The following is a 72,089-nucleotide window of genomic DNA, read 5'->3' on the forward strand; positions in this document are numbered from 1 at the left end:
TATTATAATTGCTTTATTTTATTTTATTTTATCCTCTTTTTTTCTTTCTTTCCATTTTTTCTCCCTTTTATTCTGAGCCGTGTGGATGAAAGGCTCTTGGTGCTCCAGCCAGGCATCAGGGCTGTGCCTCTGAGGTGGGAGAGCCAACTTCAGGACACTGGTCCACAAGAGACCTCCCAGCTCCACGTAATACCAAACGGCGAAAATCTCTCACAGATCTCCATCTCAACATCAAGACCCAGCTTCACTCAACGACCAGCAAGCTACAGTGCTGGACACCCTATGCCAAACAACTAGCAAGAGAGGAACACAGCCCCATCCATTAACAGAGAGGCTGCCTAAAATCATAATAAGGCCACAGACACCCCAAAACACACCACCAGACGTGGACGAACCCACCAGAAAGACAACATCCAGCCTCATCCACCAGAACACAGGCACTAGTTCCCTCCACCAGGAAACCTACACAACCCACTGAACCAACCTTAGCCACTGGGGACAGATACCAAAAACAACGGGAACTACGAACCTGCAGCCTGTGAAAAGGAGACCCCAAACATAGTAAGATAAGCAAAATGAGAAGACAGAAAAACACACAGCAGATGAAGGAGCAGGGTCAAAACACACCAGACCTAACAAATGAAGAGGAAATAGGTAGTCTACCTGAAAAAGAATTCAGAATAATGATAGTAAGGATGATCCAAAGTCTTGGAAATAGAATAGACAAAATGCAAGAAACATTTAACAAGGACGTAGAAGAACTAAAGAGGAACCAAGAAACGATGACAAGCACAATAAATGAAATTAAAAATACTCTAGATGGGATCAGTAGCAGAATAACTGAGGCAGAAGAACGGATAAGTGACCTGGAAGATAAAATGGTGGAAATAACTACTGCAGACCAGAATAAAGAAAAAAGAATGAAAAGAACTGAGGACAGTCTCAGAGACCTCTGGGACAACATTAAACGCACCAACATTCGAATTATAGGGGTCCCAGAAGAAGAAGAGAAAAAGAAAGGGACTGAGAAAATATTTGAAGAGATTATAGTTGAAAACTTCCCTAATATGGGAAAGGAAATAGTTAATCAAGTCCTGGAAGCACAGAGATTCCCATACAGGATAAGTCCAAGGAGAAACACAACAAGACACATATTAATCAAACTATCAAAAATTAAATATAAAGAAAACATATTAAAAGCAGCAAGGGAAAAACAACAGATAACACACAAGGGCATCCCCATAAGGTTAACAGCTGATCTTTCAGCAGAAACGCTGCAAGCCAGAAGGGAGTGGCAGGATATACTTAAAGTGATGAAGGAGAAAAACCTACAACCAAGATTACTCTACCCAGCAAGGATCTCATTCAGATTTGATGGAGAAATTAAAACCTTTACAGACAAGCAAAAGCTGAGAGAGTTCAGCACCACCAAACCAGCTTTACAACAAATGCTAAAGGAACTTCTCTAGGCAAGAAACACAAGAGAAGGAAAACACCTACAATAACAAACCCAAAACATTTAAGAAAATGGGAATAGGAACATACATATCGATAATTACCTTAAATGTAAATGGATTAAATGCTCCCACCAAAAGACACAGACTGGCTGAATGGATACAAAAACAAGACCCATATATATGCTGTCTACAAGAGACCCACTTCAGACCTAGAGACACATACAGGCTGAAAGTGAGGGGATGGAAAAAGATATTCCATGCAAATGGAAATCAAAAGAAAGCTGGAGTAGCAATTCTCATATCAGACAAAATAGACTTTAAAATAAAGACAATTACAAGAGACAAAGACGGACACTATATAATGATCAAGGGATCGATCCAAGAGGAAGGTATAACAATTGTAAATATTTATGCACCCAACATAGGAGCACCTCAATACATAAGGCAAATACTAACAGCCATAAAAGGGGAAATCGACAGTAACACAATCATAGTAGGGGACTTTAACACCCCACTTTCACCAATGGACAGATCATCCAAAATGAAAATAAATAAGGAAACACAAGCTTTAAATGATACATTAAACAAGATGGACTTAATTGATATTTATAGGACATTCCACCCAAAAACAACAGAATACACATTTTTCTCAAGTGCTCATGGAACATTCTCCAGGATAGATCATATCTTGGGTCACAAATCAAGCCTTGGTAAATTTTAAAAAATTGAAATCGTATCAAGTATCTTTTCCGACCACAACGCTATGAGACTAGATATCAATTACAGGAAAAGATCTGTAAAAAATACAAACACATGGAGGCTACACAATACACTACTTAATAACGAAGTGATCACTGAAGAAATCAAAGGGGAAATCAAAAAATACCTAGAAACAAATGACAATGGAGACGCGACGATCCAAAACCTATGGGATGCAGCAAAAGCAGTTCTAAGAGGGAAGTTTATAGCAATACAAGCCTACATCAAGAAACAGGAAACATCTCGAATAAACAACCTAACCTTGCACCTAAAGCAATTAGAGAAAGAAGAACAAAAAAACTCCAAAGCTAGCAGAAGGAAAGAAATCATAAAGATCAGATCAGAAATAAATGAAAAAGAAATGAAGGAAACAATAGCAAAAATCAATGAAACTAAAAGCTGGTTCTTTGAGAAGATAAACAAAATTGATAAACCATTAGCCAGACTCATCAAGAGAAAAAAGGAGAAGACTCAAATTAATAGAATTAGAAATGAAAAAGGAGAAGTAACCACTGACACTGCAGAAATACAAACGATCATAAGAGATTACTACAAGCAACTCTATGCTAATAAAATGGACAACCTGGAAGAAATGGACAGATTCTTAGAAATGCACAACCTGCCGAGACTGAACCAGGAAGAAATAGAAAATATGAACAGACCAATCACAAGCACTGAAATTGAAACTGTGATTAAAAATCTTCCAACACACAAAAGCCCAGGACCAGATGGCTTCACAGGCGAATTCTATCAAACATTTAGAGAAGAGCTAACACCTATCCTTCTCAAACTCTTCCAAAATATTGCAGAGGGAGGAACACTCCCCAACTCATTCTACGAGGCCACCATCACTCTGATACCAAAACCAGGCAAAGATGTCACAAAGAAAGAAAACTACAGGCCAATATCACTGATGAACATAGATGCAAAAATCCTCAACAAAATACTAGCAAACAGAATCCAACAGCACATTAAAAGGATCATACACCATGATCAAGTGGGGTTTATTCCAGGAATGCAAGGATTCTTCAATATACGCAAATCAATCAACGTGATACATCATATCAACAAATTGAAGGAGAAAAACCATATGATCATCTCAATAGATGCAGAGAAAGCTTTCGACAAAATTCAACACCCATTTATGATAAAAGTCCTGCAGAAAGTAGGCATAGAGGGAACTTTCCTCAACATAATAAAGGCCGTATATGACAAACCCACAGCCAACATTGTCCTCAATGGTGAAAAACTGAAACCATTTCCACTAAGATCAGGAACAAGACAAGGTTGCCCACTCTCACCACTATTATTCAACATAGTTTTGGAAGTGTTAGCCACAGCAATCAGAGACGAAAAAGAAATAAAAGGAATCCAAATCGGAAAAGAAGAAGTAAAGCTGTCACTGTTTGCAGATGACATGATACTATACATAGAGAATCCAAAAGATGCTACCAGAAAACTACTAGAGCTAATCAATGAATTTGGTAAAGTAGCAGGATACAAAATTAATGCACAGAAATCTCTTGCATTCCTGTATACTAATGATGAAAAATCTGAAAGTGAAATTAAGAAAACACTCCCGTTTACCATTGCAACAAAAAGAATAAAATACCTAGGAATAAACCTACCTAAGGAGACAAAAGACCTGTATGCAGAAAATTATAGGACACTGATGAAAGAAATTAAAGATGATACAAATAGATGGAGAGATATACCATGTTCTTGGATTGGAAGAATAAACATTGTGAAAATGACTCTGCTACCCAAAGCAATCTACAGATTCAATGCAATCCCTATCAAACTACCACTGGCATTTTTCACAGAACTAGAACAAAAAATTTCACAATTTGTATGGAAACACAAAAGACCCCGAATAGCCAAAGCAATCTTGAGAACGAAAAATGGAGCTGGAGGAATCAGGCTCCCTGACTTCAGACTATATTACAAAGCTACAGTAATCAAGACAGTTTGGTACTGGCACAAAAACAGAAATATAGATCAATGGAACAGGATAGAAAGCCCAGAGATAAGCCCATGCACATATGGTCACCTTATCTTTGATAAAGGAGGCAAGCATATACAGTGGAGAAAAGACAGCCTCTTCAATAAGTGGTGCTGGGAAAATTGGACAGGTACATGTAAAAGTATGAAATTAGAACACTCCCTAACACCATACACAAAAATAAACTCAAAATGGATTAAAGACCTAAGTGTAAGGCCAGACACTATCAAACTCTTAGAGGAAAACATAGGCAGAACACTGTATGACATAAGTCACAGCAAGATCCTTTTTGACCCAGGTCCTAGAGAAATGGAAATAAAAACACAAATAAACAAATGGGACCTAATGAAACTTAAAAGCTTTTGCACAGCAAAGGAAACCATAAACAAGACCAAAAGACAACCCTCAGAATGGGAGAAAATATTTGCAAATGAAGCAACGGACAAAGGATTAATCTCCAAGATTTACAAGCAGCTCATGCAGCTCAATAACAAAAAAACAAACAACCCAATCCAAAAATGGGCAGAAGACCTAAATAGACATTTCTCCAAAGAAGAGATACAGATTGCCAACAGACACATGAAAGAATGCTCAACATCATTAATCATTAGAGAAATGCAAATCAAAACTACAATGAGGTATCATCTCACACCGGTCAGAATGGCCATCATCAAAAAATCTAGAAACAATAAATGCTGGAGAGGGTGTGGAGAAAAGGGAACACTCTTGCACTGTTGGTGGGAATGTAAATTGATACAGCCACTATGGAGAACAGTATGGAGGTTCCTTAAAAAACTAAAAATAGAACTACCATATGACCCAGCAATCCCACTACTGGGCATATACCCTGAGAAAACCATAATTCAGAAAGAGTCATGTACCAAAATATTCATTGCAGCTCTGTTTACAATAGCCAGGACATGGAAGCAACCTAGGTGTCCATCATCGGATGAATGGATAAAGAAGATGTGGCACATATATACAATGGAATATTACTCAGCCATAAAAAGAAATGAAATGGAGGTGTTTGTAATGAGGTGGATGGAGTTAGAGTCTGTCATACAGAGTGAAGTAAGTCAGAAAGAGAAAAACAAATACAGTATGCTAACACATATATATGGAATCTAAGGGGAAAAAAAAAAAAAAAAAAGAGGTCATGAAGAACCTAGTGGCAAGATGGGAATAAAGACACAGACCTACTAGAGAATGGACTTGAGGCTATGGGGAGGGGGAGGGGTGAGATGTGACAGGGTGAGAGAGTGTCATGGACATATATACACTACCAAATGTAAAATAGATAACTAGTGGGAAGCAGCCGCATAGCACAGGGAGATCAGCTCGGTGCTTTGTGACCACCTAGAGGGGTGGGATAGGGAGGGTGGGAGGGAGGGAGATGCAAGAGGGAAGAGATATGGCAACATATGTATATGTGTAACTGATTCACTTTGTTGTAAAGCAGAAGCTAGCACACCATTGTAAAGCAATTATACTTCAATAAAGATGTTTAAAAAAAAAAAAAAAAAAAAAAAAAAAAAAAAAAAGAGTGGCCCCCACTTGCCGCGGCTGGAGAAGGCCCTCGCACAGAGGCGAGGACCCAACACAGTCATAAATAAATAAATAAATAAATAAAATAAAAAATAAATTAATTAATTAAAAATAAATAAATTTAAAAAAAAAAGTCCTTATGATGCTTGAATTGTCCTAGATTTGGCCAGTGGAAGCCCCTTCAAGCTGCCTCCTATGTCCTTTGCACAAGTTCCCCTCTTTTGAACACTTCCTTGCATCTTGGCACAAGAAATGTTCCAAGTTCACATTGCACTTTTCCTGCTCCAGACCCAGAGTTAGCCACTTCTCAAAGGAGCCCTGGATTCTTTCAGTGGAGAATGATATTTAGAAGCCAAGACCTGGGTCCTGCACGCACTCATGGCTACTAAAGTGTTCTCTGAAGCCTTTTCGAGCACTCCTAACAACAACTATTTCAGCTGACAGATTCCTTTGGAAAGTCCACAAGTTAATCACCCAACAGTCTCACCAAAGGCTTTCCCCACACAGCAATAACTGCATCTCCTTCACACCAACCTGTCCCATTGGTGGGCAGCAGGGTTTTTCTCAGTCACTGGGTTTCCTAAGGACCATTCCTTCCTGGATTGTGTCATTTTTCCCAACCCTAAGGTCAAGATACAATGGAGGGGACTCCCATCTCTCCACCACATCCCCAAACTAGAATATCTACTCCCTCTCTGCCTTGAAATACTTCCTCCCCTCCTCTCACATCCTCTTCTTCATACAAATTTCTTTCACTGGATTTTTATCCTGGTATTGTTAGAAGTGACTCTGCACAGAACTTGCTTCTTGGACTCTTTTTATAGATTCTGGAATTTGAAACTGGAGAAAAAAACACAGACATCAACTTTCTCTCTCTCCTCTTCTTCTCCATCCCTAAAATGCATCATGCATATCCCAGGGAACTGGGAAAGTAGAGAGAAACTCATCAGACCCTGAAGATTGTAAGACTTAAAAGTCTTGAGACCATTAAGGTTATATCATTTAAAACAGAGAGTAGGGCTTCCCTGGTGGCACAGTGGTTAAGAATCCACCTGCCAATGCAGGAGACACAGGTTCGAGCCCTGGCCCGGGAAGATCCCACATGCCGTGGAGCAATTAAGCCCATGTGCCACAACTACTGAGCCTGCGCTCTAGAGCCCACAAGCCACAACTACTGAGCCCACGTGCCACAACTACTGAAGCCCGTGTGCCTAGAGCCCGTGCTCCACAACAAGAGAAGCCACTGCAATGAGAAGCCCGCGCACCACAAGGAAGAGTAACCCCCGCTCGCCGCAACTAGAGAAAGCCCGCACGCAGCAACGAAGACCCAACACAGCCAAAAATAAATAAATAAATAATAATAAAAAAAAAACAGAGAGTAATTGCAAAAGAAAATGTAGTAAAATTGACTATATAATAAAAAAACAAAATAAAATGAAGAAAAGAGACTATTTAAATGTACTAAACATAAGAAGGGATGTAAGTGGGCCTCCTACACAGAGAATATTTAAGGTTGAAGGTTGCCCAATGAATAATGTATGCAGAGATCACATTAAGGAGTTCAATTTTCTCTTCATAGGTCAGAGGTCAGGCTTTGGTCCATCACGGAAGAAGACTTTAGGGAATCATTCTGAGAATGGGGAGGCAAGAACGGTAGTGAAAGGATTTCTATGTAACCATGAGGTATCTTATGGATCTGGAAGTAGAGAAACCGAGGAAGTTAGAAGGAACACTACATGGTGAGTTAACTTGGACATTACTAAATATCTCATTGGTAAAACATTTCTCCTCTCTATATATGTATAAAAATAAATTTATATATATATATATATATAAACTATTTATCTTTGCCACAGAAAAGCATTTCACTTTAGAAAGATATGGGACTTCCCTGGCAGTCCACTGGTTAAGACTCTGCGCTTCCACTGCAGGGGGCACAGGTTTGACCCCTGGTCAGGGAACTAAGATCTCACATGCTGTACAGTGCAGCCAAAAAAAAAAAAAGAGAGAGATAGATAACAGAGAGAAATAAATGAATGTATATGTTGCACTTTTAGGTTAAAAGATATCTTTTATATTACATATTATTTGTATATTTATGTAATAACTTCAGAAATAAGTCTATATCCTCTATGAGGATATACAAATAATATATAATATAAAAGATACCTTTTAACCTCTTACTAGTTTTCCAGACAGGGGTTCAGCCCAATGTTCCACATGAATTTCACCTTCAGAAACCCAGTGTGCTCCTGAAATTTTACCCAAGCTGAAATTCTTGCTACTCTTCCAAGATAGAAGGAAAGTGAGAAATAGAATAGAATATATTCCCTCTTCTTCCCTAAGTCACAACTCTTCCTAGACCGTGGAAATGATATTCCATGTCCTCTATTCAAAGACAAGAAAAACCCTAGGGTCTCCCCTCCCCAAGCCCAGAGTCAAGAACAGAATTCATCCCTCCCACTGCTGTATCTGCCTCCACACTGTGCTTTACCCTCCACACTGTGCTCTACCCTCTGTAGGTACCTGGAGCTGTAACACAGTCTTATATCCAAGACGAGCTGTCAGGAAGATGTCCCTGGAGAGATGTTTTTCTCTGTGCCCTTCCATTTTTTCAGACGTAATGGTTGTTGTTGTTGATGAGCACATTTCAGTCCTTTAATTTTATAAACCATGATAAGTGTTGTTTTAAGAAAAAGAAATGTCTCACTATGAAAATCCAGAGTAAAGGACTAGAGCACACTTGATTCTTGACCTTGAAGTTCCTCTGTGCATACACCACTAGGCTAATATTAAACCTCACCCAAATTAGAATCCCTACATGGATGGGGGAATCCTACTGTTCCCATTTAAGGGTAAAGCTAAAAGATAGAAATGTTGTAGATGAATATACCTCGTTAAGTTCTGATTATAAATTACTGTTTTATAACCTGAGAGCTCCTGTCTGTGATCCATAAAGGCAAGGTGTCAACTTCGTTCTACTCTTCAAGATGGGGAAAAGCTTTTTTGTTTTAAGTTTTAGGCAGTGGGAAGAACTTAGGTTAACTAAATTTTTATTTTCTTTCACTGATCTTGAACTTGCATTAGCCCTTTCATTATTCTATGTGTGGGCTCTATGAAAAGCCCATTTCTCTGTCCAAGGGTCAGGGGTCAGGCTTGGATATGTTACAGATGGGATTTATTCCGGGTACAGAAGCTCTTGTCTGTCACTCATTCTCCTTCCCACAGGAATGATGTCCCTGAGGGAGGATTCTCTTCCAAGGCTGGTGATGAAAGGATTAAAGCTGTACTCTTTACTTGGAAAGTCTGGAAAGGAGAGCTTTAGGACAGATAATACAAGGAGAGTTAAACTGGATTTTTCATTATAAAACATTTGAAATAATAAATTTCCTCCCAGTGAAAACCAAAGGCACTTTTGTTGATCTGTTTTTACTCATTTACTGTCCTCATCTGAAGAACAAACAAACAAACAAACAAACAATCAAGTCCTGACTTTTTGAGGTCAAAATGTCACAGCCCATAACACACCATTGTAAAGCAATTATACTCCAATAAAGATGTTTAAAAAAAAAAAAAAATGTCACAGCCCAGCCTCCACCCTCCCGGGAGCTCCCACCAGCTAGAGAAAGTGGAGACTTCCTTCAGTCCTTTCTTCCCTATTCTCCCCCACAAAACAGCAAGGGAAGGTTTACAATACTGTGCATGTCTTTCAAAAACAGATCCATAACATAAACATGGTCTATAAATGGTCCACTTCTTGTGATCCCTTTTCTGTCCAAGAACTGAGGTGACTCTCCAGTGAGGAAATAGGGAATGCTTTCTATCCCATAGGATACATCATTTTCACCAAAATCCATAGGAATGGTGAGAATGGAGAAAGAAAATCATCCAAACTCCTCTAACATCACCCCATCTCTCCCACCACCCCCACTAACAAACTCCATTCTCAATCTTTCCGAAATCAAGATTCCTCTCAACCACTTCTTGCTCCTGACGTTCTTTAGCAAATTACTTAAGCCAGGACACTTAGTGCAGATAATTTGACATTATCCAACTAGCTAAAAGTCAAACTGTTAAAACACTTCTTTTTTTGAATTAACCAGTATTGTATGCAAACTTTTCTTCGTGATACCCACAGGTAATAGGATAGAGTAAAGGAAGGGTTTATAAAAGGCCTAGGATTTGGATTGACAGATGGGGTAAAAAAATGGCTAAATTTTTAACAGTTTGGTTTTAGGCCAAACTAAAATGTCTCGTGGGTTATGATAGCTTTGTCAAATGGCCACATAAACAATAGATTCATTACTTTTGTAGATTAGGAGACAGGCAGCATCGGGACAGTTTCATTGCATTTTCCCTATCGTAAACCTAGAGGAAACATCTCGGGACCAATCCCTGCGAGGGGGCAGTACTACTATTCAGGCCCCAGTGGAATGGAAGTGGATAACCTGACCCCTAAGAACATTTCAGACAGAAACAGCAGGAACAGGAGAGAACATCAAACCCAAAATAAACAACAAGTTTACCTAGGAAACATCCCAAAATTCATATTCACAGATAAAGGGACCATTTCAAATATTTTTGAATGGAAGCTGGATTCTCACAGAATGTTTTAAAATTTCAAAGTTGCATTCGTGCCATCACCATTTTACACTCGAACTCTCTCAGGTATCCCAATTCTTCAATTCTCTGGGCCTCCAGGCAGAAAAGACCTCATGGACACCTGGACAGAGCCCTCCACCCTCCCACCCCCCATTCCCACCTTCTCCTGCTCCAGGCTGTGCTGGGAGGGGCTCCTCAGAACCTTAGGTGGAGATCCTCAAGGATGTGTCAAGATCAACACACCAGGCCTTTTCATTTCAAAGTGCAAATTTCTTCCCAGAATTATAAACAACTGCCTTTTCAAACTAAAAAAGTTCTAAAGGACATCTTGGTCTTGAAAAACACTAGGGAGGAAAGAAAGTGGGTGCCAAAGTAAAATTATTTTTAAAAGCCAGAAAAGGGGGGGGGGGCAGGGAATCCAAAGAGAAGGTTACTTGACTCTCTGCATTTAAGGAAGTTCCTATTCTAGAGAAAAGATGAAGACACCAGCTGTCTTTTGTTCTATCCCTGGGAGGAAGGCATACAACATATACCCTGGCTAGAAATGGGGGTGATGCTTGGGTTGCTGGAGTTTCCTCTTGTCTCCCTCCCTGCAGGTCTGGGGCACTCACACCCATATCCCTCTCTCCTCCAAGGTGGGGTCAGCCTGGAAACGTGAAATAAGAGGGAATGTCCACTTCAAAGGGATGAGCAAAATAACCTCAGAAACATGTCTATAAACCTGTACTAAGTGGGAAAGGGGCCATTTTGCATGTTTAATATGAGTAACAGAAAACACATTTATGTTTGTAAATCTCAACTATCCTCACCATGATTTTTGCTCAGTCAACCTGAAGAAGACCAAATTTGTGTCTCTCGAGTCCAAGGTTGGTCTTGGGTGCATCACAAAGGAAAGAAAACATGGATTGTCTCTGGGCATATATGGATCTCCTTCCCTGTAGGGGTTCTAATGGAAGGATTTGCTCCCATTGCAGATTCTAGAAGTCTTCATGCTGCTCTCTACTGCGATGAAGGTAGAAAATCAAAGGGACAAGGACTTGTTGCTCCTCCAGTACAGTTACACGTGAGAATCACCAGGGGAGGCAGTTTTTAAAAATACCAATGCTAGGGATCCCCAAGGGAATTAAATAAGAAGCCCTAGAGGCAGAAAGAACCACTGATTTTAAAACAATTGAAATGTCAGTTCCCCTCACCTCCGAAATATAAAAGTCATTGTGCTCTCCAATAACATCTCCATTTTAAAAGACAGGAGAGAAAAAGATATTTGAAGTACTGCAAGAAAAAATTCACCCCAAATCATCCTACCTGACCTATCAATTCAGCCCTTTTCCTTCTAAGGGGGAGCCATTCTGATGGATATATATTTACGTCTCCCCACCTTTTTTGGTAAGTTTTTAAGGCATATGTAGCATATTTGTAACCCCAAGCTCTTAAACTGTACTGATAGAAGGGCTGAGACTATAAAACTTAAGGTTGTAAAATGTTCCCAGGTCCCAGATAGGTGAATGTCCCTCCTGCAACCAACAAACAAAGGAAACTGCATGGCCTTCCCAGCTCCTCATCTTCTCCCACCCCCAGGTCCTTGTTACGGGCTGAGTTGTATTCTCCCCCAAATATATATTGAAGTCCTAACTCCTAGCACCTCAAAATGTGACTGTATTTGGAAAGAGGGCCTTTAAAGAAGTAATCAAGGGAAAATGAGGTCATTTGGGTGGGTTCCAATCTAATATGACTGGTGTCCTTATAAGAGGAGAGATTAGGACACAGACATGTGGATGCACAGAGAAAAGACCAGGCGAAGACAGAGAGAGAAGACAGGCATCTGCAAGCCAAGGCGAGCCCTTAGAATGAAACCCGTCAACACCTTGATCTTGGACTTCTAGCCTCCAGAACTGTGAAGAGATACATTTTTGTTCTTTAAACCACCCACTCTGTGGTATTTTGTCATGAAGGCCAGCAAATGAATATGGCCCCCTAAGAACAAGATGCTTTTCTGCCTCTGCTGCCACCTCTCCTACCTGCCCACATGTGGTTCTCCCTTAGGTTGTCTGGATCTGACTCAGGAGGAAATAAACAAAATCCAGATATTCTAGAGAGGCAAAACAGGATTTTTCTTCCCCAATCACTTATTTCCTTTCTTCTGATCTGTATTCCTAGTGGGGAGCAGGATTTTTTAAGACAGAGTGTAAGGAAATATTTTGTTGACATAAAAATGCATGAGAATTATGCTATAACAGAGGAGCCAGAGACCTGGGTACAAAGCAGGACACTCAGCACCCAGAGACTAAAGAGGGGGAACAAGGAGACGCAGAAGCTTGGGGACCCCGAGGAAGCCTTATATTAGTGATGAGAACTGAAATCAAATTACTATTATAATTACATCTTCTTTCCTCTCTATGCCCCATACTGAGAAAAGACCAGCTAGACATCAACCAAACGTGGAAAATATTCCCACAATCAATCAAAAAGATGAGACGTAATCAAGTATTTTAGTCAATAAGAGGTATTGAGATTAGACTCCTGAAGAATTTCATTTTACCTTCTTAATCATATACCAGTATTAGCCCTTTCATTTCTCTGTAGGCAAGTTCAGTTAAAGAGCCCAATTTTCTGTCCACGGGTTAGAGGTCAGAGGTGCATACATCTCAAGATGGTGAAATCCGATCACCCCACATGCAGAAGTCCCTAAGGGAAGATGATCTGAGGACAATCCGGAAATTAAAACTCAGGTTAAATGGCTCAGGATGAATTAAGTGTTCATTTTAACTGTCAAAATATTGAGATGATAACTTTTCTCAAAACATAGACCAAAGAAAATTCTTCACTAAATATCTAAATTTAGTGAATTTACTAAATGTCTCAATTTGACATATAATCAGGAAAACATTAACTTATTTTTTGAAACCTAATGTCAAAGAGGGTAACTCAGTACAATCCCTTCAAGTAAGTCACAGAGCCAGTCAGGGGACACAAAAATGACATAATTATAAGCCTTGTAACCTCCTCCTCCCAACTCTCATTTACATACTTGTTTTTCCAGCTCTAGCTGAATTATAAGCGTGACCTCCCTCCTGCCCTTTTCTCCCTCAATTGGGGTCAAAGGCCACCTCCCCAAGGGGCAGATGAAAGACTGGTGATTCTTTTCTCTTTAACCTTCCTGGTCCCACACTGCTCAAACCCGTCCCCATCTTTCCCCTCCTCAGTCTGCCAAATGAACCTAAAAATCTCCACACCATCTATTCCTCATTTCATTCTTTGTTTTCCCAGGAAAACATAGTGCCTTTCCCCTGCTTCCTGCTCCTAGCTTTGTCTTATCCTCAGAGGGCTCTGCTCTCCCTGCAAGGGGCCTGATGACTTTAACTGTCACAGGATATATGAAGTTTGGACTCTCTGTGGACCTCTACAGGGTCCCATCCCTTGGTACAAGGATTGATGGGAATAAAGCAGGACGGGTGCAGCTGTGGAAATCTGGGAGAGTGGCAAAGCATTCAGCACTGTTCCTGGCTCTGTCCCTACTCCAGGCTTTGGAAAGTTAGAGATTTACTAAACCCCCATGGAAAAGTTGGCAGGACGGTGGGTGCCTTGGATTCTGGTAATGTGAGAGAGAGTGTTCATGAGAACTGGAGACACTTGTCAAACACAGAAAAAATGTGACTCAGTGACATTTTGAAATGGTAATACACAGGAGCCTTTTACTCCCTGTATTTCCCCTCCTTGTCCCACACTCAAACATCATTGCTCTTTGTCTCAGAGTAGCTGAGTGGTAGGGTTGGAAGCAGAAGAGTACTAGAAGATGTTTTTTGGCTTTTGTTTTGCAAAACCTAAATCTTTAGGATATGGGAATCTGTGGGAGTAGAAGGAGAAAGGAGAAGGATCTCTCTCATATTTAAAAGAGATATTCCCAAGCTGGGGGAGGGAAACAGAGAGATTGTGGGTCCCAGAGCAGCAAGATTCAACCCAGTCTGCTAGTTATGGACTGAGGAGGCAGTAAGGCCAGAATTGCAACCGCTGCATGGGGTATCAAGGAAGACAGAACAGAGGCAGGCTCATAAAGATTCCTGAGACCCATACATGGTATTGTAGCGCTGGAAACCCACAGAATTGAGCATCTGAGCTTCTACTCTACTTGCAAGCTTACAAGTTAAATGGCCACAGTTCCACTCATGCTGGCAGAAGATACGAGTCACCTGGGACAAAGGCTAAGGCTGTTATTACTCCAAGCACAGTAGGCAGCATTATCTTCATGTACATGTTGGTTTACCTTGTTTCTCAGTCCCACAGGGACTGCATGGGACAGCACAAATGGATGTTGAACATGTGGTGGGTTTGCATCACAGCTGAAGAAGCTCAATTTTAGGAAACCTCAATATGTTAAAAAGGCTACAAGAAAACCGTCCCAGCCCTCATCTTGGCATTATCTTTATTATACTGGGAAGCAAACAAATCTTCTCTCTATCCCAGAGAGAGACACTATCTCTGTCTTCCAAGTCTACTTGCTATACGAACATCCTTGCAAAGATCATCCAGAATAGACTATCTATGCCTCTGCTCGTAAGACAGTAGGCTACATGAAACCATGATTGGTAGAGAACTGTTTCCCAACACTGTGTAGACAGGGACAATGGATGTCTCAGTGGTGACCTATGTGGTCTGATGATCAAGGACCAGAAAACAGCCTCCTATTCCCATCACATTTGCACATAAGACAGGAGAACTATAGCATTACCCTGGAGAGGAGAGAAGAGTAAGTGGCTGTGCTGAAAGCAGGATGATTACATAAAAGTCTGAATACTGTACAGTGGGACATTCAGCCCTCTTCCTCCTTCAGCAGTGTCATACTCAGCCACAGGCAGGATATTTGAGGATGACTATCTGAAAAAAATGGACAATCCTAAGAGAAAGACCTTTAGAAATTGACATTTGGGGCTTCCCTGGTGGCGCAGTGGTTAAGAATCTGCCTGCTAATGCAGGGGACGCGGGTTCGAGCCCTGATCTGGGAAGATCCCACATGCCGCGGAGCGACTAAGCCCGTGAGCCACAACTTCTGAGCTTGCGCGTCTGGAGCCTGTGCTCCGCAACAAGAGAGGCCGCGACGGTGAGAGGCCTGCGCACCGCGATGAAAAGTGGCCCCCGCTCGCCGCAACCGGAGAAAGCCCTCGCACAGAAACGAAGACCCAACACAGCCAAAAAAATAAATATAAATAAATTAATTAATTAAAAAAAAAAAAACAAATTGACATTTGATAAATTTACACTTTCTTTCAAGAAATGGCTGGATCCCTGTCCAATAACCTGACAATGAGGGGCAGGTCCCACCCCTCTCCTGATGTAACTTCTTATCAGTTTTATAGTACTCAATCTTAAATATGAGTGGATAGCCAGGGATCACCACACCTCTGAGGAAAGTCTTTAACATTAAAGACTTAATGTTAAAAAAATAGAAATAAAAATCTCTATTAAAAAAATAGAAATAAATACACAGAAACAGGAACTCAGAGGAAACAAACAATGAAGAAAAACAGGATAAATTTTTTTTAAGTTAGAGTTAAGAGTTCCACTTTCAGGAAGATGGAACAGACATACTTTTCCATATCACTTCTCCTAAGTACAACTAAAAGCCCCGGACATTATTAATACCCATCTGTTCTTGCATGTTGTCCATTTCCTCCATTAGAGCCCTTAGTATAGTAAGCGTAAGTGTTTTAAATCCCAGGTCTGATCATTCCAAAATCTCTGCCATATCGGAGGCTGATTCTGACGCTTGCTCCATCTGGTCAACCTCTGTGTGTGTGCGTTTGTGTGTGTGTTTCTGTTAGTATCCCTTGTAATTTTTCATTGAAAGCTTTGATTGAGTAAAAGGAAATGTAATAAATAGGCCTTTTGTGTGTTTTGTTTATCTGGCTAGGAATTAGGCTGTGTTTATTGTTTGCTGAAGCTGTAGGTTTCAGAGGCTAAAATTTCCTCTGGTATCCTTGTCTTTGTAGCCTCTGTTGTCTTTGAGTTTCCTTCCCTAAAGACTCCTTCTTAAATAAGATCTGAGACATGCAGTTCTTTATGCTGAAATCCCCTGTGATTCTACAGGAGTCCTATTGAAATGGTGGTAAAGTATGGGGGGAGAGAATGCGTTCTGGAGTCCTGTGGCTATAGGTCTTAGCCTTTTAGTGAGTTTGTGTCCCAGGGCTAAGACCCTCACAAGGGCTTCTCAGTTTTGTTTTTGTCCTCCCTTGGGTGAGACAACAAGGTTACAAAGGGCAGGATTGGCTATTTCCTTTCCTCCGGGTGGGTTAGGCTGTGGTAAAACGACAGTCCGTGAGGCTCTTGTAAAATAGTCTCCGCTGATGCAGGCATTGTTAAGAACAGAATACTCGAGGCATATTTCAGAATGGCTACTCCAGCGTTGACTGTGAGAAGGTGGTGGAGCTCCTGAAGGTAAAACTCACAAAAATGTGGGACCCCCACTAAGCTTAGACCCTTCTGGAGTTTTTAACCCTCAAACCTGTCCACACTGAGCCTCCAGCAATTCACTAATTCCACTTTCAGGTTTTCTACCCTATGCTAGTTCCTGCAGAGGTTTCTGCCCATGGATTTCTGCTCTGGTAAATTGTGATCCTCTGTATCCACCTGTCTGTCTTTCCAATTTGGGGGGCAGCACTTTGTCCTGTGACCACAATTTTCTGAGGACTATAAGAAGAGTTGTTGATTTTTAGTTGGTCCAGCAGTCTTTTGTTGTTGTTATGAAGATGGGAGTGACAACTTCCAAGTTCCTTGCATATGCCTGATGCTGGGCTGGAAATCAGAAGTCCAATTTTATAAACTTTTCATTGTCTCATACTCACACTCTTTTAGGGATATTAACCTCTGCTCCAGTGCCCTGGCAGCAGGCCTGGGCACAAATTAGACAGAGGTCCCAGAACAGCCAATCTAGTCTCCTCTCTTCAGGGCAATCACTTCCTCCCTAACAGCCTCAGTACAAGAGACACAGGGAGTAGACTGGGAAGTCTGACCCATGGTACCTTAAGAAACATCAATATTGTTGATAAAAACCCTTCACAAAATACTGCCAACCATGCTCTCTTTCCCTAGAATCCCTAGAAGAAAAGAGATGGTAAGACATCCAATTAACGTGTGGGAAAACATTCCTACAAACTGTTATTAGAATGAAAGTGGCTACTTCAAACATTTTTAGCTAAGAGCAAGAGTTGAACTGGGTTCCTGTGGTTTTCAAAACTCTAATCCTTTTGAAGCCCATAACTGCTTTGTACTCGGGCTGAATTAGAAAGTTCAAGATTTTGTCCATGAGTCTGAAGTCTGAAAGAAAATCTCGTGATTCATTTTGAGTAGAAGGAGACACTTTCAATACCCTTAAGGTATTTCTAGGGATTATCCCAGAATAGGGGTAATTCTGAACTCGAGGGACATTATATATTAAAAAGAGTGGAGAATATCAAACACAAAGGAACTATTAAATCAAACTAGAAACCCTTTCTGCAACTGTCATTCAGGAGGGAAGAGGCTATTTCCAATTTTAAATCAAACAACTAAGGTTGTGAATAATTTTCTCTTTTTTTTTTGTAATTTTTATTATAGTACAGTTGATTTACAATCAATGTTGTGTTAGTTTCAGGTGTACAGCAAAGTGAAACACTTATACATGCACATCACATATATCCACTCTTTTTTAGATTCTTTTCCCGTATAGGTCATTACAGAGTATTGGGTAGAGTTCCCTGTGCTATACAGTAGGTCCTTATTTGTTATCTGTTTTACATATAGTAGTGTGTATATATCAATCCCAATATCCCAATTTATCCCTTTCCCACTCTTTCCCCACTGGTAACCATAAGTTTATTTTCTCCATCTGTGACTCTATTTCATTTTTTGTAAAGAAGTTCATTTGTACCATTTTTTTAGAGTCCACATATAAGCGATATCATATGATACTTATCTTTCTCTCTCTGACTTACTTCACTCAGTATGACAATCTCTAGGTGCATCCATGTTGCTGGAAGTGGCATTATTTCATTTTTTATGGCTGAGTAGTATTCCATTGTATATATGTACCACATTTTCTTTATCCACTCTTCTGTCGATGAACATTTAGGTTGCTTCCATGTCTTGGCTATTGTAAAGTGAATAATTTTCTCTTATTTAGATTTTTAAACTGCTTTTGATGGTAACTATAGTTGCATCAGAAAGGAAAACTAGGTGGTTGCAGGGACAGGAGTGGGAGGGAAACCTGACTTCCCACCCTCAGTGATCGGGGGAGGAGAGTCTCCTCTCTTTTTTCTTTTTGTTTGTCCTCTTACACCTTCTTAAGTCCAGTGGATGATACTCATTTCTCACACACACACACACATACACACACACTCACACACACTCACACACACACCTCCCCATATCATAAACCTTACTTCTGATAACACCAAAGTCTAAATTTCTCTTTCTTTTCTCTCTTCCCTGACTCATGTCCTGACTTCCTCTCAGGTTCTTCCCATGGGGTAGCTATGGTTCTCATCCAAACAGGGTATTCTAGATTCTGTCCTTTAGGTGAACCCTTAAGAATAGCGTTCTTAAACTCTAAAGTTTCAAAAAGGAAGAGGAAAGAAATAGCGGACAATGGGCTGCTGCTGATTGTAGTTCAAGAGAGGATGTGATTCTCGTAATTCACAGGGGTTGATGATCTGCAGTAACTGTTGGAAGCCAGGGCCAGTGAATTGTTGATTCTAAAAAGAATCCAGCGATTGGAGGTGGGGTGATTATTCACAGAAAAATGGTGGTGAACAGGAGTTTACTAGAATCTTCCCTGGAGGACACCTCCTGTGAGACAAGTAACGGGAAATACTTTAACCAGCCTCAAGCCTCAATAGTTTCAATTTATTGTGTGTGACTAAAGGTTCATGTGGAGAAAAGGGCTAGTAAGAGTCACACAAGATTTAAGATTGGTAAGAAAAAAGAGGCTAGAGATATATGAGGGGTGAGAGAAGAAATAATTAGTGGTTAAGAATCTCTTTTCTCCTGCTGACAACAATGATTTTCAAACTCCTTCGGAAGATGTGAGCTTCCCTTCTTGGCCTCCCCCCGACCCACTTCCCTCTTTCTCAGCCTGCGGTTGGCCGGGAGCAGTAGGGTGGAGTTTCCATGGGAGCCCCAGGGTGTCCAAGTGACCCCTTCCAACCCCTATCTCACACATATCTCCCATCCCATCCACCCCCATTTCACACTCAATGAAAAGGAACACTGCGTTTCCCTAGAAACAAAGGAGTTTAAACCACGCCCCCTTTCTCTCCTCAACTCCTCAGTTTAGAATAAGTAATTCTATTCCATATACTGATTTCTTTTCAGCTCAGTAGAGAATCTCCTCAATACAATGGAAAAGATTATAATTAGACCCATTTACTATTTCATCTCATGTGAGCTTCAAAATAATTCTGAGCTGTAAGAAATGAGATTTCACCCTCTTTTACCAATGAAAAAAAAGGAAACCAGCTTCATCGTTCAAACATTAACTTTATTCACAATGCCCCATTTTTACAAGGAAAAACAATAAAGAATTTCTTCTAGTTAACATTAGATTTTACTCAAACCTTGCTAGGAGCAGCAAGTTATTGAAGAAGTAAAGTAGATTCGATGTAAAGTGGTGAAAAAGAAGTTACCAGCTTGGGCATCTGTGGGAGAGGAGAAATGAGAATCTATATTTCCAAAAAGGCGAGTTAAACTGACAGGAGCTTTCTGCCACTGAGGAAACCTAGGGTGTAGGGAGTGTCTGTCTTTCTCAAGCACAGTGACACCCTTCGCAGCTATTATTACTTTTCTGCTGAGACCTGTAGAGAAAAGAAGCAGGAGGTCTCAGAGCAGGATGCTGAAAAAGCAAATTAGGGCTTTTCAAATGATCAGATTGAACGGCATGCACTGCAAGAGGAGATCTCCTGTGGCTAAGTTCAGAGACACAGCCAGCTACCAGGGCCACCAATTTAAACATCCCTGAGAACATTCCAAAATGGGAAAATCTCTACCTGCCAGATGGCCTCTCAGGGAGGGTACTGGATATGGATGCAGCCTGGAGTGGGCGCAGTGAGACCCCCAAAGGGTGTGCTTGTGTGACTGACCTGTGTAAGGAGGGTGAGGGTCACTGCAGGACTCTGTTTTTTAGTTGTTTTAGATACATTCAGGGCCACAGCTGAATTGCCTGAGATAAGAAAAGAAAGTTTGAGCACCACTCCTGTTTTTGGTCCTTCCCACATACAGCCCGGTAGTACTCAGCATCACTTCTCAACAAACATAAATATTTTTTAATATCCATTTGAAGGAGAACCAAATTAATCATCAGTCTGGGCTTCTCACATGTCTTGGTATCATCCTGATTAAAGACATTAGGGCTTCGGGAGAGTCAGGCCCAATGTTCAATATTCAGTGAGTGTTTATAGACCATCTACTGTGTGCCAGGCACTATTCCAGGTACAGGGAATACATCACTGAACAAACAGATGAAAGTCCTTGCCCTTGGGAATTAGACTAAAGTTTGGCAGAAGGAGACACAGAATAAATTTAAAATATGTTAAAATAAATTATAAAGTATGTTATAATAAATTATAAAGTATGTTATGAAGAAAAGTGCTACATCAACAGTAAAAATAGAACAGAGTAAGGAGGATGGCGGTGTGTGGCAGGCAAAAGTATGTGTGCAAGACTGCACTTTCCATGGGACCATCAGGGTCGACCTCCTTGAGAAGGTGCCATCTGAACAAACTCTTGAAGAATAAGCCTGACCATAGATGGGAGAAGAATTTTCCTGGCAGAGGAAACAGCAAGGTGGACCCCATGGTGGGAAAGTGCCCAGCACCTTAGAGGAAGAGCAAGGAGGAAGAGGGCAAGAAGAGGGGATGAAGTCAGAGAGTCAGGGGCAGGGGCATCGAGGAGCCAGACTATATAGGGTCTTGTAGACCAGCACAGGATTTCGATTTTATTTTGAATACTGTAAAATAGGGAGGTCTTAGAGGATTTTAAGCACATGAATGATATGATCTGGTTGATTCATGTTTTAAAAATATAATTCTACCAGTCATGTTGAAAATAAGCTCTAGAAGACGTAGGGAAAAGCAAGGAAACCAGTTAGGAGTCCTTTGCAACATTCCGGAGGGAGATGCTGGTGGCTGGGAAGCAGGGTTTTGGCAATTGAGGTGGTGAGAATTTATCAAGTTATGGATGTAATCCTAAGGGTAAAGGCCACAAGATTTCTTGATAGATTGGATGTGAGAAAGAAAGAAGGGAGAGAGGGAGGGAGGAAGGAAGGAAAGAAGGAAGGAAGGAAGAAGGGAGGGAGGGAGGAAGGAAGAAGGGAGGGAGGGAGGGAGAGAGGAAGGAAGGAAGGAAGGAAGGAAGGAAGAAGGGAGGGAGGGAAGGAGGAAAAGAGAGAAAGAAAGAAGGGAAAACAGTAGGGAGGGAGGAAAGGAGGAGGGAGGGAGAAAAGGGGGAAGGGAAGGGAAGAATTCAAGGCTGACTCTAAGGTGTGTGGTCTGAGCCAGCTGGAAGGATAGAGTTGCCATCAACTGATACACAGAGAAGACATCAGGGTAGGCAAGTTTAAGAAAATGAGTCATTCCGTTTGGCACATTTTGATTGGAACTGTGAAGATGGTCAAGGAAAGATGCTGAGCTCAGCTCAAAGTCTTAAACTTAACATGTCCAGAACCACACTCCTGCATCCATCATCTCTCACCCCCAATCCAAATTATCTCTTGGCAGTCTTCTATTTGTCAGGGTATAGAAATTCTATTCAATCAGTTGCTCAAGCCAAAAACCTTCAAGTCATCCTGAACTCCCTCTTTCTGTCACATCCCACACTTAATTATCAACAAACATTATCAGTTCTACTCAAAATGCACTCAGAATGTGATCATTTCTCACTCTGTTCAATGCCACTATCTCTATCCAAATCACTATTTTTTTCTAATAAAATTAATGGCTAAAATCCACATAAAATTAACTCCTGGGTTAAACATAAATATTAAACTTGATCTCAAAAATTATTTTTTCTGTTATTTAAAAATTTAGTAGTCAAATATTTAAAGTTTGACATTATATATAAGAATTATAACTTCTTGTCACTATAGGGCACATTTGCAATTCCAAGTGGATCTCACTTTTTTTTTAAACATCTTTATTGGACTATAATTGCTTTACAATGTTGTGTTAGTTTCTGCTTTATAACAAAGTGAACCAAGTATACATATACTTATACCCCATATCTCCTCCCTCTTGCATCTCCCTACCACCCTCCCTACCCCACCCCTCTAGGTGGTCACAAAGCACCAAGCTGATCTCCCTGTGCTATGTGGCTGCTTCCCACTAGCTATCTATTTTACATTTGGTAGTGTATATATGTCCATGCCACTCTCTCACTTCGTCCCAGCTTACCGTTCCCCCTCCCTGTGTCCTCAAGTCCATTCTCTCTGTCTGTGTCTTTATTCTTGTCCTGCCCCTAGGTTCTTCAGAACCTTTATTTTTTAGATTCCATATATATGTGTTAGCATACGGTATTTGTTTTTCTCTTTCTGACTTACTTCATTCTGTATGACAGACTCTAAGTCCAACCACCTCACTACAAATAACTCAATTGTGTTTCTTTTTATGGCTGAGTAATATTCCATTGTATATATGTACCACATCTTCTTTATCCATTCATCTGTTGATGGACGCTTAGGTTCCTTCGATGTCCTGGCTATTGTAAATAGAGCTACAATGAACATTGTGGTACATGTCTCTTTTTGAATTACGGTATTCTCAGGGTATATGCCCAGTAGTGGGATTGCTGGGTCATATGGTAGTTCCATTTTTAGTTTTTTAAGGAACATCCATAGGTTCTCCATAGTTGCTGTATCAATTTACTTTCCCACAAACAGTGCAAGATGATTCCCTTTTCTCCACACCCTCTCCAGCATTTATTGTTTATAGATTTTCTGATGATGCCCATTCTAACCAGTGTGAGGTGATACCTCATTGTAGTTTTGATTTGCATTTCTCTAATGATTAGTGATGTTGAGCACCCTTTCATGTGTGTGTTGGCAATCTGTATATCTTCTTTGGAGAAATGTCTATTAAGGTCTTCTGCCCATTTTTGGATTGGGTTGATTGTTTTTTTGATATTGAGCTGCATGAGCTGCTTGTAAATTTTGGAGGTTAATCCTTTGTCAGTTGCTTCATTTGCAAATATTTCCTCCCGTTCTGAGGGTTGTCTTTTCGTCTTGTTTATGGTTTCCTTTGCTATGCAAAAGGTTTTAAGTTTCATTAGGTCCCATTTGTTTATTTTTGTATTTATTTCCATTTCTCTAGGGGTCAAAAAGTATCTTGCTTTGATTTATGTCATAGAGTGTTCTGCCTATGTTTTCCTCTAAGAGTTTTATAGTGTCTGGCCTTACCTTTAGGTCTTTAATCCATTTTGAGTTTATTTTTGCGTATAGTGTTAAGGAGTGTTCTAATTTCATTCTTTTAACGATGTAGTTGTCCAGTTTTCCCAGCACCACTTATTGAAGAGGCTGTCTTTTCTCCATTGTATATTCTTGCCTCCTTTATCAAAAATAAGGTGACCATACGTGCGTGGGTTTATCTCTGGGTTTTCTATCCTGTTCCATTGATCTATATTTCTGTTTTTGTGCCAGTACCATGCTGTCTTGATTACTGAAGCTTTGTAGTATAGTCTGAAGTCTGGGAGCCTGATTCCTCCGGCTCCGTTTTTCTTTCTCAAGATTGCTTTGGCTATTCCGGGTCTTTTGTGTTTCCATACAAATTGTGAAATTTTTTGTTCTAGTTCTGTGAAGAATGCCACTGGTAGTTTGATAGGGATTGCATTGAATCTGTAGATTGCTTTGGGTAGTAGATTCATTTTCACAATGTTGATTCTTCCAGTCCAAGAACATAGTATATCTCTCCATCTGTTTGTATTATTTTTAATTTCTTTCATCAGTGTCTTATAGTTTTCTGCATACAGGTCTTTTGTCTCCTTAGGTAGGTTTATTCCTAGGTATTTTATTCTTTTTGTTGCAGTGGTAAATGGGAGTGCTTCCTTCATTTCTCTTTCAGATTTTTCATCATTATTGTATAGGAATGCAAGAGATTTCTGTGCATTCATTTTGTATCCTGCTACTTTACCAAATTCGTTTATTAGCTCTAGTAGTTTTCTGGTAGCATCTTTAGGATTCTCTATGTATAGTAGCATGTCATCTGCAAACAGTGAGAGCTTTGCTTCTTCTTTTCCAATTTGTATTCCATTTATTTCTTTTTCTTCTCTGATGGCCGTGGCTAAAACTTCCAAAACTATGTTGAATAATACTGGTGAGAGTGGACAACCTTGTCTTGTTCCTGATCTTAGTGGAAATGGTTTCAGTTTTTCACCATTGAGAACAATGTTGTCTGTGGGTTTGTCATATATGACCTTTATTATGTTGAGGTAAGTTCCCTCTATGCATACTTTCTGGAGGGTTTTTATCATAAATAGGTTATGACTTTTGTCAAAAGCTTTTTCTGCATCTACTGTGATGATCATATGGTTTTTCTCCTTCAATTTGTTAATATGGTTTATCACACTGATTGATTTGCGTATAATGAAGAATCTTCGCACACCTGGGATAAACCCCACTTGATCATGGTGTATGACCCTTTTAATGCCGTGTTGGATTCTGCTTGCTTGTATTTTGTTGAGGATTTTTGCATCTATGTTCATTAGTGATATTGGCCTGTAGTTTTCTTTATTTGTGACATCTTTGTCTGGTTTTGGTATCAGGGTGATGGTGGCCTCATAGAATGAGTTTGAGAGTGTTCCTCCCTCTGCTATATTTTGGAAGAGTTTGAAAAGGATAGGTGTTAGCTCTTCTCTAAATGTTTTATAGAATTCGCCTATACGTTTTTGACTATAATCACTTCAAATATTTTCTCGGGTCCTTTCTCTCCCTCTTCTCCTTCTGGGACCCGCATAATGTGAATGTTGGTGTGTTTAATGTTGTCCCAGAGGTCTCTCAGTCTGTCTTCATTTCTTTTCATTCTTTTTTCTTTATTCTGTTCCGCAGCAGTGAATTCCACCATTCTGTCTTCCAAGTCATTTATCTGTTCTTCTGCCTCAGTTATTCTGCTATTGATTACTTCTAGTGAATTTTTCATTTCAGTTATTGTATTGTTCATCTCTGTTTGTTTGTTCTTTAATTCTTCTAAGTCTTTGTTAAACATTTCTTGCATCTTCTTGATCTTTGCCTCCATTCTTTTTCTGAGGTCCTAGATCATCTTCACTATCATTATGCTGAATTCTTTTTCTGGAAAGTTGCCTATCTCCACTACATCTAGTTGTTTTTTTTTCTAGGGTTTTATTTTGTTCGTTCATCTGGTACGTAGTCCTCTGCCTCTTCATTTTGTCTATCTTTCTGTGAATGTGGTTTTAGTTCCACAGGCTGCAGAATTGTAGTTCTTCTTGCTTCTGCTGTCTGCCCTCTTTGTCAAATTTTTACTGAGTATCTTTTATGTGTTTGGCTTTGGGCAAGATACCAAAGATACAGAAGTGAATAAAAAAAAAACTCCTTGCCTTCATGAAGCTTATGTCCTAATTAGGGGTGAGAATACATATATATATACATATATACATATATATATATATATATATGGGAGTGTCCCAGAGATCATCCTTTTGTGTGTGACCAGGATCCCCTCTTCATCTTGGACTCTGGCTTCAAGGCCAGAGAGACTTGGACTTGCTTCACCTTCATTCCTGGCATCTCTGAACTTTGTGTGATCAAAAACCTCATGATCATATGTGTTACCATCATGCATAGTCAGGAAAACTAAGTAATTCAAGGAAGTATGAATTTCAGATTTATTGTTAATATATAAAATCACTATTAAATATCCATAGTACTTTTTTGGAGGGAAAATTTCAGTATGTGTTTTATATGCTGAAATTTTATAAGTTGATTGAAGTATAAATGTACTTGTACTATTATAAGAGTAAAATAATTAGTGACGGTGGTCAAAGTTGTAATTTTATGTAAAAAAACAAACAATTTTCAAATGGTTTAATAGGGAAAAAGATTGACAGTTAATACAAATTATGAGAGTGTGTTATCTATATAATTTTAGGAAGAATATTATACATATCTTTGCACTAACAAATGTTTATAAATATTGAATATTATTAAACTGCTAATAATAGTTGAATTGTAGTAAGATAAATAATGATGAGGATGCTTAGGATATATCATTATTATAATCCTTGTAGTTTATATGCTAGTATTCATAACACTAAGCAAAATAATTTCACACATTATTTTGTATCTCTGTCTTTCTCACAGAAAGAGAGACAAAATGAAAAGGTATAGGACTATGCACCAGATGAAGGAACAAGATAAAACCCCAGAAAAACAATTAAATGAAGTGGAGATAGGCAACCTTCCAGAAAAAGAATCAGAATAATGATAGTGAAGATGATCCAGGACCTCAGAAAAAGAATGGAGGCAAAGATCAAGAAGATGCAAGAAATGTTTAACAAAGACTTAGAAGAATTAAAGAACAAACAAGCAGAGATGAACAATACAATAACTGAAATGAAAAATTCACTAGAAGGAATCAATAGCAGAATAACTGAGGCAGAAGAACAGATAAATGACTTGGAAGACAGAATGGTGGAATTCACTGCTGTGGAACAGAATAAAGAAAAAAGAATGAAGAGAAATGAAGACAGACTAAGAGACCTCTGGGACAACATTAAACACACCAGCATTCACATTATAGGGGTCCCAGAAGGAGAAGAGAGAGAGAAAGGACCCGAGAAAATATTTGAAGAGTTTACAGTCGAAAATTTCCCTAACATGGAAAAGGAAATAGCCACCGAAGTCCAGGAAGTGCAGAGACTCCCAGGCAGGATAGACCCAAGGGGAAACATGACAAGACACAGAGTAATCAAACTGACAAAAATTAAAGACAAAGAAAAATTATTAAAAGCAACAAGGGAAAAATGACAAATAAGATACAAGGGAGCTCCCATAAGGTTAACAGCTGATTTCTCAGCAGAAACTCTACAACCAGAAGGGAGTGGCACGATATACTTAAAGTGATGAAAGGGAAGAAACTACAGCCAAGATTACTCTACCTGGCAAGGATCTCATTCAGATTCGACAAAGAAATCAAAAGCTTTACGGACAAGCAAAAGCTAAGAGAATTCAGCACCACCAAACCAGGCCTACAACAAATGTTAAAGGAACTTCTCTAAGTGGGAAACACAAGAGAAGAAAAGGACCTACAAAAACAAACCCATAACAATTAAGAAAATGGAAATAGGAACATACATATCAATAATTACCTTAAATGTGAATGGATTAAATGCTCCAACCGAAAGACACAGGCTCTCTGAATGGATACAAACACAAGACCCATATATATGCTGTCTACAAGAGACCCACCTCAGACCTAGGGACATAAACAGACTGAAAGTGAGGGATGGAAAAAGATATTCCATGCAAATGGAAATCAAAAGAAAGCTAGAGTAGCAATACTAATATCAGATAAAATTGACTTTAAAATAATGTTACAAGAGACAAGGAAGGTTACTACATAGTGATCAAGGGATCAGTCCAAGAAGAAGATATAACAATTGTAAATATTTATGCACCCAACATAGGAGCACCTCAATACATAAGGCAACTGCTAACAGCTCTAAAAGAGGAAATCGACAGTAACAAAATAATAGTGGGGGACTTTAACACCTCACTTACACCAACGGACAGATCATCCAGGCAGAAAATTAATAAGGAAACACAAGCTTTAACTGACACAATAGACCAGATAGATTTAATTGATATTTATAGGACATTCCATCCAAAAACAGTAGATTACACTTTCTTCTCAAGTGCACATGGAACATTCTCCAGGATAGATCACATCTTGGGTCACAAATCAAGCCTCGGTAAATTTAAGAAAACTGAAATCATGTCAAGCATCTTTTCTGACCACAACGCTATGAAATTAGAAATAAATTGCCGGGAAAAAAACCGTAAAAAACACAAACACATGGAGGCTAAACAATACGTTACTAAATAACCAAGAGATCACTGAAGAAATCAAAAGGAAATCAAAAAATACCTAAAGACAAATGACAACGAAAACACAATGATCTAAAACCTATGGGAGCAGCAAAAGCAGTTCTAATAGGGAAGTTTATAACAATACAATCTTACCTCAAGAAACAAGAAAAATCTCAAACAGTCTAACCTCACACTTAAAGGAAAAAGAGACAGAAGAACAAACAAAACCCAAAATTAGTAGAAGGAAAGAAATCATAAAGATCAGAGCAGAAATGAAATAGGAACAAAGAAAACAATAGCAAAGATCAATAAAACTAAAAGCTGGTTCTTTGAGAAGATAAACTAAATTGATAAACCTTTAGCCAGACTCATCAAGAAAAGAGGGAGAGGACTGAAATCAATAAAATTTGAAATGAAAAAGGAGAAGTTACAACAGACACCGCAGAAATACAAAGCATCATAAGAGACTGCAACAAGCAACTCTATACCAATAAAATGAACAACCTGGAAGAAATGGACAAATTCTTAGAAAGGTGTAACCCTCCAAGACTAAACCAGGAAGATATAGAAAATATGAACAGACCAATCACAAACACTGAAATTGAAACTGTGATTAAAAATCTTCCAACAAACCAAAGTCCAGGACCAGATGGCTTCACAGATGAATTCTATCAAGCATTTCGATACGAGCTAACACCCATCCTTCTCAAACTCTTCCAAAAAATTGCAGAGGAAGGAATACTCCCAAACTCATTCTAAGAGGCCACCATCACCCTGTTACCAAAACCAGACAGAGATACTACAAAAAAAGAAAATTACAGACCAATATCACTGATGAATATAGATGCAAAAATCCTCAACAAAATACTAGCAAACAGGGCTTCCCTGGTGGCGCAGTGGTTGAGAATCTGCCTGCTAATGCAGGGAACACGGGTTCGAGCCCTGGTCTGGGAAGATCCCACATGCCGCGGAGCAGCTGGGCCCGTGAGCCACAATTACTGAGCCTGCGCGTCTGGAGCCTGTGCTCCGCAACAAGAGAGGCTGCGATAGTGAGAGGCCCGCGCACTGCGATGAAGAGTGGCCCCCGCTTGCCACAACTAGAGAAAGCCCTCGCACAGAAACGAAGACCCAACACAGCCATAAATAAATAAATAAATACTTAAAAAAAAAAAAAAAATACTAGCAAACAGCATCCAACAACACATTAAAATGATCATACACCATGATCAAGTGGGATTTATCCCAGGAATGCAAGGATTCTTCAATATAAGCAAATCAATCAATGTGATACACCATATTAACAAATTGAATAATAAAAACCATATGATCATCTCAATAGATGCAGAAAAAGCTTTCAACAAAATTCAACACCCATTTATGACAAAAACTCTCCAGAAAGTGGGCATAGAGGGAACTTACCTCAACATAATAAAGGGCATATATGGGAAACCCACAGCAAACATCATTCTCAGTGGTGAAAAACTGAAAGCTTTCCTCTAAGATCAGGAACAAGACAAGGATGTCCATTCTCGCCACTATTCTTCAACATAGTTTTGGAAGTCCTAGTCATGGCAATCAAAGAAGAAAAAGAAATAAAAGGAATACAAATTGGAAGAGAAGAAGTAAAACTGTCACTGTTTGCAGATGACGTGATATTATGCCTAGAGGATCCTAAAGATGCCACCAGAAAACTACTAGAGCTAATCAATGAATTTGGTAAAGTTGCAGGATACAAAAGTAATGCACAGAAATCTCTTGCATTCCTATACACTAACAACGAAATATCAGAAGGAGAAATTTAGGAAACAATCCCGTTCACCATTGCAACAAAAAGAATAAAATACCTAGGAATAAACCTACCTAAGGAGGTAAAAGACCTGTACTCAGAAAAGTATAAGACACTGATGAAAGAAATCAAAGACGACACAAACAGATGGAGAGATATACCATGTTCTTGGACTGGAAGAATCAACATTGTGAAAATGAGTCTACTACCCAAAGCCATTTACAGATTCAATGCAATCCCTATCAAACTACCACTGGCATTTTTCACAGAACTAGAACAAAAAATCTTAAAATTTGTATGGAGACACAAAAGACCCTGAATAGCCAAAGCAATCTTGAGGGAAAAAAGCAGAGCTAGAGGAATCAGACTCTCTGATTTCAGACTATGTTACGAAGTTACAGTAATCAAGACAGTATGGTACTGTCACAAAAACAGAAACATAGATCAATGGAACAGGATAGAAAGCCCAGAGGTAAACCCATGCACATATGGTCACCTTACTTTTGATACCGGAGGCAAGAATATTTAATGGAGAAAAGACAGCCTCTTCAATAAGTGGTGCTGGGAAAACTGCACAGCTACCTGTAAAAGAATGAAATTAGAACCCTCCCTAACACCATACACAAAAATAAACTCAAAATGGAGTAAAGACCTAAATGTAAGGCCAGACACTATAAAACTCTTAGAGGAAAACATGGGCAGAACACTCTATGACATAAATCACAGTAAGATCCTTTTGACCCACCTCCTAGAGAAATGGAAATAAAAACAGAAATAAACAAGTGGGACCTAATGAAAATTAAAAGCTTTTGCACAGCAAAGGAAACTACGAAACAAGATGAAAAGACAACCCTCAGAATGGGAGAAAATATTTGCAAATGAATCAATGGACAAAGGATTAATCTCCCAAAATATATAAACAAGTCATGCAGCTCAACATTAAAAAAACAAACAACCCAATACAAAAATGGGCCGAAGACCTAAATAGACATTTCTCCAAAGAAGATATACAGATTGCCAACAAACACGTGAAAGGGTCCTCAGCATCACTAATCATTAGAGAAATGCAAATCAAAAGTACAATGAGGTATCACCTCACACCAGTTAGAATGGGCATCTTCAGAAAATCTACAAACAACAAATGCTGGAGGGTGTGGAGAAAAGGGGACCCTCTTGTACTGTTGGTGGGAATGTAAATTGATACAGCCACTATGGAGAACAGTATGGAGGTTCCTTAAAAAACTAAAAATTACTAAGAATTACCATACCACCCAGCAATCCCACTACTAGGCATATACCCAGAGAAAACCATAATTTAAAAAGAGTCATGTACCACAATGTTCATTGTAGCTCTATTTACAATAGCCAGGACATGGAAGCAACCTAAGTGTCCATCGACGGATGAATGGATAAAGAAGATGTGGTATATACATACAATGGAATATTACTCAGCCATAAAAAGGAACGAAATTAGGTCATTTGTGGAGACGTGGATGGGTCTAGAAACTGCCATACAGAGTGAAGTAAGTCAGAAAGAGAAAAACAAATATGTTTTTTAACATGTTTGTTAACACTTATATGTGGAATCTAGAAACACATATATGTGGAATCTCGAAAAATGGTATAGAGGAACCGGTTTGCAAGGCAGAAATAGAGCCACAGATGTAGAGAACAAATGTATGGACACCAAGGGGGGAAAGTTGGTGGGGGAGGATCAATTGGGAGATTGGGGTTGACATATATACACGAATATGTATAAAATAGATAACTAATAAGAAGCTGCTGTATAAAAATAATAATAATAATAAAATAAAATTCAAAAAAGATTTTAAAATATTTGACAAATTAATGAATGAATAGTATGAAGCTGTTATAAAGAATAAAAGCTATCTGTGATAGTTCCTCCTTATCCACAGGGAATACATTCTAAGACCCCCACAGTCAATGCTTGAAACCATAAATAGTACCAAACCCTATATATATACTATGTATTTTCCTATACATAATATGTATGATAAAATTTAATTTATACATTAGACACAGTAACAGATTAACCACAATAATAAAGTAGAACAATTTTAATGATATACTGTAATAAAAGTTATGTGAATGTGACCCCTCTCTCACTCACTCTCTCTCGAAATATCTTATTTTACAAATTTAATGCCTTTTCTATCTTAACTAGGCACTTATCCTACACTGTGGCTTAACTTTTGCAGTTTGAGGTGTGATAGCAAAACTAGCACTTATTTCTTTTTACCTCTTCACAATTTCAAAGATAGAAGATTCATTCTTACGGTAGATCTTAGCAAACTCAGCATAAGGTTTTTTTCTTTCTTTTTAAGTCAACAACTTTCAACTTTTCGCTCATAGGAAACACTTAACGGCTTCTCTTTGGCGTATATGAATTGCCAACATCACTACTCTTGCACTTTAGGGCCTTTATTACATAAAATAAGGGTGACTTGAACACAGGCACTGTGATACTGCAACAGTCGACCTGATAACCCAGATGGCTAATAAATGACTACTGGGTGGGATACACTGGACAAAGGGATGATTCATGTCCCAGGTGGGACAAAACAAGATAGCGAGAGATTTCATCACACTACTCAGAACAGTGAACAAATTAAAACTTATGCATTGTTTATTTCTGCAATTTTCCATTTAATATTTTTGTACCACAGTTGGCTGAGGGTAACCAAAATTTTTGAAAGTGAAACCACAACTGTACTTATATTGACCCAAAAAGATGTCTACAACATACTTACAGAGTAGTATGCCTTTTATATAGATAGTTACTTTGCTAGCTATAGTAGCTTTTTTTTTTTTTTCATGCTAGCTATAGTATCTTAATGAACGGGCTTAAAGTGTGGGATATGGGAGGACTTATCAAATACATTTTGAACAAATGAATTAATGAAATGAATTGACTACAATAGCTTCTATATGGTTGCACTCACTTCCTCCAGGCTTTCAATCTTCCAAACTATCCTCTTCCATTCATTCATTCATCCATTTATTAATACGTTCATGCAATCAATGCCATAAGAGTGATCTAACATGCAAATCTGATGACATTTTCCTGCCCAAAATTCTTTAATGGCTCCCTATTACCTCCAGGATACATCCTAGCGGCTGTAATAGGGCACTTAACACTTTTTATCATCTGATCTCAGCAAATCAAAGCAGACATACCTCTTGCAATTGCCCCCTGCCCATTTCCTCATGCCCTCCCCATGCCTTAAGTATTACCAACACAAATTGCTTCTAATTTGCTAAACATACTAATACCATATCCCTTCATTTTTTCTGACGAGTAATCTGTTGCCACTCTTATCTTTGTTCCTCTATATTTAACATGTCTTTTTTCTCTGTTTTTAAGATTTTCTCTTTATCATTGGTTTGAGCAATTTGATTTTTATGTGCCTTCATGTAGCTTTCTTCATATTTCTTGTGCTCAGATTTCATTTAAAGTTTTTATTAAATTTGGAAATTTTTCAGCAATTATGTCTTCAAATATTTTTGTCCCCATCCGCAATCCCTTCTCTCCTATGAGACTCCAATTCCATGTATATTAGCTACCTGAAGTTCTCCCACAGCTACTGATGCTCTTTTCATTTAAAACAATTTTTTCTCTCTGGTTTCATTTTGGATAGTTTCTATTTCAGTGTCTCCAAGTTACTTATCTTTTTTTCTTATGTATAATCTCCCATTAAATACATTGTGGTTTTTATCTCAAGCCTTATAGTTTTCATCTCTAGAAGCTCAATCTGGGTCTTTCTTATATCTTCTATTTCTCTACTTAACTGTTTGAACATATGGAATAGTCATAACTGTTTAAATGTACTTGTTTGCTAATTCTGACATCTCTGTCAGTTCCAGGTTGGTTTTGATTGATTAACTATTTTCCTCCTTATAGGTCACGTTTTCCTGCTTTTTTGTATGCCTGGTAATCTTTGTTTGAATGACAGACATTGTGAATTTTAACTTGCTGGGTGCTGAGTATTTTTGTACTCGTATAAATATTCAAGAACTATGCCTGGGATGCAGTTAGTTAGTCAGAAACAGTTTGATCTTTATTGGGTCTTGCTTTCATGATTTGCTATGCAGGTCCCAAGTAGTACTCCCATCTAGGATTAATTAATCCCTGCTACTGAGTTTTCAACACAATTACCCACAAACTATAAATTTTTCCAGTCTGGCTTATGGGAATAAACAATATTCCTGGAACTGTGTTAGTGTCAGGGACTGTTTTCTAATCCTTTTGAATTGTTTCCCCCTCTAACTCCCTTGAGAAGTTTTCTTACACACATGCACTGATAAGTAATCTACTGATTATTCAAAGAAAAGATTTTGCAACTCTCCAGGGTTCTACCTCTGTGCAGCTAACTCCTCTTTGTTACTTTGTCTTTCAAACTCTAGCTACCTTGGTTTCCCCAGACTCATATTTCCATCTCCTCAACTTAGGAAGTCTGCCAATCTCCACCTGGGTTCCCCCTCTGTTATGTTTTTAATACTCACCTTTATTAATTTTGTCCTTAATGCACACTGAAGTTTTTGGATCAGAGACAGATTTCTCATTATACTCACAGCCAGATCAAGAGAGTAATATTGCAGTGTCACTCCCCCATATCTCCAAAGTAACATGATGAGAACCAGATATAAAAATTTGTCCTATATGGATGGCAAGCTCACCCCATAGGTGAGGAACACAGAAAAATAAGTTGCCTGTTCTTGTATACAGGAGAAAGAGGCAGCTGCCTCCCCTTCCACATCTGAGAGTCTCCTTCGAAATGTCTTGCTCTAACCCTTTGGAATGTAAATAAATCTCTCCAGGGAAAAAATAATTCCTATGTCTCCAGATTTACAACTCAGAGATGTTTCCAAGTTCCAGGTTTCATCCCCTCTTGAAATGTAAACACATATCTCTGGCATTAGGTAAATCTCTCTGGAGATCTCACTCTCTATACAGTTTTAAATTAACTCCTAAGACTAGCTCTCAGATCACATTCCAAGTTTCAGTAAAATTTGTTCAGAAATCCCTAACTGTGTAGAAACATAAACATATTTTCTCTGTAATCCCACATCCTCCCTATGCCATGACCTGGAAACTCTTAAAACAATAAGCTGAAACAATTGTATGATTTGTTAGTTTCCCATCTCTCAGGGATCACTATCCTTTGTTGCATGATGTTCTGTGTCTTGAAAACTGTTGTTCTATATATTTTCTCTAGTTTTATTGTTTGGTCCAGGTGGGAGAGTTAATCTAGTTTCTGTTGTTCCATCTTGGAAGGGAGTAAAAGTCCCATGCTGCTTTATGGTTCCTTGACTTTGCACTTACTCTTTCCTCTGTTTAGAATACACTCCACCACCAAAAACAACCCCATTCTTACCATCCACCTGTCAAATTTTACATCTTTCAAGTCTCAGTTCAGGGCACTCACTCATATGTAAGTTTTTCTTGACTCTCATGCACATTTGGGTGCCTATAGTGGGCATGGTTGGTTCCTGCAAATACGCATCCTGTCCCCAATTCTAATATAAACTTCATTCTAACATAACCCTTCCCCATGCATCCATGTACTTCAAAAGAGGCTAATCTCATCCCTGCTCCAGATTCTAAGGGTAATTTCATTCTTCTTGGCAGTGATTTGTACCGGATAGGCACATAACCCATGTCTGGCCAATGAGATGAGAGAAGTTGCCTAGTGAACTTCCAGAAAAAGTTTCTTTGCTCCTAAAAAGAGATACAGAAAGAAGTGGGGTTTTTTTTTTTTTCTTCTTCAAGACATTATCATGTTTGGATGTGCTTGGATATTGTGTCTCCTTACTAACAGTCTGAGAATGAAGCCAACACTGTTAGAACAGAAAGGTGGAAAGAATCTGGGTCCTTGATGGCATCCTTGGGCAGGAGAGTCTCTCAACATAGTCACGTGCAATAATAAATTTTCAAATTACTTGACAATTTGAGTTGAGTTTCTATTTCTTTCAGACAAAAACATCCTCACCAATGAACTACCTTTATCCCCAAGCTCCTGTATCATCTTATATGTGTCTGGTTTTCAGTTGTTGTTGGTTACACATCTATCTTCCCTCTAGACTCCAAGGCTCTTTGAGAACCAAGAGAACGCAGTGCATCTTATCTCTTTAGAACCAGGGCCTGATAGGGATGCAAGGCATGTTGAATGAATGATTGTTCATGTGTCAGTCTCCTCAAAATGTTGTAAGATTTCTATCAATGCTAATATATTTATATAATAGTATATATTATAAGAATATTTATTAAAAACTTCACTGTATGCCAACCATGCATAATCTCATGCAATCTTCCCAACAACCCTCCGGAATAGATACAATTACAGTGTTGCATTCATTTTATAGTAGGATAATGAAGGTTGGGAAAGTTCATTAACTTGCCCAATCTTATACAGCTAGGAAGTGATGGAACCTGAACTAGTACCTGTCAGGAGCTCAGCAAAGCTATCAGGTATCAAATTGGCCAATTAAACCAACAAGCAAAAATGGAAGTAGCAGTGGACATTTAATCACTCACTACCACAGTACAAGAGACTCAAACAAGAGAAAGCACCAAGTGCCTCCTATTTCTTTTTCCCCTTTGAAATGGCACACTGGTCAAGAGTCAGGTGAACTTGTGAAGATGGGGTTGCCTCACTGTTGAGGGGCCCCAAACAAAAGGCTCCTGTAGTTTTATGGACCCTGGGGCCAGGGCAGAGGTGGGAAGAGCTAGGAGTATGAAAGTACTGAGTACTAAGTCAGAGTGGGGAAAAGTGTCTTCAAGGTTTCCCCCTCCTCCTACCCCTACCCATAAGGAGGCCTTGGCAGAGGCATCTGAAGAAGATCTCAGACCGAGTCCCAAAATAAAGAAACCTAGGATTGAAGGTGCCTGGGCCAGGAATGCACAGATTCAAAGAGCATGACCAGCCAGAGGGGCGAGTCTTTGACTGCATCTCCCTTCAGTGAAACTGTTTTGCAAGGGCTATGCACACGTGAGACCTGTCAGGTAGAACCTTTGTAATTGCCTTGTGGTTGGGAACAAAAAAACACGCATTGATTTTTTTGGCCAGGAGCCGGACTCCTCAGGACCCAAGTCTCTTAACCACTAGATCCTTTATTTGAGTAAATGACCTTATTTTATTAATTTCTATCTCCCCAGCAAAGTCTAGCACTGGACTTTGGTCCATGATACACATAATAAAGGTGAATTGAATTGAACTGAGTTATAGAGAGTAGAGACAGGGATAGTTGCTGACATTCAAACACTAGCCAAAGATTCTGCCATGGTTTAACTGTATTTCTCCTTAAAGGAATAAACTGATACTTCAGAAGCATAACCCATTAGGTCTGGGAAGATATTTCCAGGATCCTGCTAATGAGAGCTCCTCAATAAATTCCAAAATTCTTCAAATAGTTCATATCATGCTCAAATAGTTCATTTATTCCCTTTTTTACCTTGTCACTAAACTCATAAGTATTTCATCAACTATCATAAAATTCCAGATTCTTTTCCTTTTTCAACACAAAGCAAGATATCTAGACACCTAATAAATATTAATTAGTGAAGATGAAGAAGGTCAACTTGATATGTTTTTCCCCTAATTGCTTTTGAAGACCCTTAGCATCATTTAGCATTTGATTTGAAAGCTTTGGAAGAGCACATTTCAAATCTATATATTGTTAATTAACATTGCTAGGTATTGCCATTTTTCTTTGTCCAAAAGGCTGTGCTGTCATTAATTACATATTCAGAGTGATGGGAATAGATTTAATTTATTCTAAAAATCCTAATTCATTAAACCATTTCTGTACTGCTGAAATCGAGAGATGGCAGCACTGCATTCTGTTCTGGGGTCATTCTTCTTTCTTCTGCCTCCTTCAGTTTGGATAGTAAAGCAGAGTGATACAAATCAGTTTGCAATGCCAAAGGTAGAAGATATACCCTTTATAGCTATAGAACAACAACAACAACATGAAACCCTATCCATTAGTGTCTGGTTTCTCATTCTCCATATATTAACACATCCCTAAAGAGAGAAACCCAGAGAAGGTGTTAACTGAGAACACAAAGTGAATTTACACATGCATTTTTTAAAAGGAACCTGTCCTTTATAGAAGTTAAGTGCTCTCTGGGATTTGTCAACTTTCCAGAACTTCCCCTTGACCAGGGCTCTCTGACCTTTTCCCACTTCTACTCTCTCTTTCAACATGAGCCAGCCCACCACACATACACACACACACACACACACACACACACACACACACACCCCTCACTGTCTTTAAGTCTTTAAGTAGCCAGATTCTCCAGTGTGTGGAAATGACAACTTAAGAACCTCTTAAGATCACCTGAACCCTAGAGGGAATCAACAGCCGATTAGATAATACAGAAGAATAGATCAGCAATTTGGAAGACAAAATAGTGGAAATCACCCAAGCAATGCCTATCAATAATCATTTTTAATGTAAATAAACTAAATGCTACAATCAAAAGACAGAGTGGCTAAAAGGACAAAAAAAAAATGAGACCCATCTATATACTGCCTACAAAAGACTCATGTCAGATCTAAAGACACACACAGATTGAAAGTGAACTGATGGAAAAAATTCCATATAAATGTAAACAAAAAACATACAGCTGGGGGTAGCAATATGCATATCAGACAAAGTTGTCCTAACCTGTTCAGGTCACCAGAGTAAAGGTGTTACAATTACTGAACAGTCATCCTCCCTAGCATAGTATTCTCACTCTACACTTTCCAAATGTTAGACAATAATTCCAAGAAACACCTAATTTAGCCCTGGGTTTCTAGCTCCACTTGAGTTTTTATTTTTATTTTTATTTATTTATTTATTTATTTTTAAATTTATTTATTTATTTATTTATTTATTTATTTATGGTTGTGTTGGGTCTTCGTTTCTGTGCGAGGGCTTTCTCTAGTTGTGGCAAGCGGGGGCCACTCTTCATCGCGGTGCACGGGCCTCTCACTATCGCGGCCTCTCTTGTTGCCGAGCACAGGCTCCAGACGTGCAGGCTCAGTAATTGTGGCTCACGGGCCCAGCTGTTCTGTGGCATGTGGGATCGTCCCAGACCAGGGCTTGAACCTGTGTCCCCTGCATTGGCAGGCAGATTCTCAACCACTGCGCCACCAGGGAAGCCCTTTATTTTTTTTTTTAAGCTCTCATTTTTTTTTTTAATGAGATAGACTTTTTTTGGGGGGTGGGGGTGGCTGTGTCGAGTCTTAGTTGTGGTATGCAGGATCTAGTTCCCTGACCAGGGATCTAATCCAGGCCCCTGTATTGGGAGTGTGGAGTCTTAACCACTGGACCACAAGGGAAGTCCCCACCTGAGTTTTCAAAGTTTCAGGTTCAGTTTCCTTAACAGATACTTAAAGTAATATTTTACAAAGCAAGTTTCTAGTTTCTCCTCCAATCAGGCTTCTTCACCAGTTAAAGTTATTGTCCTCATTGGGGCCCCTCTTCTCCCTTGTCTGCCCTCCTTTTCCACCATACACCACCCCTTCCTCTCCAAATATTTTGTCTTCTAAGGCATTATGGATCATAGCCTTGTTATCTCGTGATCACATAAAAAAAGGTAAAAATAGAGGACAGAGGACATAGAGTAACTGATGCAGCCACTGGCATCTCCCTTTTAATTTGGAAAGGACATGCACCCTGGCACCAGGGTTGGGGTGATATTTTGAACTATGAGAAGAGGGGAGATGGAAAGTTCAAGGGAATAGTGTCTTTTGGTACATAAAGGAGACCTTACTAGAATTGCTCCAAGAATGGAATCTATGATTTTCTTTTTATTAAATTAGTTGACTGACTAAAGCAAATCACAAATTCCAAAGTGATTCAAATGAAGGAAATATATAAGATTAGCACTGGAAGTTTGCATTTAATTTGGGCATAAACTTCTGATCTTAAACAATCAGAACTAACTCCTTTGATATGCAAAATAGCTCAAAACTATCCTCCTCTGCTTTTCTCTTTCTGGGCAGGAGTTTGCACATATTAGAGCCACTTTAGATGATAAAGAACATCCCTTTATATTTCAAAAAATCAATGAAAAAGGAGTCCAAAAACCTGGGCTCTAATTTGCAGTCTCCTTGAATCTGGTGATGTGGATAACCAGCTTTTCTCATTTGCAAAATGAAGATAAGGGCATCTTTATTCACAGAGGTGGTGTACGTAGCCCTTTGTAACCTCTAAAAGGTAACATAAATATAAGGGACCATTAGTATGATGATCCAGGCACATTTCCAAAACACTATCACCACCGTCAAAAAGTTGGGAACTATGGGTTGGTGAGCCAGAGTCAAAGCCACTGGCCTAAGGAAGGAAGATATTTTCTGCATATAACGCATGGGTGTTGACACCCTGAAAACATAGTCAAGTAAAAAGACTCTGCCAAGAACTGAGACTCGCCCTCATCATTGCTCTGGAAGGTGTAAGTCCTGGCAGCGTTCACTGCCTGAATCTTCTAAGCAAAAGAATAATTTTGACCAGAAACACAACGGAAATAGATTTTTTTCACATATATAATAACTACACTAATACCTAACATTTATGAAATACTTGCTATGTGCCGGGGCTGTTCCAAGCACTTTACTAGTTTTGTCTAATTTAATCCTCCCTGCAAAGTAGGTGCTATTATGATTTGCTTCATTTTACAGATGAGACTTATAAAAGCTAAGTAACTTGCCCCAAGTAATACAGAGATTTGAACTAACACTCTTAGCCACTTCTTTACTCTCCCCTCTTTTAAGATCCAGAAAAGATTTCATCTTTTCAGAGAAATGTGGAAAGTCTGAACCCCTCCCCAGGATTCCTGTAAAATCTCAGGGGTGGGACAGGGCAGGGGGTGCAAGGGGCATTTCTCCACTCAAGGTTCCCTCTGGCTCTCATCTTCTGCTCATGATCTCCCTGTCTGGGGCTATATCAACCCAGAAGTGGACTCAGGCTGCCCGTAATTTCCACCCAAAGATTTGAAGGTTTCCAGAGATATGATTTGCAGTACAGCCCAGTAGTGGAAACAACTTGCAATTTAGTTTTACACAATTCTGTTTCCATGAGTCCCTGGGCAGTTTCCACAGCTTGGGCTCTTGCCTCCTCCCCTGTTGCTCAGCCCTCCTCTCTCCATCCTTCCCCACCCCCTCTCTTGTCTCATCCTCAAATTCCTGCCCAATCCTGCTGTCTTTTTTGTTTCTTTAGTTCCTTCCATCCCATACTCACAGGATCTTACTTTGCCCCCAAGTGATTTATCAAGATATTTTCCTACCGCGGAGCAACTAAGCCGGTGTGCCACAACTACTGAGCCTGCACTCTAGAGCCAGCGAGCCACAACTACTGAGCCCGCATGCCACAACTACTGAAGCCCACGTGCCTAGAGCCTGTGCTCCGCAACAAGAGAAGCCACCACGATGAGAAGCCCGCGCACTGCAACGAAGAGTAGCCCCCGCTCGCTGAAACTAGAGAAAGCCCACACGCAGCAACAAAGACCCAACACAGCCATAAATAAATAAATAAATAAATAAAATAAAAAGCTCTAAAATATATATATATTTTTTCCTAATCAAAGATAGTTCCCCCCATATGAGAAATTACAATGCTAGCGCTGAAGATGAGGATATTTTCACGGTGGTATATATCCATTTAATAAATGTTTACTCCTAGGAAGTAAAAAGACGGGGTGGTAATACATAAAACCAGAGCCATCTTTGATATCTCCAACTCTTGTACTGCTAAACCACTAAAGAATAATTAACAGAGGAAATCATAAACTCAGAGTCACTGTAATTATGATGATCACATTTGTGTAGCTCATTTTAATCTATTATAAACTGATAACAGGAGGAGTACTTTTACACCAAAACATCAAAGTAATCTGTCATTAGGAGAGAAAACAACCTGGTGACAAGACAACGTGCCATGTTTCGGAAAAACTACCTTCTTCACCCAAATATTGTGGCAGTTCCTAAGGCCCATAAGATACCCAGCTCAAAGCTAATTCGCTCCAGCTGTCAAGACTGTCAGGCCACACTATCAGCAGCATTGCTGGGTTGTCAATATTTGCTTTACGTTTTCTAACAAAATCAATTGATTGCTCCCACTACACTCCCACTTTGTTAATGAGTTCACAAAATTATAATTTAATCATGAGCATAGTGGTAAATTAACTCTGTCATCTTTTTTACTTGCCCACTACGATCACTTTTCATCCATTCTTTCATTAGTTTAGTCATCAAGTATTTATGAAGAGCTTTCTATAGGTAAAGCTTCAGAGATGCAGGTAGGTAGCATGACAGTAAGCTAGTGTGGAAGTCAAGGTTTACAAATATTTTTAACAGAGAATTATAAACGTTATCATTTATCCATTGAACCCATGTTTTGAGGATCTCCAACAGTTCTAGGCATCTACATTATATTAGTTCATTTATCCTTCACAGCGCCACCACCTGGAGGGGAGTATTATTACATTCGTTTTATAGACAATGTAACTAATGATCAAAGAGGTCAAGTAACTTACCCACAGACATGGGTAAATAAGGGGCAGAGCCCACATCTGAATCCGGGTCTTTGTGACCCCAAGTACTGTGGAAATAAATAGGAGGAGGTTGCTAACTAACTCTGTCTGGGCGAGCAGTGAAGACATTTCAGAGGAGCCACTGTTAAACCTGATCTATAAGGAGTCCACCATCTAATAAGGAAAGGGCATGGCATTTACAGTGAAAAAGTCATATAGACAAAGGCATGATTATGTTGAGCCCTGGCCCTGATTTGATCTTACCAGTACACTGCAGTGGGACATCTCTAATGCTTCCCAGAGTAGACAAGATGCTCCTTGAGGTCAGGGATCATGCTCTATTTATTTGGTAGTCCTCCCAGAGCCCAGCACTGTCTTACAGAGATGGTGCTTGATTGTTGTTTAAAGAAGTGAGTTAGAGAGTGTGAAGTGATATTTCACTTGCATAATACAGTAAAATTTTTCTTGGGAAATGGCTCTAGTTGACATTCAGTCATTTCCATCCCCAACACCAATGTTAATACCTTTTCTCCCAGGTCTTTGTTAAATCACGATGACACCTACTTAGCAAATAGGAGACACATTCCAATTTTTTTAATCTGTGCATAGCAGAACATACCATCAGAGTTTACCTTTTTAGAAGTTATTTTGTACTACTTTTTTTTGCAAGACTTGTAGTTTTATTAAATAAAAAAGGGAAAAATAAAAATAATGTTGGTAAAAAAACAGTGTGAAATGAGATGGAAGGAAGGAAGGAGGGGAGGGGAGGGAGGGAGGGAGAAAGAGAAAGGAAGGAAAAAAGGGAAGGAGGGAGAAAGGGGAAAATACAACTTCTGCTATTAAATTTTTACCCTGGGGCATCTTATAGTATTTATTTCCTAAAAGGTTCCCAGGTTGTTCTTAGAGTGCTGAGTTAATTCTCTTATCTATCTCCTTTTGAGAGATAAGTGCTGGTGTATAATCTTAGCAACATGATTATACCTTTCTGTTATGAGCCAGCAGCCACGAGACTTGGCGCATGATTCAGTCATGATAGAAAAAGCTTTGAACAGACAGCCTGCCTAAGATAGTATATGCAGGTCTACCACATCACCCTTTGTTAATTATTAATCACGGTATTACACCTCTGTAATAATAGCAACAGTGGCTCGCATTACTTATCCAGTTTACTTTGAAGGCAGTTGTACCTCTGTTATCACTTCACAGTAACTCCATGAGGTCTTTCCCAACTGATGCAGCCAAGGTTCAGGCAAGTAAGAAGTAGGCTCAGGGGGACCAAGCTCCAGGCCTAAACCCAAGTCTCCTGATTCCTGGCTTAAACTTCTTTCCATTCATTCAGTCTCCTTCCCCAAGAAGAAAAACTTACCTTAAGGAATTATATTTCAATTTTTTTCTTTGTTTCTTTCTCTTTCCATTCTGTTTCTTTTACACACACACACACACACACACACATTTTGTCTTGCTTTGCACCCTATTCATGTGGCATTAGGCGGTCTCGTTATCGTTATGATAATGGCTTCTAAAGTGGGTCCTGAGGTTCAGAGGTGTCTCACAAAGCTCATCCCAGCACTCTGCCTGCCTTCAGCCTCCTATTATTAGTTGTTATGGTCAGTGGAGTCTACAATTTCATTTCAGACATGAATTAGCTTTTACTATGCCTTCTTGGCACTAGTCACAGCCACCCTTATCATACATTGACTAGATTTGGGTTTAGACTCCACCTCCACACCCCCAAAATGAAAAGCACTGTTCTGAGAAGTTTCTGGCCTAGAAACTACCCAACACAATCCCAACCACAGGACCATGGAATGGAAAGGATTATTTTATTATACATGTAAGTCCTCTTGGTATTAAGACTGTATGTAGGCTTTTTTCAACCAGTTGAACTAGTTGGGAATGTTATATTCCTTCCTCATATATGTTTTGAAAACATCTTGGAATCTCTCCTCTCCTCTGGCTATACTGAGGTGATGGAAGATAAGGAACCCACATGCTGTCTGCAGCCCTTACATTAATCATGTGTGGGAGAGGGTTGGGAGGCGGGGAGGTGGGAATAGAGGCAAGAAGGGCATATGTGACAACAGGGCACAGGTCATTAAGCAGCAGCTGGTGGCCAGTTTGCACAGCTCAACACCTCAAAGGAGACAAGTAATAAATGCCTCCCAAAGTGAACCTCCAATCATCTGAGAACAAATGTCTAAGTGGTTAAAGCTGATGGGAAAATGCTACAGGCTGGAGGCACTCCTACAGATCTGACTTGAGCCAGGGCTCAGGGCCACCTTCTTCCCTACATGCAGCTCCTCCCTATTATTTGTTTTCACAGTTCCACCCAAACAGTAGCTAGCTTTCCTGTAATATCTCAAGTCCACTATGGTAACTCAAAGTCCTACAAGTTCTTTTGTTTTGACAAAGAATTATATAGAATCTACCATGTGCCAAGCATGGTCTTAGGCACTGGGAATCAATAAGGCACAAACCCTGCCCTTGGGAGCTCTCAGTCCAACAGGGGAGACAACAATGTAACATTTATAATCAGGGAGATATTCAAAATATATAACTAACTTCATACTATGGACACCAGCCAGTCAGAGGGATGTTGGCCAGTGCACGTGGGCATCCTGGCTGCAGGCCATCTCTGCCTCTACTACCACGTGATAAGAATGGTAACAGAGGTCTCTAGAAGATGCTATGGAAGCTTAGAAAAAACTCAAGCTACGACATGGTCATAATTCTGTCCCTTCGAGAAGGATGGTTTTAGAACAGTAAGGTGAATAATAATAAAGATCCAGTAAGTCGCCTACATACGAACGGGTTCCATTCTGAGAGCGAGTTTGTAAGTCCAATTTGTTTGTAAGTCTAACAAAGTTAGCCTAGGTATCCAACTAACACAATCGACTATATAGTACTGTACTGTAATAGGTTTATAATGCTTTTCACAGAAATAATATATAAAAAACAAACAAAAATAAAGAAAACACTTTAATTTTACAGTACAGTACCTTGAAAAGTACAGTAGTACAGTACAACAGCTGGCATAAAGCAGCTGGCATCGAGTGAACAGGCAAGAAGAGTTACTGACTGGAGGAGGGAGAGGAGGTGGGAGATGGTAGAGCTGAAGGATTGTCAGCAATAGGAGATGGAGGGCAAACTGCAATTTCATTCACACCTGATGTTGCATCTTTGAAAGTTGGCAACTTGAAGGTTTGTATGTAGGGGACTTACTGTAATGACAAAATTTCCATATTTAGTACCTACCGTGGGCCAGCTCTATGCTAAGAACTTTCCAAGAGGTATTTTATTTGATCCTCACAATATCCCCTTTTAACAAATGAGGAAAATGGGACTTAGATCAGGTGAATTACCAAGATCACACAGGTTTTTAACAGGGTTTGCACACAGTTTAAACCCTAACAATCTGACTCCAGAGCTGGCACTTATACCTGAAATTTGAGGTGTTGATTCTTCTGGAAAAAAGAGGTAAGAATGGGTTTCTCACCATTTCCTTACTGCAACAGTGAACTGACAGTATTTTAGGTAGAGATAGATTGGCGAAGTTCTTATTCAAAAAGTCAAACCCAGGTAACATAAGTAAAGGCAAATACAACGTAGGAAAAATCTAACAGTCACTTTTCCTAAGAGCCCTTTAGAATGAAGGACAGGCAGATACAGCCATCAGGCAAACATTGTTTTTTAATCTAAAGAGTCGATCTGTTCCCATTGCCTGATTTACACATACAATCACATCATTTTCTCCTGGAGGCCTTTACAACCAAGGGTGAGGGAATGGCTATGATGTCAGCCCAGGAGAGCTATAGCTTCACTTGAAGGCAAAATAGCAGAATTAAAAAAAAATTATTTTCCAGATGAATTTCTAAAATATACTTCTTATACTGAAGCCTCTAAGTAATAAGAGAAGGGTGAAAATGTCACCAGCAGAACAGATTTTTCATGGTGACCTTCCAAGAGTCCTAAGTTCTCAGGATCACAGGCCACAGGAAATTCATATCTGTGGATTTAATAATAACATCAAAGGATCAAACAGCCTCCCCCATTCTCTTCTGTCAAAATGCAAAGATTTCTGTTTGAAAAAGTAAATCCCAAATGTTGAGGTTAAGGATTTCATTGAGGGAAAACCTACTGCTCTAAAGACAAAAAGAAGAAGAAGGAGAAGAAGAAGGTGAAGGAGAAGGAGAAGGAGGAGAAGAATAACCCAGAATAGCCAACACAATATTGAAGAAGAACAAAGTTGAAGGGTTGACACTACTCTACCTGACCTTTATGCTAGGGGAGATCCAGATGTTTTCAGCCAAGAACCTTGCTTGAAACAGTGATCTTATTCAGTCCTATGGCTGAAATCATGTATGTGTTGGTGACTCCAAAGTTTATACCTCTCCCCTAAGTGCCAGACTCATATTTCCAACTGCTTATTCAGCATCTTCACTTGGATATCTCGCTGACATCTCCAACTTAACATGTCTAGATAAGAACTCTTAGTTTCATTTCCAAACCCACTCCCAAACCAGTCTTCCCCATCTCAGAAAATGGCATCACTAACCACCTTGGTGTCTAGTCCCCAAACCTAGAAATCATCCTTAAATTACCTCTTTCTCTCAAGCTCCACTTGCCATCAGTTGCCTCTCCTAAACATATGAAAAATTTCTTTACTTCTTTCCATTTCTACTGCTACGATTCTATTTGAAACAACTGTCTTTTGTATACAGTTTACTGCAAAAGCGTCATGTCTGGTGGCCTGACTTCTCTTGCCCTACATCAATCCATTCTACAAGATGATTTCTTTTGTATAAATTTTTTCAAATTTTTATTTTGAACAATCTCAAATTTATAAAAAAAAAAGTTGCAAGTGTAGTACAAAGAACTTTTCTTTTCTGAACCATTTTAGAGTTAAGTATGATGCTTATCACCCCTGAATACTTTAATGTAAATTTCTTACAAACAAGAGAATTAGCCTATATAATCAAAATACACCTATCAAAACCAGGAAATTAACACTGATACATTGCTACCACCTAATCTACAGACCCCATTCAAGTTTCACCATTTTTCCCAGTAAGTCATTTATAGAAAAAGATCCAATCCAGAATTATGTGTTGCATTTATTTTTTTTTAATTTTATTTTTTTTAGAAACTCATGCCTCACTTTATTCCATTTTCATTATAGTCTTGTAAAAAAACTAAAACTGTGCAGTACTTATGCATGAATACCCTGTACCACTTCTAAGAAATGCAAAGCACAGATACGATCTCATTGCCTTTCATCAAAACCTCACAGAGTCCCTGTATGAAAGTGCTCTTCTCCCCATGTCAGAGGTGTGTTACAAAGCTAAAAGTTACCAAACCTGTTCATGGCCTGCCATTTTATGTTGCATTTATTTTTCATGTCCCTTTGGTTTCTAACAATCAGGCATGATTCCTCAGTCTTTCTTTAATTTTCATGACCTTGATACTTTTGAAGATTATAAACCAGTTTTTGTTTTGCTTTATTTTTCAAAGAGTGTCCCTTTATGCTTTGTCTGATGTTTCCACATGATTAGATTCAGATTACTCACCTTTGGCAGGAAAATCACAGAAATACTTTCCATCACATCCTATCAAGTGCCCCATACTTTTGTCCTCATGCTGGTGATGTTCACTTAGATCATTTGATGAAGGTTGTGTGCCAGGCTTTTCCACCCTGAGGTTATCCCCTTTTGCCCTGTAATTAATAAGCATTTTGTGGGGAGCTACTTTGAAACTACATAACTATCCTATTTTAATCAAACTTTCCATTTATATATATTTATTTACTTATTTATACCAGTGTGGACTTATGTATTCCTATTTTATTCAGTGGATTATAAATTTTGCTATCATTACTTGTTCCCAGTTGCTATCATAATTGTACCCCAGAGAGGGATTTATAATAGGTTTGTTCTTGGTCTCCCTCCTGGGAATAGAAGCTGCCCGGAAGAGGAAATTTATGACAATCCTCATTTCTCAGAAGGGTCCGCTTTTAGTTAAATAAAGAAAGCTCTGAGAAGGCTTCTTTCTGCATCTGTTGAATCCCAAATATTTTCAGCTTAAAATAATCTGTATACCAACTCTGGGGTTCCAAGTGGGTTCCTATACTGCCAAGCTCTTTTCCTAAGTGGTTGTACTATTTTGCATTCCCACCATCAGTGGATAAGAGTTCTGGTTGTCCCACATCCTTGCCAACACTTGATATGGTCAAACTTTAATTTTGCCATTCTAGTGGCTAAGTATATAGTAGTATCACGTTGTGGTTTCAGTCTGCATCTCCATAATAACTAATGATGCTGAGCATCTTTTCATGTGGTTACTAGTCATCCGTATAATTTCTTTGGTTTCTTTTCCCTATTTTTACTAAGTCATTTGTCATACTATTATTCAGTTTTAGGAGTAATTTATATATTCTAGATACAAGCCCTTTGTCAGATATATGTTTTACAGATATTATCTCCCATTCTGTGCCTTGTGTTTTCATTTTCGTAAGTGTATTTTCATAAGTGTCTCCTTTTGAAGAGCAAATGTTTTCAATTTTAGTGCTGTAAATTTCTCTCTAAGCTGTATCCCACAAAATTTGATATATCATGATGTCATTGAAATCCACTTCAAAATAGTTTCTGAATCCTAAGTATCCCATTTGTGGGTCCATTACTCGCCTCCTTCTTAAACCAAAGCCAGAGAAACAATAACTGCAAACATGAGGGATGACAATCAACAGTTTACAAAACATTTCTTCACTTCATTTAAACCACACAATACCATTAGTTCCATTTCACAGATGAAGAAACTATAATTTAATCAGGAGATTAAATTTGCCCAAGGTTACCCAAGGTTGAAATATCAGTGAAGAGAGATTCAAGCCTTATTCAGGTTATCTGACTCTAAATTCCATTCTCTTGTCATTGTACTCTAACTAGATCTCAAAAGATCTAAGTTAAAATCTTTTTGCAAGTTACATGTCTAAGACAGCTTGCATTTTTTTAAAATTAATTTTTACTGGAGTATAGTTGATTTACAATGTTGTGTTAGTTTCTCCTGTACAGAAAAGTGAATCAGTTATACATATACATATATCCACTCTTTTTTAGATTCTTTTCCCATACAGGTCATTACAGAGTACTGAATAGAGTTCTCTGTGCTATACAATAGGTCCTTATTAGTTATCTCTTTGATTGATTGATTGATTGATTTTTTACCATCTTTATTGGAGTATAATTACTTTACAATGTTGTGTTAGTTTCTGCTGTATAACAAAGTGAATCAGCTATACATATACATATATCCCCATATACCCTCCCTCTTGCATCTCCCTCCCACCCTCCCCATCCCACCCCTCTAGGTGGTCACAAAGCACCGAGCTGATCTCCCTGTGCTATGCAGCTGCTTCCCACTAGCTATCTATTTTACACTTGGTAGTATACATATGTCAGTGTTACTCTCTCACTTTGTCCCAGCTTACACTTCCCCCTCCATGTGTCCTCAACTCCATTCTCTATGTCTACCTCTTTATTCCTGCCCTGAAACTAGGTTCATGAGAACCATTTTTCTTTTTTAGATTCCATATATATGTGTTAGCATACTGTATTTGTTTTTCTCTTTCAGACTTACTTCACTCTGTGTGACAGTCTCTAGGTCCATCCACCTCACTACAAATAACTTAGTTTCATTTCTTTTTATGGCTGAGTAATATTCCATTCTACAAATGTGCCATATCTTCTTTATCCATTCATCTGTCGATGGACACTTAGGTTGCGTCCACATCTTGGCTATTGTAAATAGAGCTGCAATGAACATTGTGGTACATGACTCTTTTTGAATTATGATTTTCTCAGGGTATATGCCCAATAGTGGGACTGATGGGTCGTACGGTAATTCTATTTTTTGTTTTTTAAGGAACCTCCATACTGTTCTCCATAGTGGCTATATCAATTTACATTCCCACCAACGACGCAAGAGGGTCCCCTTCTCTCCACACCCTCTCCAGCATTTATTGTTGTAGATTTTTTGATGATGGCCATTCTGACCGACGTGAGGTGAAACCTCATTGTACTTTTGATTTGCAGTTCTCTAATGATTAGTGAGGTTGAGCATCCTTTCATGTGTTTGTTGGCAATCTGTATATCTTCTTTGGAGAAATGTCTATTTAGGTATTCCATCCATTTTTGGATTGGGTTGTTTGTTTTTTTGATCTTGAGCTGCATGAGCTGCTTGTACATTTTGGAGATTAATCCTTTCTCTGTTGATTCGTTTGCAATATTTTTTCCCATTCTGAGGTCTACTTTTTTGTCTTGTTTATGTTTTCCTTTGCCGTGCAAAAGCTTTTAAGTTTCATTAGGTCCCATTTGTTTATTTTTGTTTTTATTTCCATTTCTCTAGGAGGTGGGTCAAAAAGGATCTTGCTGTGATTTATGCCATAGAGTGTTCTGCCTATGTTTTCCTCTAAGAGTTTTATAGTATCTGACCTTATATTTAGGTCGTTAATCCACTTTGAGTTTATTTTTTTGTATGGTGTTAGGGAGTGTTCTAATTTAATTATTTTACATGTAGCTGTTCAGTTTTCCCAGCACCAGTTATTGAAGAGGTTATCTTTTCTCCATTGTATATTCTTGCCTCCTTTGTCAAAGATAAGTGACCATATGTGCATGGGTTTATCTCTGGGCGTTCTATCCTGTTCCATTGATCTATATTTCTGTTCTTCTGCCGGTACCATAGTATCTTGATTACTCTAGCTTTGTAGTACAGTCTGAAGTCCGGGAGCCTGATTCCTCCAGCTCCGTTTTTCTTTCTGAAGATTGCTTTGGCTATTTGAGGTCTTTTGTGTTTTCCATACAAATTGTGAAATTTTTGGTTCTAGTTCTGTGAAAAATGCCATCAGGAGTTTGATAGGGATTGCATTGAATCTGTAGATTGCTTTGGGTAGTAGACTCATTTTCACAATGTTGATTCTTCCAGTCCAAGAACATGGTACATCTCTCCATCTGTTTATGTCATCTTTAATTTCTTTCATCAGTGTCTTATAGTTTTCTGCATACAGGTCGTTTGCCATCAGGGTGATGGCAGCCTTGTAGAATGAGTTTGGGAGTGTTCCTCCCTGTGGTATATTTTCGAAGAGTTTGAGAAGGATAGGTGTAAGATCTTCTCTAAATGTCTGATAGAATTCATCTGTGAAGCCATCTGGTCCTGGGCTTTTGTTTGTTGGAAGATTTTTAATCACAGTTTCAATTTCAGTGCTTATGATTGGTCTGTCTATATTACCTCTTTCTTCCTGGTTCAGTCTTGGAAGGTTGTGCTTTTCTAAGAATTTGTCCATTTCTTCCAGGTTGTCCATTTCATTGGCATATAGTTGCTTGTAGTAATCTCTCATGATCCTTTGTATTTCTGCAGTGTCAGTTGTTACTTCTCCTTCATTTCTAATTCTATTTAATTGAGTCTTCTCCCTTTTTTTCTTGATGAGTCTGTCTAATGGTTTATCAATTTTGTTTATCTTCTCAAAGAACCAGCTTTTAGTTTTATTGATCTTTGCTATTGTTTCCTTCATTTCTTTTTCATTTATTTCTGATCTGACCTTTATGATTTCTTTACTTCTGCTAACTTTGGGGGTTTTTTGTTCTTCTTTCTCTAGTTGCTTTAGGTGTAAGGTTAAGTTGTTTATTTGAGATGTTTCTTGTTTCTTGAGGTAGGACTGTATTGCTATAAATTTCCCTTTTAGAACTGCTTTTGCTGCATCCCATAGGTTTTAGGTTGTCGTGTTTTCATTGTCATTTGTTTCTAGGGATTTTTTCATTTCCTCTTTGATTTCTTCAGTGATCTCTTGGTTATTTAGTAGCATATTGTTTAGCCTCCATGTGTTTGTATTTTTTACACATCTTTTTCCTGTAATTGTTATCTAGTTTCATAGAATTGTGGTCAGAAAAGATACTTGATACGATTTCAATTTTCTTAAATTTACCAAGACTTGATTTGTGACCCAAGATATGATCTATCCTGGAGAATGTTCCATGTGCACTTGAGAAGAAAATGTATTCTGTTGTTTTTGAATGGAATGTCCTATAAATATCAATTAAGTCCATCTTGTCTAAATCATTTAAAGCTTGTGTTTCCTTATTTATTTTCATTTTGGATGATCTGTCCATTGGTGAAAGTGGGGTGTTAAAGTCCCCTACTATGATTGTGTTACTGTTGATTTCCCCTTTTATGGCTTTAGCATTTGCCTTATGTATTGAGGTGCTCCTATGTTGGGTGTATAAATATGTACAATTGTTATATCTTCTTCTTGGGCTGATCCCTTGATTATTATGTAGTGTCCTTCTTTGTCTCTTGTAATAGTCTTTATTTTAAAGTCTATTTTATCTGATATGAGAATTTCTACTCCAGCTTTCTTTTGATTTCAATTTGCATGGAATATCTTTTTCCATCCCCTCACTTTCAGTCTGTATGTGTCCCTAGGTCTGAAGTGGGTCTCTTGTAGACAGCATATATACGGGTCTTGTTTTTGTATCCATTCAGACAGTCTGTGTCTTTTGGTTGGAGCATTTAATCCATTTACGTTTAAGGTAATTATCGATATGCATGTTCCTATTACCATTTTCTAATTGTTTTGGGTTTGTTATTGTAGGTCTTTTTCTTCTCTTGTTTTTCCTACCTAGAGAAATTCCTTTAGCATTTGTTGTAGAGGTGGTTTGGTGGTGCTGAATTCTCTTAACTTTTGATTGTCTGTAAAAGTTTAATTTCTCCATTAATCTGAATGAGGTCGTTGCTGGGTAGAGTAATCTTGGTTGTAGGTTTTTTCCCTTTCATCACTTTAAATATATCCTGCCACTCCCTTCTGGCTTGCAGAGTTTCTGCCAAAAGATCAGCTGTTAACCTTATGGGTATTCCCTTGTACATTATTCGTTGCTTTTCCCTTGTTGCTTTTAATATTTTTTCCTTGTATTTAATTTTTGATAGTTTGATTTATATGTGTCTTGGCATGTTTCTCCTTGGATTTATCCTGCATTGGACTCTCTGCACTTCCTGGACTTGATTGACTATTTCCTTTCCCATATTAGGGAAGTTTTCAACTATAATCTCTTCAAATATTTTCTCTGTCCCTTTCTTTTTCTCTTCTTCTTCTGGGACCCCTATAATTCGAATGTTGGTGTGTTTAATGTTGTCCCAGAGGTCTCTGAGACTGTCCTCAATTTTCTTCATTCTTTTTTCTTTATTCTGGAGTTATTTCCACTCTTTTGTCTTCCAGGTCACTTAGCCGTTCTTCTGTCTCAGTTATCTGGTATTGATTCCTTCTAGAGAATTTTTAATTTCATTTATTGTGTTGTTCATCTTTGTTTATTTGCTCTTTAGTTCTTCTAGGTCCTTGTTAAACGTTTCTTGTATTTTCTCCATTCTATTTCCAAGATTTTGGATCATCTTTACTATCGTTACTCTGAATTCTTTTTCAGGTAGACTGCCTATTTCCTCTTCATTTGTTTGGTCTGGTGGGTATTTACCTTGCTCCTTCATCTGCTGTGTGTTTCTCTGTCTTCTCATTTTGCTTAACTTACTGTGTTTGGGGTCTCCTTTTCACAGGCTGCAGGTTCGTAGTTCCCATTGTTTTTGGTGTCTGCCCCCAGTGGGTAAGGTTGGTTCAGTGAGTTGTGTAGGCTTCCTGGTGGAGGGGACTGGTGCCTGTGTTCTGGTGGATGAGTCTGGATCTTGTCTTTCTGGTGGGCAGGGCCACGTCCCGTGGTGTGTTTTGGGGTACCTGTGAACCTATTATGATTTTAGGCAGCCTCTCTGCTAATGGGCGGGGTTGTGCTCCTGTCTTACTAGTTGTTTGACATGGGGGCCCAGCACTGTAGCTTGCTGGTCATTGAGTGGAGCTGGGTCTTAGTGTTGAGACGGAGATCTCTGGGAGAGCTCCCGCCGATTGATATTACGTGGGGCCGGGATGTCTCTGGTGGTCCAATGTCCTGAACTCGGCTCTCCCACCTCAGAGGCTCAGGCCTGACACCCACCTGGAGCACCAAGACATTGTCAACCACACGGCTCTTTTCTAAGTGTTTTTCATTAAAACAACTTAATCCAAATCTTCCATGAAGACATCTGGTCATTTCAGCTCTCTTTCATTGTATTTCCTCTTGTGCAAATTCTCACAGTCCCTGCTAATGTTGGAGGGTCTCCCGCAGAGGCGGGGGGCAGTTGTGGTTCACTGCAGGGACTGACAGCTTGTATTTTAAAAGGAGACTTTCAAGGGTATTCAAAGGATTCTCAGATTTCTAACTGTGGTAATATCAGATAAATAGCTACAGAGAGCCAGCAATATCTCTGTCCAGCCAGACCCCTTTGACCTTTGAAATCATCCTCTGATGGCTGCTCTGGGTAATGAAGCCAAGTTCATCCACTGCAATCCAGGTGCCTTGCATTTTATCTCTTGCAGCAATTTCAATGACGTAGCAAATCGTTCTCCAAATGGCACTTAGAAGACTCCCCTTGAGAACTCCCTGGGGTTCTGGTCCAATCAGTACTGGTTGGAATGCAGAGATTTGGTTTTCTTAGCAAGCATCTTAAGGTAATTCTGATGCAGGATGTTGGTGGATCACCCTTAACTGGTAGGGAGAGGGTGGAGGGTAGAGATCAGGTGAGAGAAGAGGAAGTGGCAGAGGCAGGTGAAGATGGGTATGAAGTGCTTTGTAAGCTCTCTTGGGGATTTAAATTTTATGCTAAGAGTAATGAGGAATAACTGAGCTTTTAAGCAGAAGAGTTACCTAATAGATTTAGACTTCAGGAGGATCAGGAAGGTGGAATGTAGAGAATGGACTAATGGGGTCAAAGACAAGAGTCAGGGAGAGGAGTTGGAGGCTGTTACAGCAACTCAGGCAGAAGAGGCTGGTAGCTTGGACTGCAGTAGTGGTGGTAGGGATGGAAAGAAAGAAAAAAATTAACATGTATGAAGAGCCAACACACAATGAAAGGGTTCAATGAAATGAAAAAAAATATTAAAAAGGAGAATGTAAATTGCTAGGAAGGGTCTATAAACAAAAAGTCAGCATAACTCCAGAAATAATGATCTGGGGTCCGGGGGAGAACCCTTCACCCAGAGGACCTCTTGTATTCCGAAGCTTCCTTGACTCTGTCCTTTCAGACTTGTTTATGTTAATAAAGGGAATTTACTGCCTCAGATCATAAAGGCCACTGCTCAGCCTGAAATCTGTTCAACAACCATGCTAACAACAGGCATATTTTTTAACAAAGGCCTCTCACAAGCAGTTTTATGATTCTCTCTCATGAAAGTCCTTCCCAACCTGCCCCATATCCATTATGTTGCACCTTGTTTATGGGCTCAGGTGCTCTGTCCTTCATTATAGCATCATCACTCAGTCTGCTATAAGGCTCGGGAATGAACTTGGTCCTGAGTCCAACATGAAATGTATTCAGAGAAACCTTGGCATGGATGGCCACATTTTAGCTGTTCTGTGAACAGCCTCTCATGAGTAATGTAAATCAGATTTGTGGATTTATATACATACACTATATTTATACTGTCCAATAATGTTTTAAATCATATCATATGCCATCTCCCTGAAGCTGGTACAAAAGGTTAACGGGCTCAAATCCCATTGAGGTTGCCTCCCAATTAAGTCAACTATATTTTTAACCCACATGTGGCTTTATTTTTCCAGGCAATCACAGTCCGATAAAGTGATAATAATTTTCTTCGTAACCAGTTAAAGGAGGAAAATTGCCAGGGAAATAAAGAGATGGTACCTACCAGGAAAGCCTATAAAAGAAAAGGTGGGGGAAATCACTGAACTTACCAAATAAAGTAGAAGACAGCAAAGAGCCTCTGAAACACAGTTCTCAACCTTGACCTCTCAGTAGAGTCACCAAGAGCTCTTATAGGCTAAAGAGCCCCACCCATGCCAATTAATGCATATCTCTGCCGTGGGGGCCCAGACAAATGGATGCTTTAAAAACTCTACAAGTACAGTATTTCCAATGTGCAGCACAGAGAACCACTGCTCTAGGAAACATAAGAGGGTTGATATGGACTTTTCAGCATCCAAGAATCCATATCTGACATGCTGTGGGACAAAGATTAATCCAAGAAAATTGTGTCTTCTTTCCCACACTAAAATGTCTAACTTTCCTCTAAGCTAAACATTTAAGAAAAACATCAATGAATGAAAAATCCTTTTTTAAAACTTTTGTGTTTCAGAAAGGAATATAGCTTCACTGGTTTTTTTTGATATTTTTTAAAATATAAATCAGTTTTAGAAATGAGTATAGATTTGCTGCTTTTTCTCATCCTTTAAAAACATGAATCAGATGATGTCACATCCCTGAAGGACTACTCCTTACATTTGCAAGGCCTGGGCAGAGGGACAAATGGAAGCCACATACTGTTTATTTAAATGCTTAAATTGGTAGACCAAGCTACTAACTTGTTAAATAAAATTTATTCCATCCTCCTACTTTCACAAATGCTCAACATTGCTAATTATTAGAGAAATGCCAATCAAAACTAAAATGAGGTGTACCTCACACCAGTCAGAAAGGCTATCATCAAGAAGTCTACAAATAAAAAATGCTGGAGAGGGTGTGGAGAAAAGGGAACCCACCTACACTGTTGGTGGGAATGTAAATTGTTGCAACAGCTATGGAGAAGAGTATGGAGGTTCCTTAAAAAACTAAAAATAGAACTACCATATGATCCAGCCATCCCACTCCTGGGCATATATCCAGACAAAACTATAATTCAAAAAGATATGGGGCGTCCCTGGTGGCACAGTGTTAAGAATCCGCCTGCCAATGCAGGGGACACAGGTTCAAGCCCTGGTCCAGGAAGATCCCACATGCCGCGGAGCAACTAAGCCTGTGCACCACAACTACTGAGCCTGCGCTCTAGAGCCCGTGAGCCACAACTACTGAAGCCCATGCGCCTAGAACCTGTGCTCCGCAGCAAGAGAAGCCACCGCAATGAGAAGCCCACGCACCACAACAAAGAGTAGCCCCCAGTCGCTGAAACAAGAGAAAGCCCACGCACAGCAATGAAGACCCAATGCAGCCAAAAATTTTAAAAATTTAAAATAAAAAAAAAATACATGCACCCCTATGTTCATAGCAGCACTATTCACAATAGCCAAGACATGGAAACAACTTAAATGTCCATCAACAGATGGATGGATAAAGAAGACGGATAAAGAATATTACTCAGCCATGAAAAAGAGTACAGTATTGCCATTTGCAGCAACATGGGTGGACTTAGAGAATATCATACTAAGTGAAGTAAGTCAGACAGAGAAAGACAAATATTGTATAATATCACTTATATGTGGAATCTAAAAAAAATAAGACAAATAAATTCATTTACAAAACAGAAACAGACTCACAGACATAGAAAACAAACTTGTGGTTACCCAAGGAGAAAGGCAGGAGGATAAATTAGGAGTATGGGAATAACAGATACACACTACTATACATAAAATAAGTAAACAATAAGGATTAACTTTATAGCACAGGGACCTATATACAATATCTTGTAATAACCTACAGTGAAAAAGGATCTGAAAAAATACATATATATAACTGAATCACTTTGCTGTACACCTGAAACTAACACATTGTAAATCAACTATACTTCATTAAAAAATCCTAAAATCAAAAGATATGTGTACTTTATTATGAGATCAAAAGCTGGCAATATATCTAAAACATCTGAATTTAATTATTATTACATACATCTGAGTATTCTGTTGATGGGTCAGCAAAGTCTGCATGAGTAAAAAGTAAAACTGTATATAGCTCATAAATTATCTATTTCCAGCGTAAAATTTATTTTTCTTGGCTTCATTCCAGTAAAATCAATAATTATAATATTATAATCAAGATTCTCACATAATTTGTGTTCTCTTGACAGTAATGTCAAACTAGATCCCCTTTCTCTAGTTATGACATAGTTCTTAGCTTTTTAAAATTAATTTCAACTCAGAGAAACTGTCCCCAGAAAGCAACCAGAATTGTCAAAATTCTTAAACCACAATTTAGAATCAAAAATAAACCTCAAATTTTACATATCATGTTCAAATATCTTACTGGGGTTGTACATAATAATTATTATTATTGCATAGAGATTACAAAACGTTTTAATTGTTTTGTATAAATTGTCACCATTTATATCACTATTTTCACCATAAAGCAATACCCGGAACTTGAAGAATCTGTTTCTTGTGTGTGCCTGTGCATGTGTGTGTGTGTGTGTGTGTGTCATATATGGTGCCCATTAGAGCATGGAGTCCAGGACAGGAACCCCTCTTATTCGATCTAAAGGCAGAACTGCTTCCCTTCTTATAACCCTTCAATGGCTTCCCTTAGAATTAAACCTAACTCCTTGCCAAGGACCACAAGGCCTTATAAAGCCTTCTTATAAGTTCTGGTTTCTGCCCAGCTGAGCCCCTGTCACCCTCCCCTTCTGTCCTTGTTCAGTCTCCTCCAACTACTGTGGTCTCTGGTCTGCACCTAAGACCACAACCTTCTTTCTGCTCAAAAACTTTGTACTTTCTGTTCCTTCAGTCTACCTAGCACAGCTGCCCCCAACTCTATACATGGCTGGCTACCTAGCACAGCTGCCCCCAACTCTATACATGGCTGGCTTCTTTGGGCCCTTGGGGTTTCAACTTAGGGCAGACAGACAGCATCTATAGTAATTCAAGGGACAGATTCTGGAGCTAAACTCTCTGGGTTCAAATTTGGCTCTACTATTTACCATTTGGGTGGTCCTGGGCCAGTCCCCAAATGGCTCCATCTTTCAGCTTCCTGTTTGTAGAGAGGAGACAATCATACTTTTTCATAGGGTTACTGTGTGGATTGAATGAATTAATATAAATAAAATGCTTAGGCCAGGCTTAGCATAGAAAGCATCCAATAAATTACAGCTTAAGAAAGCAAAAATCCCCTCCTCAAAGAGCCTTTCCCTAACCACCCAACCTAAAGTAGCATCCCACCAGCACATCCCTATTTCATTTTTTGTGGTATTTATCACTATCTAGAATGGCATTATTTTAATAATTGTTTATTGTCTGTCTCCTTCCTCTAGATTGCGAGATTTATGAGAACTAAGCACTTGTCTGAGAGTTCACTGCTGCATCCTCTTGTGCCTGGCATATAGTAGGGCTCAATAAATATTTGTGGAATAAATTATTTTTTTTTAAAGCATGCCAACTGCCAACGAAATCAGAAATTACGTATTTGGGAAGAAAAAACTTACTCTCCTTTCCCAACTAACTTTTCTCAAATTGTGCTCATTTATGATAGGTTAACAGGCATCTATGCAAGCTGCGGTGAGCTGAAAAGAAGACAGCAATGGCAACATGAAGGTCATGGTGCTGAAGACGGCTAACCACTCACCAGTAATGAGACATCTTCTAACAGTCCCAAGACAAGTGGAGCCTTTGCAGTTATCCAATTAATTTAGTCAATGGGAACTTCTCACGTGGGGTGTTTGTTATTAATGGGCAAATTGACCAGTAAATGACCAAAGTGTGCCTTGTACAGGTGGAGCATTGATCTTAATAGATCATCAAAATTTATGAAAGAACGCCAATCACACCAGGCCTGCCATATGAAATTATACCTTCTAAAATAAGAATCTTGTTGTTCCAGCTTTGAATCCATTTGTTTGCTGACTATTGTCTTGCTTTCCCCAAACATATTTCTTTAGTATGCATGACACTGGCATCAAGCCAGTGATGGTGAGAAAGCAATGAATTCTAGCATAATTTGGGAAATTTTACAGAGAGCTAAGTCTCAAGAGTGTGTGTGACTTGCCCGTATAAGGAAGCTGTTTGTTGTCACTGCAGCCCATAGTAACAATCTTCACATCTCTGGCCCCTTGGCCTCCCTGCCCCTCCCACGTTCCTGCAGTTCTCACTTTGCCAGCCCATTCCTACTCTTTCGGCTGGAAAACTGATTTGGATTCCTTCGAGCTCTTGAGGAGAAAAATGAGATAGAAATAAAAATTTAAAACAATGATTATTGGCATTGTGTAGAGAGAAGCCAGGTGTCTGAATTAAAACATAACAGAAATGTATTTAATAATGCCAAAAATAAGTTTAAAAAATAGATCCCAGTTTCTCACTGCTGCAAGGATGGTGAAATGTGTAAGAATGACTCAAACAATTCCAAACGGTGTTTTGGTTCCCTGGTCAGTCCACCACAAAGGGTACTATTAATTTATGTAAGCTGAGCACTTCTCAAATATTCAAACACCAACGTCCTGAAAAATAAAATAATGGAAAACTGCATCTCACTGCAGTCACTCACAAACAGCTGCAGGGGTTGTTTTTTGGTTTGGGATTCTTTTTTTTTTTTAATTTATTTATTTTATTTATTTATTTTTGGCTTCATTGGGTCCTCATTACTGCGTGGGCTTTCTCTAGTTGTGGCAAGCGGGGGCTACTCTTCGTTGCAGTGCGCGGGCTTCTCATTGCAGTGGCTTCTCTTGTTGCGGAGCACGGGCTCTAGGCGCACGGGCTTCAGTAGTTGTGGTGTGTGGGCTCAGTAGCTGTGGCGCACGGGTTTAGTTGCTCCGTGGCATGTGGGATCTTCCCGGACCAGGGCTCGAACCCGTGTCCCCTGCATTGGCAGGCGGATTCTTAACAACTGCGCCACCAGGGAAGCCCCTGGGATTCTTTTTAAATCTATAGCACAAATTTCCAACAAGGCCCTGTCAATAAGCTCCCTTAGACTATATCCTTTTGGTGGTTTATTGACAATGAAGACCACAAATTTGCTTCATGCTAGAGAAGCTATTACTCCAAACCTTCAAAGGGCAAATGAGAAGAAACACCAGAAATATTGAGATGTGAATTCACTCATATAGTTACTATATAGGAAATTTGCAAATGTACTTTACTGTATTATCAGTAGTGGGAAGACAAGGAAAAGAGAGTGAGTTCAGCTATTTATAGTCTGCTGGCACACCCACGAAGCAGTCAGGATGACAATATAGCACTATTGTTATTGTTATTATATATCGGTACTGCCTGGCTCCAAAAATGTTTTGAATCCTGGTTTTGGTTAAAATTTTTCTTCTTAAGCAAGGTGGGGTGGAAGTTGAGCTGATAACAATTAGATCACCCCCATCCAGCCACCCCTTCCCTTCTCTAGGTAGGTCCCGATGAAAGAGAAGCTCTGACCCTGATGTAGTAGCCTTTGAAAAATCACATCTGAGGGACAGGGCTGCCCCATAAGGCTAGACAGTCTGAGAGATGCACAAAGGCTCCTAGCCAGCAAGGTGAAATCTGGCCTAAGTGCCACTCACCAGTCACGTGTCTAGCTCAAGACTGTATCCAGCTGGACGGGGCACCTTTGTCTACTTTTCTGTTCAGAGTGCCTTTTTCTATTTCATTAAAAGGGACCATATAGGAGCTTCTACTCTAGTATAAGTCTAAACTCCACCTTTACCTTACTTACACCATGAAGGTTTAGGCTTCCCTCTCTCCATGATTTTTATACGCATGTCTGTAATTAACACTTATCACATTGTATTAGTTTATTTGCATATCTGTCTTCCTGTAAGACTGTGAGATTCATGAAAGTAATGATATTCCCCTCTTTATTCTCAGTGCTTAGCATAGAATCTAGTACAAACTAATTTGAAAAATATGCTTGTTATATGAATGTTTGGAAAGATGGATGGATGGATGGATGGACGGACAGATGAGTGAAATCCAGAAAAGATTTATCAGGAACATGAAAATGCGCTTGGAGTCAGGACAGAGGACTCCACTTCCTGCTCTTTCTCTATCCTTTGACACTACTGGTGAGAGAGCAGAGAAAAACAGTCAAAATTGTCAAATGAAGATTTTGTTAATGATAGCATTCCTCACTCAATAAGCCAACACAACTGTGTGTGACTAACACTGTCCTGTATTTTTAGGGGTTGTACTGGGTATTTTCCACTTGCCCCTCCAGATCAAATACCCACCCATCTCTATCCCACTTGGTACCCCAGGAGGCTGACCTATATGGACAACATCAAGGGACTTAAAGAACACTTGAGCTAGGGCACTCTGAGGCACGCTATCCCCCTCCCTGGCTTTCCCCCTTCCCCTGCTTCAAAACATATTTTTTCTGAATGTCCCTTTAAGTGAGAGAATATAGAAGTAAATATCACCCTTCCCAAAGTTCCCCTGTACATCTGGTGGAGACTTTCACTAATTGAGAATTCTCTAATTCACTAATCGTGAATTCTCTAATTCACTAATCGTAAGCACTCTAACGCTTTGATGGAAAGCAGCTTTAATGAAGCCTTCTCTTCCTTGGAAACCAGCCGCCAGTGCAGAGCATTGAGGACTTGAACATCAACAGGAGCAAATCCACTCTAAGCACAACAGAACAAACGAATGTCTTTTATTTAACAAATCTGAGTGCCTTTGACCCTTGTGACTTATTATCCTCACTGGAGGCAAGCTGAGGGGTGGGGGATAGTCTTTTCTTCTAAATCTTGTTCTCTAATCCGTTGCTTCCCAAATTTTTTCAAAAGAAAGCATAATATACTATGTATAGTACACAGCAGAACAAATAGTTGAGGCTGTTGGTTGCTATGGACAACCAGCTTGGGGGCTCCATCCCAATATCATCTGTAGTATTAAAGGGGAGCAATATCTTGGCACAGGGCATCCATTTGTGTGGCTCAGTGAAGACACCAGTGCTGGAAATAGACCGTGGCATGTACTGTCTACATCCCTGACACTGACACTGAACAGTGGACCCAGGAAGCTGCCACTAGAACCACAGCCTCTGTGCCTCTGGAAACTGGATGTCATTGTGGCCACCACTGCTGCCATCTCAGAATGGACTGTGTGTGGTTTATTTCATGAAGCTGGGAAAGTATAGCATTATAAATAACATTTTTATTTAATGTTCCAAATTCATTCACTTGTTCTAAATTCAAAGCCAAACAACAAGGGATGCAAAGAAGTTTCCCTTTCCCTTTGCACCCCACTGGCCCTCAAACCTTTAGGTAACCACTCTTAAAGTTTATGTATCCTCCCAGATTTTCTTTTTGCAGACATAATGAACACAAATATTTTTATCACTTCCTTTTCTTACACAAATGGTAGAATACTATCCACACACCATGTGTGTCTATGTGCATTCTTTTGCACCTTACTTTTTTTGCTTACCAAAACATCCACATGAGTACACAGTGTCCTCCCAGTCTTTTGTACAGTGGCACAAACTTCCATTGTGTGAATGTACCCCAGTTTATTTTAACCAGTATCTATTGATGTTTATTTGGCTTATTCCCAATTTTTTACTATTGTAAACAGCACTGCATATGTCATTTCTTATGTATGTAGATATGCCTTTAGAAGAAATTCCTAGAAACAGGATTGCTGGCTCAAAGTATAAGAGCATTTGTAATTTTGATAAATATTGCCAAATTGCCCTCCATAGAGGTTTATCATTTTGCACCCCTACCAGCCTTGCCAACAGAGTATGTTGTCCAATTTTGGACTTTTGCCATTCTGATAGGTAAAAAATTATATCTTAATGTAGTCTTAAATTTCATTTATCTTATTATGAGGGAGGTTTATCATCTTCTCATTTGTGTAAGGTCATCTGCATTTCATAACAATAACTCCTCTTTCCTCTAGAATTAACTAAAGCTGGTTTCTATTGCTATAGACTGTTACGCTGTTTAAAACCCCTTTCTCCAAACCATAATTCAAAAAGAGTCATGTACCACAATGTTCATTGCAGCACTATTTACAATAGCCAGGACATGGAAGCAACCTAAGTATCCATCGACAGATGAATGGATAAAGAAGATGTGGCACATATATACAATGGAATATTACTCAGCCATAAAAAGAAATGAAATTGAGTTATTTGTAGTGAGGTGGATGGACCTAGAGTCTGTCATACATAGTGAAGTAAGTCAGAAAGAGAAAAACAAATACCGTATGCTAATGCATACATATGGAATCTAAAAAAGTGTTACTGATGAACCTAGTGGCAGGACAGGAATAAAGACGCAGACGTAGAGAACACAGACTTGAAGACACGGGCAGGGGTGGGGGGAAGGGGAGGCTGGGATGAAGTGAGAGAGTGGCATGGACATATATACACTACCAAATGTAAAATAGATAGCTACTGGGAAGCAGCTGCATCACACAGGGAGTTCAGCTCGGTGCTTTGTGACCACCTAGAGGGGTGGGATAGGGCGGGTGGGAGGGAGACGCAAGAGGGAGGAGATATGGGGATATATGTACACATATAGCTGATTCACTTTGTTATACAGCAGAAACTAACACAACACTGTAAAGCAATTATACTCCAATAAAGATGTTAAAAAACAACAAAAACAACAACAAAAAACTACAATGAGGTGTCACCTCACAGTGCTCAGAATGGCCATCATCAAAAAATAAACACTTTTGATCTCCAAAAAAACCTCTTTCTCCTGGAAGCCACAGTGTTTCCTCATGCATTTGTTTTGATATTTGGCCCTTGAAGGACCCAAGTGGAAGAGCTGGATTTTACCCAAAGTATCCATCCTTCTAGAGATAAAGGAAAAGGAATCAAAAGTGATTGCACATGTCCTCTACTTCCAGCATGGGCTCCAGCTTCCCAGGCTTTACCAGGTTTTGCTGTTAAGTGCTTGAGTTGGGAATAAGCAATTTGGTAACCTGTTGATATACCATTTATTTCAAGTTCTAATTCCACTTCATGGTTCAATAACTACAAAACATCCGTAGATGTTACATTCCTATATCTTCTTCCTCTTTGCTTTCTTCTCTTCCTGCGTTTCTTTTATTTTCTACCTTTTGTTATTCCTGAGGATGTCAATCATTAGAAGTTGAGGGGGTGAGTGGAGTTGATCAAACCATCACAATTTTCCTCAATTCTCCTTTACATACATTGTTTCTCCCAGTGGATTTCAAAGGCGTCTACAGGCTTGATATTTAACCTGACACTGGCATGTGGATTCCTCCAAGTCAATGTCTCAACTCGGAGGAAATCAGGACTAGGGGAAGTCCATGCTGAAGAGACAGGGCCGGAGGGAATTCTCCCGGCCTCAGAGATCAACTCCAACCAAGCAGACTGAAAAAACCCCAGCACAGAGCAAAGCAATGGACATTACTGAGAGGTTCAAACCAGCAGACAGGATTCAGCACCAGAAAATCTAACCAGGTACAGTATTGTTTATTACAGGGAGGCCCCAGCAAACCTGCCCAGACATGGCAGGGTCCCATCAGAGGACATGGGCTGGGATAAATGTAGGATATGGGAACAAACACCAAGAAAGACCAGGGGGTGCTAATACGGTGTTCAGGGTTGAGTAATGGTGCCACAGAACCATTATTCAGTAATGGTGCCACATTATTTATGTAAATAGAAAAGAACTGTTGAGTGAGGAGTAAAAGAAAAATGTCCTCCAGCCCAGGAAAAATTTATAAGAAGAAAAAGAAATGCCGTCAAGAGCTACATGGAAACCTAAAACTGGGCCCACATTTTGATATGATCTTCTGATGAAATGTCATTTTAAACATGGCCTATAAAACAAACTATTAAAATTTTAGTCTTTAAGGTGAAGTCAGCCAGAGGGCAGAGTAGGAAGCCCTGGACCCTCCTTCCTCCCACAAATACACTGATTCAGCCCCCATTCACAAATTCCCTCCATGAGAAATCCAGAAATTAATTGAAAGGATTCTGTGCCCGGGATGCAGAAATGAAATCAGGACCTCGAAGAGATATTAGCACTCCATGTTCATCACAGCACTATTCACAATATCCAAGAAGTGGAAATGTAAACATCCTTTGATAGATGAATAGATAGAGAAAATGTGGTATATACATAAGAGAGACTATTATTCAACCTTAAAAAAGAAGGAAATTGTGCAATCTGTAACAACATGGGTGTATCTTGAGGACATTGTAATAAGCGAAGTAAGCCAATCTCAGAAAGACAAATACTGCATGATTCCACTCATCTGAGATATTATCTAAAATAGTCAATTCATAGAATCAAAGAGTAGAATGATGGTTGCCAGGGGCTGAGGATAGGGAGAAATAGAGAGTTACTAATCAATGAGCATAAAGTTCCAATTAATAAGGTGAATAAGTTCTAGAGATCTGCTGTACAACATTGTACCTATAGTCAAAAATACTATATTGTACACTTAAAAATTAAGAGGGTAGGTCTCATGTTGTGTTCTTACTACACCAAATATTTTTTTAAAAGAATGAATTTTAAAAACATCATGTTATACACTTCAATTATGTGCTGTTTATTGTATGTCAATTATATGTCAATAAAGCTATTTTTCCAAAACAATGAAATACAGAATTGCTGCCTAGAGTCCTATCATTTTTCTGTGATGCACACATACCATTGTCACCCATTCTAAATCAAATATTTTCCATAATTAAAAAAATTAGTCTTGGGCTTCCCTGGTGGCGCAGTGGTTGAGAATCTGCCTGCCAATGCAGGGGACATGGGTTCGAGCCCTGGTCTGGGAAGATCCCACATGCCACGGAGCAACTGGGCCCGTGAGCCACAACTACTGAGCCTGTGCGTCTGGAGCCTGTGGCCCGCAACAGGAGGGGCCGCGATAGTGAGAGGCCCGCGCACCGCGATGAAGGGTGGCCCCCGCACCGCGATGAAGAGTGGCCCCCGCTTGCCGCAACTAGAGAAAGCCCTCGCACGAAACGAGGACCCAACACAGCCAAAAGTAAATAAATAAATAAATAAATAAATAAATAAATAAAAAACTTAAAAAAAAAATTAGCCTTAAAAAATGACAAAATAATTTGGGCAATAGATTACCTCGTTCCATCACAGAGACTGGATGAGTGAGGCTCAAGACCAAGGTGACAGTCAAGAGTGGTGAGAGGTGGGAACTGGGAGTGCCACAGCACACATCACTTGGTAATTAAAAAAATAAAAGCAGCATAATGTTTTTCATGTCGAACGACTCTGAAGAGAGCCATGTCAAAACATTCTGCTTCACCAGGACTCTCCCCAGGTACACTAGAGCCCCACGGCTAGTGGGCCTCAAAAGGCCACCCACAGAGGGTATGGCATTTGGGAGCCCTGGAGTTGAGGTCAAATCTGCAGATGAACAGGGTTATGTCAACCTGCACCAAACACATTGTACCATCAGAGTCCCCTGAGAACAAGGACAGCCCCGGACCTGCAGAGAGAAATTGATAAGGACAAACTTGAGAGACCAAAAGAAGCACGTGGACCATCTCTTTTCCCTCCAATCCAGAGCCAGCGTCTGGACGTCGCACGCAGCTGGTCTTGCTCACAGGCCCAGCCAGATTTCCCACGATGAATCATAGAGAACACAGTAAGTGATACTTATCTGGATTACATCAGATCTCATGGAACTTTTGTATATGACAGTTGATTACATAAGATTGTAACAGTCCACATGGAAAGAACTTACTTATTTTACATCCCTTCATTGTTTTCTTTACTGTATCTCATGGTGTACGTAAAATTGCAATTCAAAATAGTCTTTCCCAATGCAGAAGCGAAACAACCTACCTGTTTGAACTTCCTTTACTCAGAGTCTAGATCACAGAAAGAATTCAGATTTCAGCTAAGTATAAAATAATTTGTCTATTATAACGAGATCATTCCAAGTGATTAACTTTCTATTTATTTCTCACTTTCTATCATAAGTACGTTTCATGCGGCTCCCTCAGATGAAACTGTCCCTCTCACACAAATAGGACCTTGGACACTAGCTACTGTCGCAAGCACAGCCTCCCTAATGTCTCATTATGGTTAGGCTTTTGGCAGCTGGGCCTGTCAATAACATTACTTCATTAGGTCAAGCTCATGAGGTTTCCTTTTTGCAGTTTTTTCTTGTCTAAACGCTTTAATCCAGGCATTTGCAAACCAGCCATAACAGAGTGTCCGCTGAGCATTCAGCAGACATTAACGAATTCATTTGCTACACCTTCCCCTTTGGGGGTACTGGCATGTAATACAATACCTGCCAGGACACTCTTGCAGAATCTCGGGAAGAGTTTTGACAGGATACTATTATTGGGTCTTGATAATTTATTAAAACCACCTGGTTTCAGATATCCAACTCTGGATAATACCTAAATGTGTTATTTTGAAAACTTTCAAGCCTACAAAAAAAGTGAGGGACTAGTACAAGGATCATCCATATACCTTTCTTCTAGATTCACTAATTTTAAACATTTTGTCACATTTGCTTTATCTCACTCTCTCTCGGGGTGTGTGCGTGTGTGTGTGCGTGCGTGTGTGTATAATACCATTTTAAAATAAATTGCAGACACATGATACTTCAACCCTAAGTATTTCATCACTTATCTCTCAATAAGAACATTCTCCTACATAAGCACCATATCATTATTGTACTCAGTGTTTAACCTTGACACAATATCATCAAATATACAGTCCATGTTCAAACTTTTCCAATTGACCTGACAAAGTACTTAAAGCTGTTTTTCTTTTTTTAAAATCCAGGATCCAGTCAAGGATGACGTATTTCATTTTGTTACCATGTCTTTCTAGTTTCCTTTCATGTGAAACACTTCTCCTTCTCCCCCAACTCTTTTTTTTTTTTTTTTTTTGGTCTTTTATTACATTAGTATTTTTGAAGAGTCCAGGTCAGTTGTTTTGTAAAATGTTGCACAATCTGGATTTGCCTGATCGTTTCCCTATGATTCAATTCAGGTTGAACATTTTTGGCAAGATTTTGGCAACATTATATAAGTGCTGTTGTGCATCCCCATGACATCACACTAGAAGACATAAAATGTCTCATTATCCATGATGCTAAGTCTGATCGCCTGGTTAAAGAGTCTGCCATATTTTTTCATTGGAAAGGTACTTTTATCCTTTGTAATAAATAAAATAATAAATGACACTTAGAGATGATGTGCATATTCACATATATATGACATTTTTTAGAGCAGTTTGAGGTTCACAGCAACATTGAGTAGAAGATACAGAGGTTTCCCATATAACCCCTCCCCACACACACGCATCACCTCCCCCATTATCAACGTCTCCCACCCGAGGGGTCCATTTATTACAATTGATGATCCTACATTGACACAATTATCACCCAAAGCATAGCGTACACTCTATGGGTTTGGATAAATATATAATGACATGGATCCACCATTATAGCACCATACAGAGTAGTTTCACTGCCCTAAAAATCCTCTGTGCTCATCTTTCCCTCTCCGCTAACCCTGACAACCACTGATTTTTTACCGTCTCCATAGTTTTGCCTTTTCCAGAATGTCATATAGCTGAAATCATACAGTATGTAGCTTTTCCAGATTGGCTTATTTCCCTTAGTAATATGCATTTAAAATTCCTCCCTGTCTTTTTTTTTAATTGGAGTATAGTTGACTTACAATATTATTTTAGTTTGAGGTGTGTAACATAGTGATTTGATATTTTTATAGATTACACACCACACAAAGTTATTACATTATTATTGACTATATTCCCTGTGCTATACGTTACAGTCCTGTGACTTATCTATTTTTATAACTGGTAATTTGTACCTCTTAATCCCCTTCATCTATTTTGCCCTTCTCCCTACCCCTCTCCCCTCTGGCAACCACTAACTTGTTCTCTGTATCTGTGAGTCTGTTTCTGTTTTGTTATATTTGTTCATTTGTTTTGTTTTTCAGATTCCACATACAAGTGAAATCATACCATAGTTGTCTTTCTCTGTCTTATTTCACTTCTCATAATACCCTCTAGGTACATCTGTGTTGTTGCAGTGGCAAGATTTCATTCTTTTTTATGGCTGAGTAATATTCCATTGTATATATAGATATACGACATCTTCTTTATCCACTCACCTGTCGATGGACACTTAGGTTGCATAGCTCATTTCATTTTAATGCTGAATGATATTCCATCATCTGGATATATTACGGCTTATTTATCCATTCACTTACTGAAGGACACCATGTTTTGGCCATTATGAATAAAGCTGTTATAAAATCTGTGTACAGGGTTTTGTGTGAACATAAGTTTTCAACTCCTTTGGATAAATACCGAGGAGTACATCTTCCTGCATCGACTGTTATAATGTTGGTGGCAAAATGATGATTTCCTAATGCAGTCACCCTTTCCGCAGGGACTAGGTGCCATTCTTTTATAAAGAAGAGCTTTTACTGCACCCCACCACCACGACTATTTTTAAAAATCACTACGGAACTTAATTCTTTGAAAATTCAGTATGTTACAATCCATTATTGTGATGCTTGTATTCTTACAAATGCAGTCAGAGGAGACAGCTTAAAGCTAGTAAAATTTATAATTTTACTACACCATTACATATTATAATTCATTACAAGTAAGCAGCCACGCTGTGTTAAAATACTGTTTTTAACCTCCAGTTCCTAATCAGTTGGAAATTAATAATATGACCCAAGTGTTCCCCCCGCCCCAAGCACTCCACCTTCCAGAATCTTTCTTTTCCTTATTTTTCAAATAAAATAACGCATGCTCCCATCCCACAATATTGTAGGAAATCCAGCAACATCCCCAATATTTTCAAAGGTTTGGGGCTGTGAGAGGGAGAAATAGTCTCCTCTGATTACCTGTCTCCTTTCACAGCCAACCCAATTCCCCATCACCTCCAGCCAATCCAATGGCTCTTGTGCATGTTGCCATATTTCTCCCACCCATGGATTCAGCACCTTCTTCATTTCTCAAGTCTTAGCTGAAAATATACAGTTATCAAAACATCAAATAGGAAGTAACTTAATATTCCACATCAGATATCATTGCTCTAGGACTCTTCTCTGAGGTCCCTTCCTGGGCTGCTCATTGCTTTCATTCTCCCTATTCAGTCTACCATAGTTCCTTTCAGCATCATCTCCATCTCTAAGACAAGCACCAGGCACCATGCAAATGGAGTGACTGCAGCAAAACACTTCATTCATGGGCTAAGTCTAGAGTCACTCAATAGTTTTGAAGTTCCCCAATGGATAGCATCCTTTTTCTCTTTGACTCATTCATCTTACCTATGTATATCCTTTCAACCACCTTCCTGCCTCCTCACCTTGGCAACCCATCCTTGCATTATCTTCACTAATGCCCTCCTGTCCCTACTGCCAATCCCAGGTGGCCATCCCTCCTAGCTCACCCCAGCATCAGAATAAGACTCTTAGCAGCACTATTCTTTTGGCTATCTGCTCCTTATGGCCACCTCTCCTATCCTCCCATAACTTGTTCACAGCTTTCTCTCTGGAAAAGTTGTCAACCTGCTGCACTGAATCCACTTCTTACAAACTGACTGTTAAAGTTTCCA

This window comes from Eubalaena glacialis, chromosome 5 (genome assembly GCF_028564815.1).
Source record: "Eubalaena glacialis isolate mEubGla1 chromosome 5, mEubGla1.1.hap2.+ XY, whole genome shotgun sequence".
NCBI lineage: Eukaryota > Metazoa > Chordata > Mammalia > Artiodactyla > Balaenidae > Eubalaena > Eubalaena glacialis.